Source organism: Hordeum vulgare, chromosome 4H (assembly GCF_904849725.1).
Source record: "Hordeum vulgare subsp. vulgare chromosome 4H, MorexV3_pseudomolecules_assembly, whole genome shotgun sequence".
Lineage (NCBI taxonomy): Eukaryota > Viridiplantae > Streptophyta > Magnoliopsida > Poales > Poaceae > Hordeum > Hordeum vulgare.
The window spans coordinates 40,837,871-40,909,959 of record NC_058521.1 but is presented as its reverse complement, the minus strand read 5'-3'; positions in this window follow the sequence as shown (position 1 = coordinate 40,909,959).

The window sequence follows — 72,089 nt, the reverse complement described above, 5'->3', positions numbered from 1 at the left end:
CTTAATGCTTTGCCTGATCACAGATACATCTCAAATGTATCTATAATTTTGATGGTTCCACGCTGTTATCTTGCCTTCTTTGTATGTTTTATGTACCTTTTTATATCTTTTTGGGACTAACTTATTAATTCAGTGCCAAGTGCGAGTTCCTGTTTTTTCATGTTTTTGACTCTTTTCAGATCTGATTTTGGAACGGAGTCCAAATGGAAGAAAAACCCCGAAATGATTTTTCCCGAACGGAAGAAGTCTAGGGGGCTTTTGGGCCAAGCTAGGTGGGCTCCAGGGAGCCCACAAGCCCCCACTCCGCCACCAGGGGGGACGCGGCGGTGGGCAGGCTTGTGGCCTCCCTGGCCGCCCCCTGACCTAGGTCTTTGGCCTATAAATTCCCAAATATTCCGCAAAAAATCAGGGGAGCCTTGAAAATACTTTTCCGCCGCCGCAAGCTTCCGTTTCCGCGAGATCTCATCTGAAGACCCTTCCCGGCGCCCTGCCGGAGGGGACTTTGGAGTTGGAGGGCTTCTTCATCATCATCATCGCCCCTCCAATGACTCGTGAGTAGTTCACTTCAGACCTACGGGTCCGTAGTTAGTAGCTAGATGGCTTCTTCTCTCTCTTGGATCTTCAATACAAAGTTCTCCATGATCTTCATGGAGATCTATCCGATGTAATCTTCTTTGGCGGTGTGTTTGTCGAGATACGATGAATTGTGGACTTGTGATCAGATTATCTATGATATATATATTTGAGTCTTTTCTGATTTCTTATATGCATGATTTGATATCCTTGTAAGTCTCTCCGAGTCTTGGGTTTTGTTTGGCCAACTAGCTCTATGATTCTTGCAATGGGAGAAGTGCTTGGTTTTGGGTTCTGCCATGTGGTGACCTTTCCCAGTGACAGTAGGGGCAGCAAGGCACACATCAAGAAGTTTCCATCAAGGGTAAAAAGATGGGGTTTTTATCATTGGTTTGAGATTATCCCTCTACATCATGTCATCTTGCTTAAGGCGTTACTCTGTTCTTACGGACTTAATACACTAGATGCATATAAGTGCTTGTGTGGATAGAAATGTCAACGATCTTAAGCTTTTGAGTAAACATGCCTCTATGGTCACTACTCAAGTAGAACAAGTACTTAAGGCTCAAAATGACTTGCTCAATGAGTTGAATGACAATTCTGTTAGAGTTGTCACTAGAGGTGGTAGAATGACTCAGGAACCTTTGTATCCTGAGGGTCATCCTAAGAGAATTGAACAAGATTCTCAAGGAGTTAACACTGATGCACCTAGTCATCCTGGTATTAAGAAGAAAAAGAAAGATGATAGGAACTTGCATGCTAGCAAACATGTTGTTGTTACACCCGAGAATCCAAATGATGTCTCTGTTTCTGATGCCGAAACACAATCTGGTAATGAACATGAGCCTAGTGATAATATTGATAGTGGTGTTCACGTTGATGCTCAACCTAGTAATGATAAGGATGTGGAGATTGAACCTGCTGTTGATCTTGATAACCCACAACCTAAGAACAGGAGGTATGATCAGAACGACTTTATTGCTAGGAAGCATGGTAAAGAAAGAGAACCATGGGTTCAGAAACCCATGCCCTTTCCTCCCAAACATCAAAGAAAAGGGATGATGAGGATTTTGAGCGCTTTGTTGAAATGATTAGACCTGTATTTTTGCAAATGCGTTTGACAGATATGCTCAAAATGTCTCCTTATGCTAAGTACATGAAAGATATTGTGACTAATAAAAGGAAGATACCTGAGGTTGAGATTTCCACCATGCTCGCTAATTACACCTTCAAGGGTGGAACTCCTAAGAAACTAGGTGATCCCGGAGTGCCCACTATACCTTGCTCCACTAAAGGAAATTATGTTAGAACTGTTTTATGCGATCTTTGAGCCGGTGTTAGTGTTATGCCTCTCTCTTTATATCATAGACTTGAATTGGATAAGTTGATGCCTACTGCAATGTCTTTGCAAATGGCTGACAAATCAACTGCTTTTCCTATCGGCATTTGCGAGGATGTGCATGTTGTGGTTGCTAACGTTACTATCTTAACGAACTTTGTTATTCTCGATATTCCCGAGGATGATGCCATGGCAGTCATCCTTGGATGACCCTTTTTAAACACTGCAGGGGCTGTTATTGATTGCAACAAAGGCAATGTGACTTTCCATGTTAATGTAATGAGCATACGGTGCACTTTCCGAAGAAACAATATCGAGTTCATTACATCAATGCTATTGAAAAATCTTCATCAATTCTTATTGAAAGCTTTAATGCCCTATACCTACTGTCAAGATGAAGTATGATTTACTTGTTGGGGATATGCACATCCTCGTTGAGGTAACCTAGTGATTATTCAAAAATTCTCCTGTTTTATGTGATTCAAAAAAAGTTTGTCAAGGAGACTTGATCAACCTCATTGACAGATTTCTGTTGATGACCATGAGATGGATGAATCTAGGAGTCACAACCTTCTGCTCCCAACTTTTACTTTCTGTTGTTTAGAAGAAAAATGATAAATTTAGCTTTATTTTTCCTGTTTTCTCCTTTTTCCGTCCCTTAGAAAAGTGACCCGAAAATAAAATTTCTCCAAATGCCCTGAAATTCAAGTGTGATATTTTTTTGGAATATTAGAAAATTTCTGAGATAGAAAGCTAGTCAAGGGGATGCACCAGTGGGCCACAAGCCCAGGAGGCGCGTGCACCCCCCATGGCCGCGCCTGACAGGCTTATGGGTCCCATGTGCCCCCTCCACTTATTCCAGCTCCCATCTCCTTCTCCTACCTCGAGAAAAAATCATTCCACAGCTCAAACCCGTGTTCGTGCTCTTCTTGTTGTACTTTTCGATCTCCTTGTGCAAAGCCCCATTCACCAAACTGTTTTGGGGAATTGTTCCTTGGTATGTGACTCCTCCATTGGCCCAATTAGTTTTTGTTCTAGTGCTTTATTCGTTGCGTATTTTTGCTGTCTTGGTGACCATGTTCTTGAGCTTTGCATGTTAATTTTAGTTGGTCCCAAGTAGTTTTGATGCATGATATGACCTCTAGGCACTTGTAGGAGTAGTTGCTATGAGTTTTGTTGAGCCTTGTTCACTTTTCTTTTGAGTCACTAAAAATTTCAGAAAAAGAAGATGTTCAGGAAAAACTATCATGGTGGTTCTTCAAGCAAAAGGGGTCCCCGTCTCGCGATTCGAGAGCCCGATCCTTATTAGCCGAGGAACGCACAGGTACAACCATGTGAATGTCCTTCCGATGAATTCATGATTGATGTAGGTTTCAAGGACGAGTTTGATACATTTGTTCACAACGCCGGGCTCGAAGAATTCATCTCCAATAAATGTGAACATTATACTACTCTCACTGCCTCTTTTGTTCGTAGATTCAAATTTTCAGTTAGCCGTGACACATCCATACTGTTTGATCTTTATGACAAATCGTATACCATGGATTTAGAGGATTTCAATAGAATTTGCAAGATACTGATTGGGTAGTCCCAATGATCCTCCTAAGTCTTCGGTTAGAGATTTTATCTCTAGTATAACTGTTGGAGAAACTAGAGATATTATGCAGGCTACCTTGGGGAGCATTCATTTTCCTGCCTTACATTATTTTGCCCTCTTCATAGCTAGATGCATAAACGGCAAGATTGAGCATTGTCACCTCTGAGCACCTGACCTTAGTATTCTTAAGAGCGCAGTAACGGGTGATCGAAGTTTCAACATGGGAGCTATAATTGCGAGAAGGCTAATGATGTGGATTTCTTCGGTGGGATCTATGCCACTTGCATAACAAATTTTATTGGAATACCCATCCGTGCAGGAGATCCCCCGCTCCATACAGCTTTCCTTAATGGCGCCGCTGTGACACGTTATTAGTTCCTTGAGAGGGATAATGAATCCCTCCTATAGCGGTTAATATTTAAACGACAACGTGTTTTCCATATTACCGTTCCTGCTCCTGCCTTCTTTGACTTTCAGGTAAAACGGAGATATTACATAACCAGAGGAGAGGCAGAGGAGTATGAGAGGGAGGCGAAGGCTGCTCGCCTCCGTGAAGCAACTATTCAGGCGGTAGCTGCCGCGTTCCCGTACAACCCCCATTATGATTTTGGATATCGCCCGGACCAGCCGTGGGAGTAGACCAACTTAGGCCAAAAGCCTAAGCTTGGGGGAGTACGTGTTTCTCATCGACTTTATATTCGTGCTCACACTTTCACTTTGATAGTCGGTGTTCATACCTTGCCATTGTATCATCCATGCTAGTTTATTTCTTTTTCTCGCTTTCTTCTTGTGTGTTTGTTTAAATTTGAGAAAAACAAAAAAAAATTAGTTGTAAGTTTACTTTCCATCTTATTTAGTGGTTTGTAAAAACAAAACCCAAAAAGATGTCCCGTTCCTCTTTCGCTCATTGGGAGCTTTCCCGTGTAAATAGTTTTCTTTGTCTTTGGGTCAAGGTAGAAGACCATGGTTAAAATGTTTAGTGGCTCTCACATGCATAATTGTTTAACCGTCAAAGAGCCATATTACTTTGTCTTCTCCTCTGAGTTTGCTTGCAGATTCCAGCTTAGTCCAATGCACGAACACTCTCATTATTATTCACATCATTCGGTCGTGCAAGTGAAAGGCAATAATGACGATATATGATGAAGTGACTGAGCCTGTAAAAGCTGGTATGAACTCGACCTATTTTGTTTTTGTAAATATGACTAGCTCATCGTTCCTAATTCAACATTGTTATGAGAGAAACATGTTTGCAATGACAACTTAGAGATCATAGTTTCTGATGCCATGCTTAATTAGCTAGGAGCTTATAATGGTTTGTCTTGGAGGCCAACATGAATTTCAAGATGATTATGATGTAGTATGATAGGATGGTATCTCCCTTTGAATGATTCAAGTGGTTTGACTTGGCACATGTTCACGCATGTAGTTGAAACAAAATCAACATAGCCTCTATGATATTCATATTTATGGTGATTTATATCCTACTCATGCTTGCACTCAATGTTGGTTAATTTCAATGCATATTGATGACTGTTGTCGCTCTCTAGTTGGTCGCCTCCCAGTCTTTTGCTAGCCTTCACTTGTACTAAGCGGGAATACTGCTTGTGCATCCACTTCCATAAACCCAAAGTTGTTCCATATGCGTCCACCATACCTACCTATATGTGGTATCTACCTGCCGTTCCAAGTAAATTTCATGTGCCACTCTCTAAATGTTCAAGAAATAATCTGTTTTGTATGCCCGAACCGCTCATGTGATGACAAGGGGCGGTCAGTATCTTCCATGCTAGGTGTGTTATCCTCGATATGTGTTTATTCACTATCACTCACGAGAAAGGGGCCGGTAATCGGAATGCCCAGTTCCATGCTCAAATCGAAAATATAATTGCAAACAAAACTCCCCCTGGATTGTTGTTGGTATGGACGGCACCCGAGGATTCGGCTAGTCATGGAATGTGGTTGATCGGTGGTGGGGGAGTCAAAACTTTACTTTTCTGTTTGGGAACCGCCTATAATTTGTGTAGCATGGAAAATGGTGAAAACTCTTTGTCATCGCGTTGATAATGAAAGCATACCACCCAAAATTATTTATCTCTATTTTCAAAGCTTGAGCTCTGGCACCTCTACAAATCAATACTTCCCTCTGCGAAGGGCCTATCTATTTACGTTTCTGTTGAGTCATGCTCTTCTTATAAAACGTACCAGTTAGAGAGCACCTCCATCAGTTTTATGCTTTGCTACTAATTGATATTGAGTATGACTGTGACTGGATCTTCTTTGCCATGAATTACAATGTTCAGTCAGCACTTGGTCTTTGAAGGTGCACTGTGTTTATGTTTTGCGGTCTCACAAAGGGCAAGCGAGATACCATCTGTTCATATTATTTTCATGTTTGTTTTGATTGAAGTGTTGACGTTTGAAACTTATTATTATTGCTCGCTAGTTGATTATGCCATTGATATGAGTACACCATGAGACCTAAATGTTATTGCTTATGTGGTTAGCTTATGATCTTGCTGAAAATCTGAATATGAGTTAGACATAATTACAACAACAAGATCAAACAGAGTTCGTAAAAGTTTTTCTTTTGTATCTTTCAGTTTGTCAACTGAATTGCTTGAGGACAAGCAAGGCTTTAAGCTTGGGGGAGTTGATACGTCTCCATCGTATCTACTTTTCCAAACTCTTTTGCCCTTGTTTTTGACTCTAATTTGCATGATTTGAATGGAACTAACCCGGACTAACGCTGTTTTCAGCAGAATTGCCATGGTGTTGTTTTTGCGCAGAAATAAAATTTCTCGGAATGACTTGGAAATTTATGAGGATTTTTTGTGGAATATATAGAAAATACTGGCGCAAGAATTACCTGGAGACGTGGAGCGAGGAGCCCACAAGCCCAGGAGGCGCGGCCCCCCTGGCCGCGCCTGGCAGGCTTGTGAGGCCCTCATGGCTTCGCAGCCTCCAAATCCAGCTCTATATATTCTCTCTCGCCCAGAAAAAATTAAGAGAGAAGAGTTCATCGCGTTTCATGATACGGAGCCGCCGCCACCACCTGTTCTTCCTCTGGAGGGTAGATCTGGAGTCCGTTCTGGCCTCCGGAGAGGGGAAATCGACACCGTCGTCATCACCAACCATCCTTCATCGCCAATTCCATGATGCTCTTCATCATTCGTGAGTAATCTCATCGTAGGCTTGCTGGACGGTGATGGGTTGGATGAGATCTATCATGTAATCGAGTTAGTTTTGATGGGGCTTGATCCCTAGTATCCACTATGTTCTAAGATTGATGTTGCTACTACTTTGCTATGCTTAATGCTTGTCACGAGGGCCCGAGTGCCATGATTTCAGATCTAAACCTATTATGTTTTCATCAATATATGTGTGTTCTTGATCCTATCTTGCAAGTTGTAGTCACCTACTATGTGTTATGACCCGGGAACCCCGTAGTGACAATAGCCGGAACCACTCCCGGAGATGACCATAGTATGAGGAGTTCATGTATTCACTATGTGCTAATGCTTTGTTCTGGTTCTCTATTAAAAGGAGACCTTAATATCCCTTAGTTTCCATTAGGACCCCGCTGCCACATGAGGGATGGACAATAGATGTCATGCAAGTTCTTTTCCATCAGCACGTATGACTAAATACGGAGTACATGCCTACATTACATTGACGAACTAGAGCTAGCTACATATCACCCTATGTTATAACTATTACATGATGAATGTTATCCGACATAATTATCCATCACTGATCCAATGCCTACGAGTCTTTTCCTACTGGTCCTTGCTAAGTTACTTACCGCTACTGCTGTCACTACTGCTACTGTTACTATCACACTACTTTGCTACAGATACTAAGTCTTTCAGGTGTGGTTGAATTGACAACTCAACTCCTAATACTCGAGAATATTCTTTGGCTTCCCCTTGTGTCGAATCAACAAATTTGGGTTGAATACTCTACCCTCAAAAATTGTTGTGATCCCCTATACTTGTGGGTTATCACGCAACAATGAGCACAATCCTCAGTTTGCGGACCGAGTCCGCATAATTGCTACTATCATCTTTCAACTAATTTTTCTCTAGGAACATATCAAAAACAGTAGAGGTACAACGCAAGATATAACAAAACTTGCAAAGACCTTTTGACTATGTTCATGATAATTGAGTTTAGCTAATCATATTACTAATAACTCCCACTCAAAATTGACATCCCTCTAGTCATTCGAGTGTCGCATGATCCTAATCTACTAACTCAAGTCCGATCATCACATGAGTTGAGTATAGTTTAAGTGGTGAACATCTCCATGTTGATCATATCAACTATATGATTCATGCTCGACCTTTAGGTCTCTTGTGCTCCGAGGCCATGTCTGTACATGCTAGGCTCGTAGCTAATCATATTACTAATAACTCCCACTCAAAATTGACATCCCTCTAGTCATTCGAGTGTCGCATGATCCTAATCTACTAACTCAAGTCCGATCATCACATGAGTTGAGTATAGTTTAAGTGGTGAACATCTCCATGTTGATCATATCAACTATATGATTCATGCTCGACCTTTCGGTCTCTTGTGTTCCGAGGCCATGTCTGTACATGCTAGGCTCGTCAAGTTTAACCCGAGTGTTCCGCGTGTGTAACTGTTTTGCACCCGTTGTATGTGAACATTGAGTCTATCACACCTGATCATCACATGGTGTCTCGAAATGACGAACTGTCGCAACGGTGCACAGTCGGGGAGAACACAATTTTATCTTGAAATTTTAGTGAGGGATCACCTTATAATGCTACCATTGTTCTAAGAAAAATAAGGTGCATATAAGGATTAACATCACATGCAAATCATAAGTGACATGATATGGCCATGATCTTGTGCTTCTTGATCTCCATCACCAAAGCACCGACATGATCTTCATCGTCACCGGTGCCACACCATGATCTCCATCATCATGATCTCCATCATTGTGCTGCCATCGAGGTTGTCGTTCTATCTATGCTATTACTACTAAAGCTACTACCTAGCAATATAGTAAACGCATATGCAAGCACAAACGTTAGTTTAAAGACAACCCTATGGCTCCTGCCGGTTGCCGTAGCATCGAAGTGCAAGTCGGTATTTTACTATTACAACATGATCATCCCATACATCCAATATATATTATCATGTCTTTGGCCATATCACATCACATGCATACCCTGCAAAAACAAGTTAGATGTCCTCTAATTTGTTGGTGCATGTTTTACGTGGCTGCTATGGGTATCTAGTATGATCGCATCTTACTTATGCAAAGCCACAACGGTGATATGAAAATTGCTATTTAACCTTCTCCAAAGACCGCCTCGGTCAAATCCGATTCAACTAAAGTTGAAGAAACATACACCCGCCAGTCATCTTTATGCAACAAGTTGCAGTGAGTCCATGAAACCAGTCTCTCATAAGCGTACGAATAAAGTTGGTTCGGGCCGCTTCCACTACAAGAATTCTGTTAATACGTGACGCAACTAATCCGTCACCGACGAGTGCAAAACTGTCATGGGTGTCCATGCATGACGGACTAGAAGTCAGTCATGTATATCGCGTCATAATTTGACATCGTACTTTCCATGACGGATCTTGGCCATCATCGATCTTCCCCAAGCCTGCCCAGGCCCAAACAATTGTGACGGAACAATCCGTCATAGCCTTATGCCACGTAGGATTTTTTGATTACCAGTTGGGATGATGTGGCTGCCGACGTGGATATTACTTTTCATCACGAAATTCATCATGGATTTAGACACAATTCAAATTTGGTCCAATCCATTTTTTTCAGCCCAATGTTGACATAATACATTCTTTAGCCAATTTTGGCCCAAAGAGAAAGTATTTCTAACCACTTCACACAATATGCCACAATATGTACCTATATATTTTGATCAAAAAAATTTGTATGTATATACAACATATCAGTTTACACATCATGTAGTGATAATTTACAACATAGACTCATTAAATATATCACACAACAAGGTTAAGAAGCAGTACAATCCAGCTTACATAACAAAACAAATAAACTTTCAAGGGTGTTATTCAGGATCTTGCCGTCGACTCTCCTAATGGCAACTATCATGTTGTGGCGGGTTATGATGGGTAGCACCGAGTAGCCCGCTACCCAATCATACCTAGCATATTTAAGAGAACATTAGATTTTTCAGATTCATAAATAGTGGAGACAAGAGAATTACAACAAAGGTAAAAAATGAATTACATGTCCAAAATTCTTAAAATCATATTGTTCCTACAAATGAGAATAACATTACATCTACTATATAACAAGAGTAAATAGGAGGTCCTTAATATTAATCCATGAAAAGTGTGTGACACGAAGGTCAAACCAAGTCAACTTATAAGTAACAAAGTAACGAAACACAAATGAACATTCGACGAGCAGCGGCATGAAACCCAATATTTATGTTACTGGTACATCTCAAAGCGCTGACAAATACTAGGTAGTAACTGCAAATGGCATGGAAAATATCAATAAAGACTATGATACAGTTTCCTTAAGATATCTCCCAACTTCCTCACAAAACATTAAGCTACGTACTTATTATTAGATGAAAAAAATAGTAATCTAGTGGACTATGAAACTTGGAAATACTTAAGTAGCAATGACATATTCCATTTATATTCAAGGACGGGTAGAAAAGCTTTTATATTACAGACGTCAATCATATTAATGAATGTCAAATCTCTCAAGGACCTTTATTAACAGAACACATACCGCAATTGCTGGGCCATTTTGATAACTATGATGCAGTATGCATGCTTTGAATTATCTAAGCAACAAAGAAGTCAACATTGCAGTATGCATGCTTTGAAGTATCGACGCAACAAAAGAACGAGTGCATAATGTTAACTAGATAAGTACATACAGAAGACACTCTTTTGCTGGCCATTACAATAACTATGATGCAGTCTTTTTGAAACGATCCATAGAGGCTTTTCTTTATAAAGTTCGCTTCCTTTTCAGCAACTTGAAGATATTCAACTGTCTGCAAAAATATGCAGAAATATGGACGATCAAGAAACAAATTTATATGACACAAATAAACATCATGGTCTTTATTTGTCTTACTTTCTAAAGTAAAAAGACTGTAGGAAATTCTTCTACAGCCATTCAATGTTAAAAGAAGACAAGAATCTAGCACACGGCTTAGTCCACGACACATGAACAGGAGATAGCCTTTTAGACCCGATACAACGTAACAAATATGGCTACTGCCACAGAAGACGTCCATACACAAAATCATGGTGTTCGCGTAGCATAATGGGATGTTCATTTTAACAGTTTAAATAAAATGCAGGTGCTGAAATTATACAGAACAAATCAGCAATTCAAAGAAAATTAACCCAGGATCAAGCAATAGTGGCTTTTGTACGAGATTTTGATGTTACCAATAACCAACAAATCAGAATACATAGTCGTCAGCTATTTTGGCTTTCCCTTTTTCTTCAAGTAGTGCTTTTATTCCAAAGGGACTTGTCTTTCATCACAAAAGATACAAAATTAAAACACGTATACATGCAAATAAAAAATGTGATCAAACCAATCATTACATCGCAACAGGAACGACCATCATCTCGGTACCATACAAAAAGATCAAAGAAGATATTTAGGAATCATCGCTGCTACGCACACGATGCATGCATGGCCAATGCTTGCATGATTCTGCCGTGGCCGCACAAACATTGAGCATACTCGCAATAACGCTGTGTGAAGCAATTTCCTTAGGATAGGAACATCAGGACAAAGAAGGGTGCATTGTTTGTGGTGCTTGCTAATTATGTTGTACATCAGACATAGTTTGGACTGACCTTTCTGTATTTTCTGCTTTGTTCTTCAGAAAACTATATTTAATGAACACTTTTCTTGTCATCAACAACACCCTCGACTTCAGCTATGTCCTCCACCTATAGAATAATAATTGGAACTTTAGTGGAACTATTGCTTGGAGAAAACAAATAAATCTTGTGATTTTATAGAAGCATCCACTAGAGTTACTCCTGCATAGGATTCCATTGATAATTTATTTCAGCTATAAGCATACCATCTTTTCAGTTACATATACACTCTACATCATACTTGATCCATCTCAATGATGTATATCTATGAAATAAATTGACACACAAACACATCACGACCTCACAAACTATTTAAGCACCCCACATATATTTGTTACGCGTACATGCTGATGAAGAAAATATGTAAATATAAATCTCTACATTAAAAAAAATAGCAGTCACGTCAACGTTTATATAAAATATGAAACATAATACATCATCTTGGTATCTTTCCAAAACAGTTGTTCACATCCAAAAAAGTTACTTCACTGCAAAGCACTATCCTCACATCCTAAATAGATGATTCTTTAGTTAATCTAGAGTGAAAAAGATTCTTACCTTCACAACAAGTGGTCCGGCAAGGTCACCTGTGGCGATGCAGAAAAGCCCAAGGAGCGCCGAATACCACAGTAGCCACCCCCTCCTCTCCCAGCGCGAGATTGTTAAGAAGAAGGGGCGTCGGGGCAGTCCTTCTTTGTCCTGGCCAGCTGGTAGGCGAGAACGTCCATCACGGCGACTTCAACCACCTTCCTCATGAGCACCGCACCCATGACGACGAGCAGGGGGCTGCCCTTGAAGCGGATCCGAGAACGCCACCTCGATTGCCTGTGCCCTCATCGCGGATCTGAGTACTCCATAGGGGGAGAGTGTGGGAGTGGTGGCGGAGTGAGAGAGGATGGGAGACGGAGGTGGAGCGGGAGCTGGTTGGGGCAGCGGCAAGGGAGATCGACGGGGAGGCAGCGGCGAGGGAGATCGACACGGAGGAAGCCGCACATGCAGGGAGGTTGGGCATGGATCTGAATCGGGAGGAGAGGGAGAGAGGAATCGGCACCTGTGGATGGTGGTGGATTAGGTTTTCAGGGTCATGGCTAGAGTTGCGAGGTTGTGGCTGTGGGCTGTGGAAATAAATGGGCTCGCTCCGAAATATTTTTAACTCCCCGCATTGACGACTTGAATGTTTTCTCCACACGCTTCCTGTTTCGGACTTTGCCGCGTAGACTGTTGTTTTTTTCCTTCACGCGCTTCCTGTTTCAAACTTTTCCGCGTGGACGATCTGAATGTTTTTTTCTCCGCATTGCTTCAGGCTGTTTCATACCATAGTGGGGAAAGCCAGGCCCGGTTGGTCAACCCGTGACGGTTTTCGTGACAGTACCTCAACATCCGTCATTAATGAGCTATCGTTTTAGGGCCGAACACATCTTGCTAGGCGGTGACGGTTTGCATGACAGATTTTCAAAACGTCATCAGGAATCCGTCATGGATTAACAGATTTCTTGTAGTGTTCCATCTAACAATACCACTGAATCAAGAAAAGACTAAGGATGTCAGCAAATTGAACATCAACACCCACAAACTCTTTTGTGTTCTACTCGAGATATCATCTACGCATGCACATGATGCCACTGTTGGGGAACGTTGCATGGGAAACAAAATTTCTCCTACGCACACGCAATACCTATCCATGGTGATGATCATCTACAAGAGGGGAGAGTGAATCTAAATACCCTTGTAGATCGCTAAGCGGAAGCGTATATAACGCGGTTGATGCAGTGGAACATCTTCTCGATTCAAATCGCAGCCCATCCCGCGATCTCATCACGATCCGCCCCGTGATCCCATCACGATCCTTCCCGATCTAGTGCCGAACGGACGACACCTCCGCGTTCAGCACACGTACAGCTCGATGACGATCTCCGCCTTCTTGATCCAGCAAAAGAGGACGGAGAGGTAGATGAGTTCTCCAGCACAACGGCATGGTGGTGGTGGTGGTGGTGCTATTCCAGCAGGGCTTCGCCTAAGCACCGCTGAAACTAGAGGAGAAACAGATCTAGAGAGAGAGGGCAACACGTGGCTGTTTTCTGTGTCTCAAAAAGCCCTAAATCTCTAGTATATAAAGGAGGAGGGAGGGGGCAGGCCTTGCGCCACAAGGGAGGAGCCCTTGTGTCGGCCGAAGTGGAGGAGTGAGAAGTCCTCCTCCAATCTCACTTGGATTAGGATTCCTTGCTAAATTGCCCACCTCTTTCGGATATTCCACCTGTTTCCTCATGGGCTTCCTTGGATGACTTGCCAGCCCATTTAACCTTATTGCACATCCTATAAACCCATGTGGACCCCTTGTGGCGTGGTGGGGTCACCTAGTGGGCCCCCGGAACCCATTCGTCACTCCCGACACATTGCCGGCAATGCCCGAAATCTTTCCGGAATCCAAACACCAACTTACTATATATCAATCTTCGTCTCCGGACAATTCCAGAACTCCTCGTGACGTCCAGGATCTCATCCAGGACTCCGAACAAAACTTCGGTCACCAACACATATAACTCAACTATACCGAAACGTCACCGAACCTTAAGTGTGCAGACCCTGCGGGTTTGAGAACTATGCAGACATGACCTGAGACACTCTCCAGTCAATAACCAATAGCGGAACCAGGATGTCCATATTGACTCCCACATATTCTACGAAGATCTCTATCGGTTGAACCTCTATGTCAAGGATTCAGTTAATCCCGTGTGTTGTTCCCTTTGTCATTCGGTATGTTACTTACCCGAGATTCGATCGTCGGTATCTCCATACCTAGTTCAATCTCGTTACCGGCAAGTCTCTTTACTCGTTCCGTAATACAAGATCCCGTAACTAACTCCTTAGTCACATTGCTAGCAAGCTTGTTGTGATGTTGTATTACCGAGTGGGCCCCGAGATACCTCTCCGTCACACGGAGTGACAAATCCCAGTCTTGATCCATGCCAACCCAACACACACCTTTGGAGATACCTACAGAGCACCTTTATAGTCACCCAGTTATGCTGCGACGTTTGATAACCCACAAGGTATTCCTCAAGTGTCCGGGAGTTGCATGATCTCATGGTCATAGGAACAGATACAATGACATGCAGAGAACAGTAGCAATAAACTGACACGATCATATGCTACGTTCATAGTTTTTTGGGTCTTCTCCATCACATCATTCTCCCAATGATGTGATCCCGTTATCAAGTGACAACACTTGTCTATTGTCAGGAAACCTTTACCATGTTTGATCAACGAGTTAGTCAACTAGAGTCTCACTAGGGACAGTGTGTTGTCTATGTATCCACACATGTATTTGAGTTTCCAATCAATACAACTCCAGCATGGATAATAAACGATTATCATGAATAAAGAAATATAATAATAACCAATTTATTATTGCCTCTAGGGCATATTTCCAACACAACGGGAGCTTCCAAGAAATTCCCTCCTATTGTTCTGTCTAGAACAAACCTATGCCAAGAAGTAATACCAACATAAAAATTTCTAAGCAAAATAGTGGTGGATTGCTTCTTGGTGGCTCTATCTTGAGAATTTTTAATTCTATACCAAGCATCTTTCTAACTATCTTCAACCCTTTGTTTGAAGGGGAGAATCTCTCCTTCGGGTGCAACAAAGATTTAGATATACTGACTAAACAAAGCAAAGTAACTAAATTTTTTTGAGGTTTTTGGTATAGGACTCTAAAGAAAATACAAGAAAGCAAACTAACAAGACTAAAAATCAAAGGTAAAGGATAGTGTGCAATTCCCGTATCTTGAAGATTGGAGTCCCCGACAACGGCGCGAGAAAACTTTTCTTGATGACAAGATGATGTATATACTTCTCGCACCCCATTGGTTACCCCAAGTGGAAGGTTGAGATGTAGTTAGCATCAAGATTTCCCTCACACGGAAATTATAAGGTTTATCGAACCAGTAGGACTCGCAGGATCAAAAAGTAGGTGTCTCCTATCCTGGTCAGCAATGTGTACCTACACACACAACAAATAACTTTGCTCCCAACGAGTGTAGAGAGGTTGTCAATCTCTCTCTCCTTGTAGTTTGCAAAGGATCAAAACACAAGCGGGAAAGTACTAGTGATGGCAAAGGAAAAGTAAATGAAAGCGGTAAATGATGGAGGTGTAAACAATGATGGTGATATGGACCGGAGTCACATGATGTTCACTAGTGATGTCTCTCTCCCAAAAGACGATAAACAACTATGCTTGGGTAAACAAAGCACAATTGGGCAATTGACAGAATTATGAACGCACCGTAATGCTAATTATGCTACTTGATAGTTACAGGTTCAATAGTAATGGGCAGTACGCCAAGACAAGTAGATCGTTTATTCATCATCATATACTTATTAATCATCCACCTTGAGATATCTATCTAGAACATCTCTCCGGTATTAAGTTGCAAGCCCCACCCAAAGTGTAAACTCAAAGTAACGGACAACTTCATTAACGAACTATGCGTAAGGTAAACAATCCTTGCAACCGTGGTCACAAGCACCGTTGTTTTCTCCCTGGTCGCAACAACACATCCCCTAGTCTCATGTTTGTGTCACTCAATCTAGACATCGAGGGGCATGAACCCACAATCATGCATAACGCCCACTCTTGGAGTTACAATCTACTACTCGGCCAAAGCAATAAATAGCAATGGAGAACATGGATGAATCAGTAAGGAGCATAATACAAAAGGATAATCAAATATATAACTCATAACAATCTGAACATAATCTCATAATCTATCGTATACCAACAAACCGAGCATAGCAATAGCAAGAGAATTACATAGATGCCTTGATCATGTAGGGCAGATCACAAGGACTAACCATTGAAACATAAGATTGGAGAGAAGACATCACATAGCTACTGGTCATGGACCCATGGTCCAAGTAGGAGTACTGACGGCATGTTCGGGAAGCGTCCATGGCAGTGGAGAAGCTCCCGGAGGTCAATCCTCACTCCGACAGGGTGCCGGGAAGAGGTCTCCTAACGCTCCCGATCACGGAAGCGCTGCAGCGGCGGAACGATGGAGAAATTCGCAATTCTAGAAGTGGTGGAAGGGTTTCCTCTTGGGACTCTAAATATAGGCCAAAGGAGGCACCAGAGGAGGTGGGGCCCACCCAGGCGGCCTCCTGGGGCGACCTAGGGCCTGGCCACGCCAACAGGTCGCCTGGGCACCCCCTTCCCTCGTGTGGCCTATCATCGGTGATCCGGAAGCTGCTGTTTCGCTCATTTTTTAACTAATTTTGCTGGAATTTTTCGGGCTTCGGAAAATTGGGTAAAATCCCGTGCAAAATAGACATCAGCTCACATAAACTGGCACTGGGTGCACTTACTTAGTAGGTTAGTCCTAATATGTGTAAAATGATATAAAAGTGTAACAAAACATATAACAATGTCACCCAAAAGATCATGGAACACGCAAAAATTATAGATACGTTTGGGACTTATTAGGATCCGATGGATTATGAGATTATGTTCAGATTGTTATGAGTTATATATTTGATTATCCTTTTTATATTATGTTCTTTAGTGATTCATGCATGTTCTTCGTTGCTTTGTTTTCCTTTGGCCGAGTAGTAGATTGTAACTCCAAGAGGGAGCTTTATGCATGATTGTGGGTTCATGCCCCCTGATGTCTAGCTCGAGTGACACAAACATGATACTAGGGGATCTGTTGTTTCCACCAGGGAGAAAACAATGATGCTTGTGACCATGGTTGCAAGGATTGTTTATCTTATGCATAGTTCATTAATGCAGTTGTCCGGTGCTTTGAGTTTACACTTTGGGCGGGGCTCGCAACTTAATACCAGCGAGATGTTCTGGATAGATATCTCAATGTGGATGATTAGTAAGTAGATGATGATGAATAAACGGTCTACTTGTCTTGGCGCACTGCCCATTACTATTGAGCCTCTAACTTTCAAGCAACATAATTAGCATTGCGGTGCGTTTATAATTCTGCCAATTGTCGAGCTGTAATTTGTTTACCCAAGCATAGTTATTTATCGTCTTTTGGGAGAGAGACATCACTAGTGAACATCATTCGACTCCGGTACATTTCACCACCATTGCTTACATCTCCATCATTTACTGCTTTCATTTACTTTTCCATTGCAATCACTATCACTATTCCCGCTTGTGTTTTGATCCTTTGCAAACTATAAGGCCAGAGAGATTGACAACCTCTCTGTACTCGTTGGGAGCAAAGTTATTTGTGTGTGTGCATGTCCACGTCTCCAGCTTGCGCCACGGCAGGGGACACCTACTTGCTGATCCTAGTTGTCTTCCTGGTTCGATAAACCATACAGTCTTCATGAATGGGAAAACTTGCTGCTAACTACTAATACGTCCCAAACGTATGTATAATTTTTGCTTGTTCCATGATCTTTTGGGTGACATTGTTATATGTTTTGCTACACTTTTATATCTTTTCACACATATTTGGACTAACCTACTAACTCAGTGCACCCAGTGCCAGTTTCTGTCTGCTGATGTCTTTTTTGCAGGGGCTTTTACCCAATTTTCCGAAGACCCAAAAATCCCGAGAAAAATATATAAAAATCAGCACACCAGAAGCTTCACGAAGCACGAAAGGGGGCGAGAGGGGTCCAGGGGCCGCCCAGGCGACCTGTGGGCGCGACCCACCCCTAGGCCGCGCCAAGACGCCGCCTGGGTGGGGCCCACGCTCTCTGGTGCCCTCCTTTTGCCTATATTTATGCCTTGCCAAGGAAAATCCTATATGGGGTCCAGAATCGCGAATTACTCCATCTTTCCGCCGCCGCTCAGCTTCCGAGATCGGGAGCGTCATGAGACCTCTTCCCGGCACCCTGTCAAAGGAGGGATTGACCTCCGGGAGCTTCTCCACCGCCATGGACGCTTCCCGGACGTGCTGTGAGTAGTCCTCCTTGGACCATGAGTCCATGACCAGTAGCAATGTGATGTCTTCTCTCCAATCTTGTGTTTCAATGGTTAGTCCTTGTGAGCTGCCCTACATGATCAAGGCATCTATGTAATTCTCTTGCCATTGCTATGCCCGGTTTGTTGGGATCAGATGGATTATGAGATTATGTTCCGATTGTTATGAGTTATATATTTATTATCCTTTTATATTATGTTCCTTAGTGATTCATGCATGTTCTCCGTTGTTATTTATTGCTTTGGCCGAGTAGTAGACTGTAACTCCAAGAGGGAGCGTTATGCATGATTGTGGGTTCATGCCCCCTGATGTCTAGCTTGAGTGATAGAAACATGAGACTAGGGGATGTCCTGTTGCCACCAGGGATAAAACAACGGTGCTTGTGACCATGGTTGCAAGGATTGTTTACCTTACGCATAGTTCGTTAATGCAGTTGTCCGTTGCTTTGAGTTTACACTTTGGGTGGGACTCGCAACTTAATACTAGTGAGATGTTCTGGATAGATATCTCAAGGTGGATGATTAGTAAGTAGATGCTGATGAATAAACGGTCTACTTGTCTTGGCATACTGCCCATTACTATTAAGCCTCTAACTTTCAAGTAGCATAATTAGCATTGCGGTGCGTTCATAATTCTGTCAATTGCCCAGTTGTAATTTGTTTACCCAAGCATAGTTGTTTATCATCTTTTGGGAGAGAGACATCACTAGTGAACATCATGTGACTCCGGTCCATATCACCATCATTGTTTACACCTCCACCAGTTATCGTTTTCATTTACTTTTCCGTTGCAATCACTATTATTATTCCCACTTGTGTTTTCATCCTTTGCAAACTACAAGGCCGAAGAGATTGAAAATGTTTATGTACTCACTGGGAGCAAATTTATTTGTTGTGTGTGCATGTCCACATCTTCTGCTAGCGCCAGCGTGGGAGACACCTACTTGTTGAGCCTAGGAGTCCTCCTGGTTTGATAAACTTTACAGTCTTTGTGTAAGGGAAAACTTGCTGCTGACTACATCTCAGCCTTCCACTTGGGGTAACCAACGAGGAGCGAGAAGTATATACATCATCTCGTTATCAACTACATCTCCACCTTCCACTCGGGGTAACCAACGAGGAGCGAGAAGTATATACATCATATCGTTATCAACTACATCTCCACCTTCCACTTGGGGTAACCAACGAGGAGCGAGAAGTATATTCATCAACTCATCATCAAGCAAGTTTTTTGGCGCCGTTGTCGGGGACTCGAGTCTTCAATATAGGGGAGTTGCACGCTATCTTTTACCTTTGCTTTTTAGTCTTCTTAGTTTTCTTTCTAGTTTTTGCTTTAGAGTCTTATACCAAAAACCACAAAAACATTAGTTGCTTTATTCTTGCTTGTTGCTGCTGCTATGGGTTCCACTGAAAACACCAAGTTGTGTGACTTCACTAGTCACAACAACAATGACTTTATCTACACTCCTATTGCTGCTCCTGCCACTGGGGCTACTTCCTATATGATTAAACCTGCTTTACTGAGCCTTGTTATGAAAGATCAATTCTCCGGTGCTAGAGATGCTGCTGCTTTGCACTTGAATAATTTTGTTGAGCTTTGTGATATGCAAAAATATAAAGAAGTAGATGGTGATATTGTTAAACTTAAGCTTTTTTGCTTTCTCCTTGAGAGGAGGAGCTAAAGTGTGGCTGCAATCTTTGCCAAGGAATAACATAGATTCTTGGGATAAGTGCAAAGATGCTTTTATTGGGAAGTATTACCCACCTGCTAAGATTATCCAGTTAAGAAGTAACATTATGAATTTTAGGCAACTGGATAATGAACATGTTGCTCAAGCTTGGGAACTGACACGTCTCCATCGTATCTACTTTTCCAAACTCTTTTGCCCTTGTTTTGGCCTCAAATTTGCATTATTTGAATGGAACTAACCCGGACTGACGCTGTTTTCAGCAGAATTGCCATGGTGTTGTTTTTGTGCAGAAATAAAAGTTCTCGGAATGACCTGGAAACTTACGAGGATTTTTTATGGAATATATAAAAAATACTGGCGCAAGAATTACCCAAAGACACGGAGCCAGGGGCCCATGAGCCCAGGAGGCACGCCCCCCTCTAGCGCACCTCGCAGGCTCGTGGGGCCCAGGTGGCTCCGCAGCCTCCAACTCCAACTCTATATAGTCTCTCCCGCCCAGAAAAAACCAGCAGAGAAGAGTTCATCGCGTTTCATGATACGGAGCCGCTTCCACCGCCTGTTCTTCCTCGGGAGGGCAGATCTAGAGTCTGTTCTGGGCTCCGGAGAGGGGAAATCGACGCCGTCGTCATCATCAACCATCCTCCATCGCAAATTCCATGATGCTCTCGATCGTTCATGAGTAATCTCATCATAGGCTTGCTGTACGGTGATGGGTTGGATGAGATCTATCATGTAATCGAGTTAGTTTTGATGGGGTTTGATCCCTAGTATCCACTATGTTCTAAGATTGATGTTGCTACTACTTTGCTATGCTTAATGCTTGTCACTAGGGCCCGAGTGCCATGATTTCAGATCTGAACCTATTATGTTTTCATCAATATATGTGTGTTCTTGATCCTATCTTGCAAGTTGTGGTCACCTAAGATGTGTTATGACCCGGCACCCCCGGAGTGACAATAGTCGGAACCACTCCCGGAGATGACCATAGTATGAGGAGTTCATGTATTCACTATGTGCTAATGCTTTGTTCCGGCTCTCTATTAAAAGTAGACCTTAATATCCCTTAGTTTCCATTAGGACCCCGCTGCCACGGGAGGGATGGACAAAAGATGTCATGCAAGTTCTTTTCCATAAGCACGTATGACTAAATACGGAATACATGCCTACATTACATTGACGAACTGGAGCTAGTTGCATAGCACCCTATGTTATAACTGTTACATGATGAATGCCATGCGACATAATTATCCATCACCGATCCAATGCCTACGAGCTTTTCCTATACTGGTCCTTGCTAAGTTATTTTACCGCTACTGCTGTCACACTTTCTATACAAATTACTACTGCTACTGTTACCGCCGCTACCGTTACTATCATACTACTTTGCTACTAAAACTTTGCTGCAGATACAAAGTCTTTCAGGTGTGGTTGAATTGAGAACTCAACTGCTAATACTCGAGAGTATTCTTTGGCTCCCCTTGTGTCGAACCAATAAATTTGGGTTGAATACTCTACCCTCGAAAACTGTTGCGGTCCCCTATACTTGTGGGTTATCAAGACCTTTTTCTGGCGCCGTTGCCGGGGAGCATAACTCTATTCTGTGAGTCACTTGGGATTTGTATCTGTTGATCACTATGAGAAATCCGAGAGATCCAAAAAGTAAAGTCTTGCCCTCAACTACGAGGACAGGTAAGGAACTGCCATCTAGCTGTGCACTTGATTCACCTTCTGTTATGAGTAAATTTGCGACACCACCACCTAGTAGTAATTATGATATGTTGCCTGTGCTTGATGATGCTACTTCTGCTATCCATGATGCTTATGATGATGCTTTGTTTGATAATGATATGCCACTGGGTGAATTTCTTGATGCACAAATTGCTAAAGTTACTGCTGAGTCTAATGATACTTCTGAGACTGATGAAATTATTGAAGTCGAACCTGCTGTGACACCTGTTAGACCTAGCTCTCCTAGATATGAATTGCCTAATATACCCAAGGGTTATGTTATGGAGGGAGAGGTAGCTGAAGACCTTCTTGCTTGTAAGGATAGCTATGATCTTGAGAATTTATTACGCAAGTGGAAAGAAAAATCTCTGAATGCTTGAATGAAATATGATCCTAAGTTTGCTACTTCACCCATCTTTGCCTGATCACCCTCTTAAGGAAAATGAAATACTTGATATCTTTTATAATGGACTAACCGATGCTTCTAGGGACCACCTAGATAGTTTTGCTGGTTGTGTTTTCACGGAGCGAACTGTGGAACAAGCTGAAATTCTATTGAATAATATCTTGAGCAATGAAATGCTTGGACTATTCGCGAACTACCTCCGAAGCCAACTCCGAAGAAAATAGGTATTCTATTCCTCAGTCCTGAAGATATGCAAGAAGCCAAGAAGTCTATGCAAGAGAAAGGTATTAAAGTGAAGATGTTAAGAATCTACCACCTATTGAAGAAATACATGGTCTTGATAACCCAACACAGGTAGTAGAGGTAAATTCTCTTCGTAGATTCAATGAGAGTGATATTCGTTATGGTAAACCTGCTAGCTTATGCTTAGATGAATTTGATAACTTTGTTGCCAAACAACAAATTTTTAATGAATATGTTAGCAGACAACTGAAACAAAATACTCGTATGATTAATCATATAAGTGCTTGTGTGGATAGAAATGTTAATGATCTTAAGCTTATTGGTAAACATGCTTCTATGGTCACTACTCAAGTAGAACAAGTACTTAAGTCTCAAAATGACTTGCTTAATGAATTGAATGATAATTCTGTTAGAGTTGTTACTAGAGGTGGTAGAATGACTCAGGAACCTTTGTATCCCGAGGGCCATCCTAAGAGAATTGAACAAGATTCTCAAGGAGTTAATACTGATGCACCTAGTCATCCTGGTAATAGGAAGAAAAAGAAAGATGATAGGGACTTGCATGCCAGTAAACCTGTTGCTGTTGCACCTAAGAATCCAAATGATGTTTCTATTTGTGATGCCGAAACACAATCTGTTCATCACCTAGTGATAATATTGATAATGGTGTTCATGTTAATGCTCAACCTAGTAATGATAATGATGTGGAGATTGAACCTGCTGTTGATCTTGATAACCCACAACCTAAGAACAAGAGAGATGATAACAATGATTTTATTGCTAGGAAGCATGGTAAAGAAACAGAAGCATGGGTTCAGAAACCCATGCCCTTTCCTCCCAAACCATCCAAGTAAAAGGATGATGAGGATTTTGAGAGCTTTGTTGAAATGATTAGACCTATCTTTTTGCAAATGCCTTTGACTGATATGCTTAAAATGTCTCCTTATGCTAAGTACATGAAAGATATTGTGACTAATAAAAGAAAGATACCTGATGTTGAGATTTCCACCATGCTTGCTAATTACACTTTTAAGGGTGGGACTCCTAAGAAACTAGGTGATCCCGGAGTGCCCACTATACCTTGCTCCACTAAAGGAAATTATGTTAGAACTGCTTTATGTGATCTTGGAGCCGGTGTTAGTGTTATGCCTCTCGCTTTATATCGAAGACTTGAATTGGATAAGTTGACACCTACTGAAATTTCTTTGCAAATGGCCGACAAATCAACTGCTTTACCTATCGGCATTTGCGAGGATGTGGCTGTTGTGGTTGCGAACGTTACTATCTTAACGGACTTTGTTATTCTTGATATTCCCGAGGATGATGCCATGGCAGTCATCCTTGGAAGACCCTTTTTAAACACTGCAGGGACTGTTATTGATTGCAAGAAAGGCAATGTCACTTTCCATGTTAATGGTAATGAGCACATGGTGCACTTTCCGAAGAAACAATATCGAGTTCATTGCATTAATGCTATTGAAAAATCTCCATCAATTATTATTGGAAGCTTTGAATTCCCTATACCTACTGTCAACGTGAAATATGATATACTTGTTATTGGGGATATGCACATCCCCGTTGAGGTAACCTAGTGATTATTCGAAAATTCTCCGGTTTTATGTGATTCGAAAATAAGTTTGTCAAGGAGACTTGATCAACCTCATTGACGGATTTCTTTTGATGACCATGAGATGGATGAATCTAGAAGTCACAACCTTCTCTTCCCAACTTTCACTTACTGTTATTTAGTAGAAAAATAATAAAAATAGCATTATTTCCCTGTTTTCTGCATTATCCGTTCCATAAAAAATGACCTGAAAATAAAAGTTCTCCAAATGCCCTGAAATTCAAGTATGATTTTTTCTGGAATATTTAAGAATTTCCAAGATAGATAACTAGTTAGGGGGATGTACCAGGGGGCCACGAGCCAAGGAGGCGCGCCCACCCCCTCGGCGCGTGTGGCAGGCTCATGGGTCCCACGTGCCCCCCTCCACTTATTCCAGCACCCATCTCCTTCGTCTACCTCCAGAAAAAATCATTCCACAACTCAAACCCGTGTTCTTGCTCATTTTGCTGCATTTTTCGATCTCCTTGTGCAAAGCCCCATTCACCAAACTATTTTGGGGAATTGTTCCTTGGTATGTCACTCCTCCATTGATCCAATTAGTTTTTGTTCTAGTGCTTTACTCATTGCATATTATTGCTGCCTTGGTGACCCTGTTCTTGAGCTTTGCATGTCAATTTTAGTTGGTCCCAAGTAGTTTTGATGCATGATATGGCCTCTAGGCACTTGTAGGAGTAGGTGCTATGAGTTTTGTTAAGCCTTGTTCACTTTTATTTTGAGTCACTAAAAATTTCAGAATTATTTCAGAAAAAGGAAGATGTCCAGGAAGAATTATCATGGTGATTCCTCAAGCAAAAGGTGTCCCCGTCTCGCTATTCGGGAGCGCGATCCTTATCAGCCGAGGAACGCACCGGTGCAACCATGTGAATGGCGTTCCGATGAATTCATGATTGATGCAGTTTTCAAGGACGAGTTTGATACATTTGTTCGCAACGCCGAGCTCGAAGAATTCATCTCCAATAAATGTGAACAGTATACTACACTCACTACCTCTATTGTTCGTAGATTCAAATTTTCAGTTGGACGTGACACATCCATACTGTTTGATCTTTATGACAAATCGTATACTATGGATTTAGAGGATTTCAACAGAATATGCAAGATACCTGATTGGGGTAGTCCCAATGGCCCTCCTAAGTCTTCGGTTAGAGATTTTATTTCTAGTATAACTATTGGAGAAACTAGAGATATTACGCATGCTACCAAGGGGAGCATTCATTTTCCCGCCTTACATTATTTTGCCCTCTTCATAGGAAGATGCATTAACGGCAAGCATGACAATAGTCACCTCTGCGCACCTGACCTTAGTATTCTTAAGAGCACAGTAACGGGTGATAGAAGTTTCAACATGGGAGCTATAATTGCTAGGAGGCTAAATAATAATGCTAAGGTAGGGGATTTCTTTGGTGGGATCTAAGCCACTTGTATAGCAAATTCTCTTGGAATACCCATCCGCACATGAAGGGGATTTCTTTGGTCGGATCTAAGCCACTTGATCGCGCCGCTATGATTCGTTATCAGTTCCTTGAGAGGGATAATGAATCCCTCCTATACGGTTAATATTTAACCGACAGCGTGGTTTCCATATTACCCTTCCTGCTCCTGCCTTCTTTGAATTTAAGGGAAAACGGAGACATTACATAACCAGAGGAGAGGCGAGGAGTATGAGAGGGAGGTGAAGGGTGCTCGCCTCCGTGAGGCAGCTATTCAGGCGGTAGCTGCCGCGTCTCAGTACACCCCCAATTATGATTTTGTATATCCCCCGGACCAGCCCTGGAACTAGACCAACTTAGACCAAAAGCCTAAGCTTGGGGGAGTATGTGTTTCTCACCGACTTTATATTCATGCTCACATATTCACTTTGATAGTCGGTGTTCACACGTTTCCATTGTATCATCCATGCTAGTTTATTTCTTTTTCTTGCATTCTTCCCGTGTGTTTGTTTAAAAATGAGAAAAAAATAGTTGTAAGTTTACTTTCCAGCATACTTAGTGGTAATTAAAAAGAAAACCCAAAAAGATTTCCCGTTCTTCTTTTGCTTGTTGGGAGCTTTCCCGTGTAAATAGTTTTCTTTTTCTTTGGGTCAAGGTAGAAGACCATGATTAAAATCATTAGTGGCTCTCATATGCATTATTGTTTATCTATCAGAGAGCCCGTATTACTTTGCCAGCTTCTCTGAGTTTGCTTGCAGATTCTAGCTTAATCCAATGCACGAACACTCTTATTATTATTCACATCATTCGGTCGTGCAACTGAAAGGCAATAATGACGATATATGATGAAGTGACTGAGCTTGGAAAATCTGGTATGAACTCGACCTATTTTGTTTTTGTAAATATGACTAGCTCATTGTTCCTAATGTAGCATTGTTATGAGAGAAACATGTTTGCAATGACAACTTAGAGATCATAGTTTCTGATGCCATGCTTAATTAGCTAGGAGCTTATAATGGTTTGTCTTGGATGCCAACATGAATTTCAAAATGATTATGATGTAGTATGATAGGATGGTATCCTCCTTTGAATGATTCAAGTGGCTTGACTTGGCACATGTTCACACATGTAGTTGAAACAAAATCAACATAGCCTCTACGATATTCATGTTTATGGTGATTTATATCCTACTCATGCTTGCACTCAACGTTGGTAATTTCAATGCATATTGATGGCTGCTGTCGCTCTCTAGTTGGTCGCTTCCCAGTCTTTTGCTAGCCTTCACTTGTACTAAGCGGGAATACTGCTTGTGCATCCACTTCCATAAACCCAAAGTTGTTCCAAATGAGTCCACCATACCTACCTATATGCGGTATCTACCTGCCGTTCCAAGTAAATTTGCATGTGCCACTCTCTAAATCTTCAACTAATAATCTGTTTTGTATGCCCGAACCGCTCATGTGGTGACAAGGGGCCTTCGGCATCTTCCATGCTAGGCGTGTTATCCTCGATACGTGTTTATTCACTATCACTCACGAGAAAGGGGCCGGTAATCGGAATGCTCTGTTCCATGCTCAAATCAAATCAAAAATATAATTGCGAACAAAACTCCCCCTGGATTGTTGTTGGTATGGATGGTACCCGAGGATTCGTCTAGTCGTGGAGTGTGATTGATCGGTGGTGGGGGAGTCAAAACTTTACTACTCTGTTTGGGAACCGCCTATAATATGTGTAGCATGGAAAATGGTGAAAACTCTTGGTCATCGCGTTGACAATGAAAGCATGCCACCCAAAATTATTTATCTCTGTCTTAAAAGCTTGAGCTCCGGCACCTCTACAAATCAATGCTTCCCTCTATGAAGGGCCTATTGCTACTTCTCAAACAGCAGCGCCAAAAATTGACACATTGACGGAGACTTGCTTGCGTTGGTTTTCCCTTGAAGAGGAAAGGGTGATGCAGCACATGAGCAGTAAGTATTTCCCTCAGTTTGAGAACCAAGATATCAATCCAGTAGGAGAATCTCGTCAAGTCGAGAGTACCTGCGCAAACAGAAAAGAGCTTGCACCCAACACTATAAAGGGGTTGTCAATCCCTTCAAGATTGATTGCAAAGTGAGTTCTGAGTGCGGAAAGTGCAACGAACAAAAGTGTAAGGCTGAAAATATGGTGTGAAGTAGACCCGGGGGCCATAGTGTTCACTGGAGGCTTCTCTCAAAATATGTAACATCCCAAATTTTGGAATGTTAATTTTTATTTATTAGAATGATTGTTTGTTTGATTGAGTGATTGAAACTTGAGTGAAATTTGAAACTTTTCCAAACTTTTGAATGAGAGGGAATAAAATGACTTTCCCCTTCTCCGGTGAATTCAAATTCAATCATTTAAAAGCAATGAGAGAAGATGACATGACTTCTTCAACTATAAATAATTTGAATGGAGCTGGCATTTGAATTTCCTTCGATTTTAATTTGCAAATTCTATTTTCCGTCCACTCAAGAAATGCTGGGGAATAATATTCTGTCAAACAGAAAAGAGAGGAGGAACATGACCCTCCAAAGCCAGGGGCATTTGCTGAAGTATTTTGAGCCAAGGAAACAAAATTTAATTTGAGAAAAATAATTGCAAAAAGAAATAATGCATTTAGGGATTTTTTGGAAAAAACTTTTTTTTTAGTTTTTATTTTGGCCGTGGAAAAATGCCCATCATTTAGATTTTATTTTTCTGATAATTTTAGTATATAGAAACTCTATATTCCGGATTTATTTAGTTTCCCTTTTAATTGTTTACTTTCCGGTTTTAAAAAATAGGAAAGGAATCACTTTTATTTGGAAACTCTTGCTGGCCCATTAAGAGTTTTCCTATTTTGGCCCAACAGAGGATCTTCTTCCTCCTCTATCTCTTCCTCACGTACACAGGACCTTCTATGGCAGGAGCCAAGAAATCCCCACCTCCGGGATTCGTGAAGTTCCTTCCCTCCTAGCCTCTCCCGTCGCCCCTATAAGAAGGCCCCGGTCCTCCTCATTCCATTCCCGTTGGAACCGCCGCCTCTCCCCACCTCCTCCTCCGCCTGTGGACCTCGCCGGAGTCGGCCACAGGAACTCGCCGGCGATCTTGCCCATCGCCCCTGCACCCCTCCCCTCCCTGTCGAGCCCTCCCTACCCCTACCGCGCCTCCCCACCCCTTCGGCCTCTCCTCCGCCGCCCCACCCCACCCACCCCGTCGCCCTGCAGGCCACCGCCGGCTCCCTGGAAGCAGGAGCAGCGCCAGGAGCCAGGGACTCCCTCGCCCCCTCCCAGGAGCGCCCTCCCCTCCTCCACCGGCCCCTTTCCCGCGGGAGATCTTCCATCGCCGGAGTGCCCTCTCCCCCTCGCCGGCGCAGCTCCCCATTGCTGGAGCAGCCTCTGCTGCGTTCATCCACGGGAGGTAACTCCTCCTTCTTTCCTTTTGTCTTTTACTTGTTTTTTTGTATTGTGTAGTTTTACGGTTAGATCTAGATCCAACCATGTATATTAAAAGCAGTTACCCCTTCGGTCTTTTAGATAAAACAGATCGGTTTTTCTTTCACTTAAGTTTAGCCGAAGCGAATTAGTTAAATAGCGGCCATTTGTTAGTTATGCCCGCAGCACTCACCCCCCTTAGACAATCAGAAGATGCCACGTGGACCCCTGTCCACAACTCAGTTTTTTTCCTTTTTCTGTTTTAATTCCAAAACAGAGAGAGTTTCAATTTTCGTTTGATCATAACTTTTGATCCACAACTCCAATGAGGTTGATTCTTTTTCCAGTAGATCACAAATTTTCTATAGTTGTGAAAAACATATAATGTGTCTATGTTTGAAATTTTCAAATTTGAATTAGATCAGATTTAGTGTAAACCTTGTTTTGCTTATTCCAGGAGTTTAAAAATAGATTTTAATTTGATTATTTTTGCTACTGATCACTAGTGATCTTATTTATCGGTGGTAGAAATTTCAGATTTGTTTGAGTATTTTAGCTCATGGTTTCTTGTGAAACAATTTCTGTTTCACGTCTTTTAGGATTGTGACTAATTTACTTTCTTTAGTTACTTCTAAATTATTTTCTTTTATATTTCAGAAATATTATGTTTTGTTTCTGTTAGTTAAATAGTAGGTTTGCAACAATTTTTGATTTTATTTTTATTTGTTATCATGAAATCAATTCTAGTTCTCTAATAACTTGCAATTGGTTTCTCCACAGTTTCAAATCCCGTTTGGAAATACTTTGAAAATGTTTTGTGAAAAATACTCTATTTTATCTTAGTTAAATTTATATCTTAGTTCCTTGTTATTACTTTCAGTTAGACAAAAACTATTTAGTGTTTGACGTAGTAGAAGACTCCCTAGTCTTATTTGAAGTTTCCTTCGGATTCCTATTCGCTCTCTCTTTTGTTTTGATTGCTAGAATGATTGCTAGTATGAGTGCTTATGTGAATGATATGTTTGTTATATAGATTTCATCGGAGAGTGATGAGTAGTCTATCAAGTTATTTTCTCGAGAAATTCTTCTTGGTCAACATCACCAGGAAAGTCACTTTGATCATACTATCACCTATGTTTTAAGCATCGTAGTTCTACCATCCTATGCCCAATTGCATGCTGAGTAGGTACTTGAAAATTTTAGTATAGATTGTAGTATCATGTGGTAGGCACACAGCAACCCCGATACTTGGCCCCGGGACGACAAATTTCATATTGCTATGCTTGAGTAGACGGGATTTCGGTTGAGTGCATAATACGAGTGATGCGAGGTTGATTAAATAATCAAGACCGGTTAAGAAAAGATTTTCAAGACCTTGGACACAATGCAACTCTGGGTGAAGGACGGTTGATCGGCTCCCTAGAGAACCCAGTGGATGACCCGGATGCTGGAGAGGCCATGACATCCTACGGAAAGCTTCACCCAGGCTCAAAGAGACGGACGGATATTTTCAAGACCCAAGGCTTACCTGCACAGCCACAAGTCCTTATGGGCTCAGGCTTGGTTGGACAACGCGGCGACCCTGGACATGCGGTGCTAGAAGATGTAGAAGAACGGTAGGAATGGATGGGCACCGACAGGGATTCAGAGGGACCCGTTGAAAGACCATGTTTTGATCATCCGGTCTTCAAACACCCTGAAGTGCGAGGACATACTCGGAGGCGATCAAATCTTGTGGGGAACGTGTGCAAAACTCTGCAGAGTACTCAAACCTAATCGATTAGCCGTGTCCACGGTCATGGACAACTTGAGCCAAAGGAACTGAAGTTATCTGAAATTCTCAACACAAATAACAATATTGATGTGGGTAATATTGACAACATGGGTACGAGAATTGGTTGGTGGAACCATCTCGTTAACAACCAACAATGTAGTAACATTTTGCTTTTAGCCCTCTCTTTATGTAGGAGAAAACTTGCTTTTCGCTAAAAACTTATAGCCCCACCTGACATATATGCATATAGTATAGATGATTACCTTTCACCCCTCTCTTATGTGACTTGCCGGCATATTCAATATGCTGACCTACACGGCTGCAACGTCTTATGTTGCAGATATTTTTCTTCGACGAGTAAGAGTACGATCCAGGTTACGGTCTACACTCAACTTGTCGTTGGTGTTTATTGGGACTCCACTCCCTTGATAGCTTCCGCTGAGATATTTAAGGTATATATCAGTTTTACGCTATTTACATGTGATTGCACTTTGATATATACACTGATATACTGTGTGTGCCAGCATACTGATCCAGGGATGGCACAGAAACACAGAGGCTTGACTCGTCTTGAGTCGGGTCGCTACAAAATAGCAAATATTACGATGGGTGAATAAATTACTGTCAAGCAATTGATAAAACCGCGCAAAGTCATGACGATATCTAAGGCAATGATCATACATATAGGCATCACGTCCGAGACAAGTAGACCGATACTTTCTGCATCTACTACTATTACTCCACACATCGACCGCTATCCAGCACGCATCTAGTGTATTGAGTTCATGACGAACAGAGTAACGCCTTAAGCAAGATGACATGATGTAGAGGCATAAACTCAAACCAATGATGAAAACCCCATCTTTTTACCCTTGATGGCAACAACATGATGCGTTCCTTGCTACCCCTTCTGACAATGGGTGAGGTCACCGCACGGTATGAACCCAAAACCAAGCACTTCTCCCATTGCAATAATCATAGATCAAGCTGGCCAAACAAAACCCACAATTCGAAGAGAATTACAAGGATATGAAATCATGCATAAGAGAGATCAGAAGAAACTCAAATAAGGTTCATAGATAGTCTGATCATATATCCACAATTCATCAAATCTCGACAAACACACCCCAAAAGAAGATTACATCAGATAGATCTCCATGAAGATCACGGAGAACTTTGTATTGAAGATCCAAGAGAGAGAAGAAGCCATCTAGCTACTAGCTATGGACCCGTAGGTCTATGGTGAAGTACTCACGCATCATCAGAGAGGTCATGGTGTTGATGAACAAGCCTTCCGTATCCGAATCCCCCCTCCCGCAGGGCACCAGAACGTGCCCCAGATGGGATCTTGCGTAGACAAAAGTACTTTCGATGGTCTCCTGATTTTTTCTGGAATTATTGGGAATATATAGGCCAAATACCTAGGGCAGAGGTGGCCGAGGGAGCCCACAAGCCTGGGAGGCGCGGGCCCCCCTGGCCGCGCCTAGGGGGCTTGTGGGCTCCCTGGTGGCCCCCTGCCTTGGTTCTCAAGCTTCCCGATCTTCTTCTGTTTCGGAAAAAAATCTTTTTGGAAGTTTCGTTCCATTTGGACTCCATTTAAAATCCCCCTCTGAAAGGGGTCAAAAACACAGAAAAAACAGGAACTGGCACTTGGCACTGAGTTAATAAGTTAGTCCCAAAAAGATATAAAAGGCATACAGAACATCCAAAGTTTGACAGGATAATAGCATGAAACCATCAAAAATTATAGATACGTTGGAGACGTATCAAGCATCCCCGAGCTTAACTCCTGCTCGTCCTCGAGTAGGGAAGTGAATAAGACTGAATTTTTGATGTGGAATGCTACCTAGCATAGTTGTCCTTTGCAACTTCTTTCGTGTGGCATGAATGTTCAGATCCGTAAGATTCAAAACAATAGTTTGCTATTGACATGAAATCAATAATACTTCAAGCAAACTAGGAAGGTAATCATGAACTTTCGAAATAACAAGGCCAAAGAAAGTTATCCCTACAAAATCGTATAGTCTGGCTATGCTCCATCATCCCCACACAACTAATTTAAATCATGCACAACCCCGGTATTGGCCAAGTAATTGTTTTCGCACTCTTACTTTCTCAAACCTTTTATAACTATCACGCAATACATGAGCGTGAGCCATGGATATAGCACTATAGGTGGAATAGAGTGTGGTGTTGGTTGTGAGACAAAAAAGGAGGAGATGGTCACATTTACTCGGTGTATCAAAGGGCTATGGAGATGCACATTAATAGATTTCAATGTGAATGAGTAGGGATTGCCATACAAAGGATGCACTAGAGCTATAAGTATGTGAAAGCTCAAAAGGAGAACTAGTGGGTGTGCATCCAACTTGCTTGCTCATGAAGACCTATGGCAATTTTGAGGAAGCCCATCATTGGAATATACAAGCCAAGTTATATAATGAAGATTCCCACTAGCATATGGTGGTGATGAAACGAGAGGCTCTCAATCATGAAGAACATGGTGATATAATGAAGCACAAGTGTGGAAAAAGATAGTAGCATTGTCCCTTCTCTCTTTTTCTCCTTTTTTTATTTGGGCTCTTGGGCCTCTTTTTTTCTTTTTTTATTTGGGATCTTTGGACTCTTTTTTTATTTCCTCACATGGGACAATGCTCTAATAATGATGATCATCACACTTTTATTTACTCATAGCTCAAAGCTCTGAACGATGATGACTCTATAGGAAATGCCTCCGACAGTGTACCAGGATGTGCAACGATCTAGCTTGGCGTATGACGTTGAAACATCTCGCTAGCTATCTTACGATCATGCAATGGCAATATGAGAGTGATGGCACAAGTCATGAGATGGAACGATGGGAGTTGCACTGCAATATATCTCAGAATGGCTATGAAAAAGCCATAGTAGGTAGGTATGGTGGCTGTTTTGAGGAAGGCATATGGTGGGCTTGTGCACCGGCGAGAATTGCGCGGCACTAGAGATGCTAGCAATGGTGGAAGGTGAAAGTGCATCTATACCATGGACTCACATTAGTCATCAAGAACTCACATACTTGTTGCGGAAGTTTTTATTAGTAATCGAAACAAAGTGCTAAACGCATACTCCTAGGGGAAGGGTTGGTAGGTGTTAACCATCGAGCGACCCCGACCGCAACACAAAGGATGACTATCAATAGATCAATTATGCTCCAACTTCCTAACATAGTGGTTCACCAAATGTTCATGCTACGGGAATCACAAACTTCAACACAAGTATTTCTACATTCACAACACCCTACTAACATAACTCTTAATATTACCAAATCCACGTCTCAAAACTAATTAAGAGGAATCAAAACTTCTCTTTCCACTAAATGCACATGAAGATGGAAATTTCTGTATCCTCTTTGGGTACCTATCACCTTAGGGGACTACTTTCATAGCACAAGCCAACTACCAAGTCACGCACCGCCGTGCTCTAAAATATCTAAGTGAAGCACATAGAGCAAAATTATCTAGCTCAAAAGATATAAGTGAAGCACTATGAGCATTCTAACAAAATCATGATGAGTGCATGTATCTATCAAAGGGTTTTCAGCAAGGATGATTGTGACACAACAAAAAGAAAAGACTCCTACGATACAAGACGCTCCAAGCAAAACACATATCATGTGGTGAATAAAAATATAGCTCCAAGTAATGTTACCGATGGATTGAAGACGAAAGAGGGGATGCCTTCCCGGGGCATCCCCAAGCTTAGCCTTTTTGGTGTCCTTGAATTAGGCTTGGGATGCCTTGGGAATCCCCAAGCTTGAGCTCTTTCCACTCCTTATCTCTTTGTCCATGAGAGCATCACCCAAAACTTGAAAACTTCACAACACAAAACTTAAACAGAAACTCGTGATAACATTAGCACAAGAAAACAAACTACCACCTCTTTAGGTACTGTAGCAATCTTTATTTCTATTTATATTGGTGTTATATTATTGTAATATCACTTTTACATGGCTAGTACCCCCCGATACTATCCATAGTTTCATCAAAACAAGCAACCAACTCAACAAAAACAGAATCTGTCAAAAACAGACCAGTCTGTAGTAATCTGTATACTTCGTATACTTCTGGTACCTCAAAAATCTGAAAACTTACGACTGACTCAGAAAAAGGCATATAAACCAACAGAAAAAAGAATCAACTCAAAATATCTTTCTGAATAAAAAAGAAAAGTAATCTCCTGAGCGAAAAGTTTCTGTCTTTTTCCAGCAGAATCAAACAACCATCACCAAGACTAGTCATAAAGGTTTTGCTTGGCTCAAACACAAAAAGAAACACAAAAGACACAATCATAACAGAATTATGATAGCATGGACGCAACAAAACAGAAGGAAAAACATAAATTCATTGGGTTGCCTCCCAACAAGCGCTATTGCTTAACGCCCTTAGCTAGGCATAAGGTGACGGAATCACGTATCGTCGTCTTTGGTGCTCAAACTATAAGTAGCCCTCATCATTGATTTATAAGGCAATCTTATTTTCTTTCTAGGAAAATGTTCCATGCCCTTCTTTAAAGGAAATTGAAATCTAATATTCCCTTCCTTCATATCGATGATAGCACCGATAGTCCTTAGGGAAGGTCTACCAAGAATAATAGGGCATGTAGGATTGCAATCAATGTCAACCACAATGAAATCCACGGGTACATAGTTCCGATTTGCAATAATAAGAACATCATTAATCCTTCCCATGGGTTTTTTGACACTAGAATCCGCAATTTGAAAATTAAGAGAACAGTCCTCAATCTCATTAAAACCCAGAACATCACATCAGGACTTTGGAATCGCGGAAACACTAGCACCCAAATCACACAAAGCATTGCATTCATAGTTTTTGATTTTGATTTTGATAGTAGGTTCCCACTCATCATGAAGCTTTCTAGGGATAGAGACTTCCAATTCAAGTTTCTCTTCAAGAGATTTTATCATAGCTTCGACGATATGATCGGTAAAGGCCTTGTTTTGGCTATAAGTGCGTGGAGAGTTTAGCATGGATTGCATCAAGGAAATGCATTCAATCAAGGACCAACTATTATAATTGAATTCCTTGAAATCCAAAGTAGTAATTTCATTACTACTCAAAGTTTTAATATCTTCTATTCCACTTTCAATGCTTTTAGCATAAAGATGGATGGACTCCTAATCATTGGGGCGTTTTTCAACCAAGGTGGATTCATATCCAGCCCCATCATCATTAGGTTTGACAAAAGCAAACAAAGATTCAATGGGAGTCACACCAAGCACTTTAAGATCTTCGTGATTCTCATCACGAGTTTCAGGTTTAGCAGCCATTTTGTTGACTAAGGTAGCCTGCTTATCAGAAATCTGGCCTACCAACTTTTCAAGACGAGCAAACTGAGAATTTAGCGCAAGGAATTCTTTGGCCATATCATCAACTTCTTTATTCATAAAGGCCAAAAAGGAATTTTGCTCCTTCAGTTCCCTACGGAAGTAACTGTTATAATCAAACTGTGTAGACATGAAGCCTTTAACACTAGTTTCAATCTCTTCCAACCTCGCATAGTGAGCACCAAAATCCCTTGGTTGGGCCATACAGGTCCTAGCAGGCAGACAAGCGAACAGAAAGCAAGCAAGAGAAAAGGGCAAACGAAAAAGGCAAATATTTTTTTAAAATTTTTGTTTTTCAGAAGTGGGGGAGAGGAAAACGAGAGGCAAAAAAGGTAAATGTAAGAGATGAGTTTGTGACACTTACTTGGATGAGTTCTTGACTTGATCCTCCCCGGCAACGGCGCCAGAAATCCTTCTGCTACTTCTCAAACAACAACGCCAGAAATTGATACGTTGATGGAGACTTGCTTGCATTGGTTTTTCCCTTGAAGAGGAAAGGGTGATGCAGCACAGGAGCAGTAAGTATTTCCCTCAGTTTGAGAACCAAGGTATCAATCCAGTAGAAGAATCTCGTCAAGTCCAGAGTACCTGCGCAAACACAAAAGAGCTTGCACCCAACGCTATAAAGGGGTTGTCAATCCCTTCAAGATTGATTGCAAAGTGAGATCTGAAGGCGGAAAGTGCAACAAAGAAAAAGTGTAAGGCTGAAAATATGGTGTGAAGTAGACCCGGGGGCCATAGTGTTCACTAGAGGCTTCTCTCAAAATAGCAAATATTACGGTGGGTGAACAAATTACTGTCGAGCAATTGATAGAACCGCGCAAAGTCATGACGATATCTAAGGCAATGATCATACATATAGGCATCAGGTCCGAGACAACTAGACCGATACTTTCTGCAGCTACTACTATTGCTCCACACATCGACCGCTATCCAGCATGCATCTAGTGTATTGAGTTCATGACGAACAGAGTAACGCCTTAAGCAAGATGACATGATGTAGAGGGATAAACTCAAACCAATGATGAAAACCCCATCTTTTACCCTTGATGGCAACAACATGATGTGTGCCTCGCTACCCCTTCTGTCACTGGGTGAGGTAACCGCACGGTATGCACCCAAAACCAAGCAGTTTTCCCATTGCAAGAATCATAGATCAAGCTGGCCAAACAAAACCCACAACCTGAAGAGAATTACAAGGATATGAAATCATGCATAAGAGAGATCAGAAGAAACTCAAATAAGATTCGTAGATAATCTGATCATAAATCCACAATTCATCGGATCTCGACAAACACACCGCAAAACAAGATTACATCGGATAGATCTCCATGAAGATCATGGAGAACTTTGTATTGAAGATCCAAGAGAGAGAAGAAGCCATCTAGCTACTAGCTATGGACCCGTAGGTCTATGGTGAACTACTCACGCATCATCGAAGAGGTCATGGTGTTGATGAAGAAGCCCTCCGTATCCGAATCCCCCCTCCGACAGGGCACCAGAACGTGCCCCAGATGGGATCTTGCAGAGACAGAAGCTTGCGGCGACGGAAAAGTACTTTCGATGGTCTCCTGATTTTTTTTGGAATTATTGGGAATGTATAGGCAAAAGAACTATGGAAGAGGTGGCCCAGGGAGCCCACAAGCCTGGGAGGCGCGGGCCCCCTGGCCGCGGCTAGGGGGATTGTGGGGTCCCTGGTGGCCCCCTGCATTGGTTCTCAAGCTTCCCGATCTTCTTCTGTTTCGGAAAAAATCTTTTTGGAAGTTTCGTTCCGTTTGGACTGCGTTTAAGATCCTCCTCTGAAAGGGGTCAAAAACACGGAAAAAACATGAACTGGCACTTGGCACTGAGTTAATAAGTTAGTCCCAAAAAGATATAAAAGGCATACAAAACATCCAAAGTTTGACAGGATAATAGCATGAAACCATCAAAAATTATAGATACGTTGGAGACGTATCACCTATCTATTTACATTACTGTTGAGTCATCCTCTTCTTATAAAAGTCACCAATTAGAGAGCACCTCCATCATTTTTATGCTTTGCTATTAATTGATATTGAGTATGGCTGTGACTGGATCTTCTTTGCCATGACTTACAATGTTCAGTCAGCCCTTGGTCTTTGAAGGTGCTCTGCATTTATGTTTTGCGGTCTTAGAAAGGGCTAGCGAGATACCATATGTTCATATTGTATCATGATTGTTTTGATTGAAGTGTTGACATTTGAAACTTATTATTATTGCTCGCTAGTTGATTATGCCATTGATATGAGTACACCATGAGACCTAAATGTTATTGCTTATGTGGTTATCTTATGATCTTGCTGAAAATCCGAATATGAGTTAGGCATAATTACAACAACAAGATGAAACAGAGTTCGTAAAAGTTTTTCTTTTGTCTCTTTCAGTTTGTCAACTGAATTGCTTGAGGACAAGCAAGGCTTTAAGCTTGGGGGAGTTGATACGTCTCCATCGTATCTACTTTTCCAAACTCTTTTGCCCTTGTTTTGGACTCTAATTTGCATGACTTGAATGGAACTAACCCGGACTGACGCTATTTTCAGCAGAATTGCCATGGTGTTGTTTTTGCGCAGAAATAAAAGTTCTCAGAATGACCTGGAAACTTACGAGGATTTTTTGTGGAATATATAAAAAATACTGGCGCAAGAATTACCCGAAGACACGGAGCCAGGGGCCCATGAGCCCAGGAGGCGCACCCCCTAGGGCGCGCGTGGCAGGCTCGTGGGGCCCACATGGCTCCGCAGCCTCCAACTCCAACTCTATATAGTCTCTCTCGCCTAAAAAAACCGCCAGAGAAGAGTTCATCGCGTTTCATGATACGGAGCCGCCGCCACCGTCTGTTCTTCCTAGAGAGGGCACATCTGGAGTCCGTTCTGGGCTCCGGAGAGGGGAAATCGACGTCGTCGTCATCATCAACCTTCCTCCATCGCCAATTCCATGACGCTCTCCATCTTTCGTGAGTAATCTCATCGTAGGCTTGTTGGACGGTGATGGTTTGGATGAGATCTATCATGTAATCGAGTTAGTTTTGATGGGGTTTGATCCCTAGTATCCACTATGTTCTAAGATTGATGTTGCTACTACTTTGCTACGCTTAATGCTTGTCACTAGGGCCCGAGTGCCATTATTTCAGATCTGAACCTATTATGTTTTCATCAATATATGTGTGTTATTGATCCTATCTTGCAAGTTGTAGTCACCTACTAAGTGTTATGCCCCGGCAACCCCGGAGTGACAATAGCCGGAACCACTCCCGGAGATGACCATAGTATGAGGAGTTCATGTATTCACTATGTGCTAATGCTTTGTTCCGGTTCTCTATTAAAAGGAGACCTTAATATCCCTTAGTTTCCATTAGGACCCCCCTGCCACAAGAGGGATGGAAAGATGTCATGCAAGTTCTTTTCCATAAGCACGTATGACTAAATAGGGAATGCATGCCTACATTACATTGACGAACTGGAGCTAGTTGCATTTCCCCTATGTTATAATGTTACATGATGAATGCCATCCGACATAATTATCCATCACCGATCCAATGCCTAAAGCTTTTCCTATACTGGTCCTTGCTAAGTTACTTTACCGCTACTGCTGTCACACTTGCTATACAAATTACTACTACTACTATTACCGCCGCTACCGTTACTATCATACTACTTTGCTACTAAAACTTTGCTGCAGATACTAAGTCTTTCGGGTGTGGTTGAGTTGACAACTCAACTGCTAATACTCGAGAGTATTCTTTGGCTCCCCTTGTGTCGAATCAATAAATTTGGGTTGAATACTCTACCCTCGAAAACTGTTGCGATCCCCTATACTTGTGGGTTACCAGGAACGTATGAAATCTCTTGTTAAGAATTGCCCTACACATGGTTTGACTACTTGGATGGTTATACAAACTTTCTATGCATGATTGAACTTTACCTCGCGGAATTTGTTAGACTCGGCCGCGGGAGGAACTTTTATGTCAACTACACTTGGTGTTGCCACAAAGCTATTGGATGAGATGATGACAAATTATTCTCAATGGCACACCGAGAGGGCTCCAACAGGTAGGAAGGTAAACTTTGTTGAGGAGATCTCCTCCCTTAATCATAAGGTTGACATGATCATGACTTTACTTACTAAGCAAGCTCCTATTGATCCCCATGATGTTCCTTTAAATTCTTTGGCTGCTCAAGAAAGGGAGCAAGTTGATGTTAATTTTATCTCTAGGAACAACTTTAATAATAATGCTTATAGGAGTAATTTTGGTAGCAATCCTATACTTTTTCCATCCAACAACTATGGGAACAACATAAATTATCCTAGCACCAAAAACTCCACTTCTGAATTCAAGAGCATGCTTAAAGACTTTATCACTTCTCAAAAGGCCTTCAACAAGAGTGTAGAAGAGAAATTAGAAAAATTAGATAGTCTCTCTTTGAAGGTGGACAACATAGCTCATGACGTAGAGATGCTTAAAATTATAACTTCCCCCCTTAAGGAAAGGAAAACCACACCCATGAATGCTATCCAAGTCCAAATTAATGAGAACATAATAATGCTAGCCAAACTTAAAGAGAGATGGGCTAGAGAAAAAGAAGAGGAAGAGAGGATTACGAGCCTTCCTACACAAACTACCCTTGCTACTACACAAGTTGTTGAGGATCTCAAAACTTTTAGCACCCATCACACCCCTAGTCCCAATGGACCTATTAGTGGTGATGCTAATACTTCAACTATAGGACAAGAAGGTCCTTTAAATTTAGAGACTACCAAAAGAATGAGCTTAGATGACATTACCGCCACTTTAATTAATGGTAGTAACCTTGATTTTGACAATTGTAGTCTTTCCGAAGTTATCACTTTTTTTTGCAAAGAATGGCTAAAGACCCCCCCAAACTAGTACACTCAATATTGCCTTCACCGAGCATATTACCAATGCTCTTATCAAATCTAGGGAGGATAAGCTCAAGATAGAGACTTCTATTCCTAGAAAACTAGAAGATGGTTGGGATCCTGTAGCGACCCGACTCAAGATGAGTCAAGCCTCTGTGTTTCTGTGCCATCCCTGGATCAGTATGCTGGCACACACAGTACATCAATGTATATATCAAAGTGCAATCACATGTAAATAGCGTAAAACTGATATATACCTTAATTATTTCAGCGGAAGCAGTCAAGGGAGTGGAGTCCCAATAAACACCAATGGCAAGTTGAGTGTAGACCGTAACCCTGAATCGTACTCTTACTCGTCGAAGAAAAATATCTGCAACATAAGACGTTGCAGCCGTGTAGGTCAGCATATTGAATATGCCGGCAAGTCACATAAGAGAGGGGTGAAAGGTAATCATCTATACTATATGCATATATGGCAGGTGGGGCTATAAGTTTTTAGCGAAAAGCAAGTTTTCTCCTACATCAAGAGTGGCTAAAAGCAAAATGTTAATACAAAGGTTGGTTATTAACGAGATGGTTCCGCCAACCAGTTCTCGTACCCGAGTTGTCAATAATTACCCTCATCAAATATATATAATGGTGATGAGAAATCCAGATAACTTCAGTTCCTTTGGCTCAAGTTGTCCATGACCGTGGACACGGCTAATCGATTAGGTTTGAGTACTCTGCAGAGTTTTGCACACGTTCCCCACAAGATTTGATCGCCTCCGAGTATGTCCTCGCACTTCAGGGTGTTTGAAGACCGGATGATCAAAACATGGTCTTTCAACGGGTCCCTCTGAATCCCTGTCGGTGCCCATCCATTCCTACCGTTCTTTTACATCTGCTAGCACCGCCTGTCCAGAGTCGCCGTGTTGTCCAACCAAGCCAGAGCCCATAATGACTTGTGGCTGTGGAGGTAAGCCTTGGGTCTTGAAAATATCCGTCCGTCTCTTTGAGCCTGGGTGAAGCTTTCCGCAGGATGTCATGGCCTCTCCAGCATCCCGGGTCATGCACTGGGTTCTCCAGGGAGCCGATCAACCGTCCTTCACCCAGAGTTGCATTTCGTCCGAGGTCTTGAAAATCTTGTCTTAACCGGTCTTGATTATTTAATCAACCTCGCATCACTCGTGTTATGCACTCAACCGAAATCCCGTCTACTCAAGCATAGCAATATGAAATTTGTCATCCCGGGGCGAAGTATCGGGGTTGTTGTGTGCCTACCACATGATACTACAATCTATACTAATTTTTCCAAGTACCTACTCAGCATGCAATTGGGCATAGGATGGTAGAACTACGATGCATAAAACATAGGTGATAGTATGATCAAAGTGACTTGCCTGGTGTCGTGGGTATAAGCCTGACAGTAGATGTGTAGGGTACGAATGAGATGGGCAGAGTCTTAGCTACGGCGAGGTTGTATGAGTTCAGGCCCCTCTGTGGTGGAGGTAACATCCCTACATCTCAGTGCTCTCGGAGCTTGTTACCGAGTGTGATATGGAGTACAAAGATTTTCTAACCCCTTTACCAGTGGGGGAGGGCGGCTTATATAGAGTGCGCTGCCCTCCACAACGGTTCTGATTCAAGGGTGGAGTAGTGGCGATTGAATGGATACGTTACAGGTAACGTATGCTCTAAATGCTATTAAATGCACCCGGAAACGTACAGCAGTTTCCCTCCAGAGAGGTTATGACGTACCGAGTGTATCCAAGTCAGTAGGCCCGGTGCTCTCCGAATGTTAGTCTCCGACTAGATGATTCTGGGCCTGTTACCTACTGGATGATGGGGGCACCTTAATTCAGTCGGGGCATACTTAAGGTCCTGTCCCTTGTGTGGGGTAGTCCTTGGGTAGGACATGTAGGGCAGGCCTATGACCCTACCCTGGGACTATGACCCCATCATTAGTCCCCGAATGGATTGGGGTTGAAACGTAGAAGCGGTCTTTGAGGTTCGGATCCGATTGAACTAGGTTCGGCTTGGGCGTTGCTTGCCTCTATCCATTTTATCTCTCTCGACCAATGCTCCGAGTGGAAGTGCTTGCAAAACAGACTGTCGGGAACCGAGTGCTTCCATGACATCTTTTGACGCGACCGGTCAACTGACAGCGGCGGATTTTCCGGGATCTCAAATTTCGGGTTCCGCGCGCTCAGCGGGGCCGACGTCAGCACGCTCGAGTAGTGCCTGACTCCTCGATCCTCGCGCCTTCAACTCCTCCACTGATATCGCCGTGGCTGGTTGGGCAGATAAGATTCCAGGCCCGCTCGCCAGCGACCCAGTCGGTGCCCTATTTAACTCTGGGCGGCTAGACCCTTCGGTTACGCTCGCCGAATCTTTCGCTCCGCCTGCTCCGTCTTCCTTGCCACCTCCTGCGCTGATACGCTCCTTCCTTCTCCTCCTTCTCGAGAGCTCACCGTCGCCGCCATGACCAAAGGTCAGACCAGCAAGATGGAGGCGAGGAAGAAGAAGAACAAGGCGGCGGCTGCTCAGCGGCGGCAGCGACCGTTGCCGGCGGGGTGGATCCACGGAGAGTTTCTCCCCTCCACGGTGACGGAGGGGGACCTGCTGGAGCTGGTGGAGCACGGCATGCTCGTGCATAAGTCTTGGAGGCTGCCGACAGACGACGAGGTCGAGCCGGCGCCACGGGAGGGGGAGCGCGTCTTGCTCCTCAGCCATGTTGACAGAGGTTTTTCTCTGCCCCCGCATCCCTTCTTCAAAGGCATCATGAATCATTTTGGTGCTCAACTCCATCACTTCCCTCCGAATGCCATCGCCCACCTTTCTGCCTTCATTGTTTTGTGCGAGTGCTTTATCGGTTGTCCCCCTCATTGGGGTTTATTCAAACATATCTTCTCCGCCTGCTCTCAAACCATCAAACGTCTTAGTCAGTCGGATGACAAGACGCATCTCCTCCAGCATAGCGGGGGTTTAGGGTTTCAGAAGAAGAGTCGGAGCAGCTACCCTGCTCTCCAGTTGAGCGAGTCGGTTAGGAACTGGCAGTCGACGTGGTTCTACTGCCAGGACATAGCCTGTCCGAATGCGTCGACTGGGCTGCCTCCGTTTAGTCTAGACCGTCCTGCTCCACCCAAGCAACTCGCCCTCTCGAAAGCCGAGAAGAACGACATCCAGCCTTTGGTCGAGGCGCTCGTGGATGTTGTCAGGAGGGGGGTCACCGGTATTGACCTGCTGGAAGTCTTCATCGGTCGACGAATCCAGCCTCTGCAGGCCCGCCACCACGCTATGTGGCACTACGCAGGGCCCGAGGATTCCACTCGGACCAACGTGGAGGGCATACTCGAGGAGAAGGTGACCTCGTGGGTGATCCAAATCATGGGTCCCTGTGAGAACCCCAAAGGAGCCCGCCGAGTGACGCCTTACAGCGCGGACAACCCTCCACCGAATCAGGTGAGTAGCATTAGCCGAGTGCATTGAACTGTCTTGATTCCAGTCGTTTATTTATATCTCCATGTGATGCTTAACGTTTCCGACTAAACCTCATGCAGGAGTGGACCAACTGGTCCTCCCCCGTCTCGAACGGGAATCCAGAGGAGGAGGAGGAAGACGGCAGCCAGGAGGGGAGTGTGGAGAGCGCCGAATATGTCTCCGACAGCGGGGAGTCGGAGGAGGAAGACAGCGAGGAAGAAGAAGAGGACAAAGAGCCAGACTCGCCACCTCCGCGGCCAGAGCATCGGAGCAAGCGCCGGCATGAGCCTGCCGTCCCTTCAGCTCCTCCTGCGTCGTCGAGTGCTCCGCCTGCTGCCCCGATGGTACCGAGTTTTCGAGGCACCAAGAGGGCCAGGGACGCAGCCGCTGAACTTGCAGGCCAGTCCTCCAGGGCGCCCTAGCCGAGTGGGCCCAAACCTCAGAAGGCTCTGCCACGGATGAGGATGGCCATCCCCGTCACCTCCACGTAAGTGAATCTAACTTTCTGCTCTTTCTGTTGTCCGAGTGAACTCCTGCTTTACAAGTCGAATGGACTTCACTCGACAGGGTTGCCACTTCTGCGACCTCGCCAGCCTGCCAAGGGGACGACCCCATGGACACGGACAACGTGGTTTTGTCCCAGCCAGGTATGTTGTGGGAGAGTCGGGTATTTTGTTCCTGTAGACTGTGCCATCCTTTTCTTTTTCTGAGGCACCGTGTTATTCGGCTTGTCAGGGGCGACTTTTCTGGACGGGGACGACCAGGGGAGAGCCAACCCGGCCGTGGAGCCTGTCGTGGAGCCCATCGTGGAGCCTGTCCCTGAGGCTGCTCCTCCAGCTGCCGCCCCTGCCGCCAACGCTCCACCGACCGAAGTGCCTCCACCGACTGAACCGGTGCCGGTGGGTTTGGAACCTACTGGGGCAAACCTTGGGATGCCCCAGGAACTTCCCATGATTCCCGGTTCGTCGAATGCTGAATTCAGCATTCGGTGTGTCCCAAAGGAGCAGGTGGGTGCGGCCAAGGGGGCCATGATCCAGGCGGAGCTGATGGCCGGAGAGGCCAAGAGGGCTTATGACTCCGTTGCGGCTTTGTACCAGCGGAGCTTGGAGCTGCGCGATGACATCCGAGTAAGTAGTCTAGTAAGTACTTATTTTTCTTCTGTAACCGAGTGGGTGTTGTCTGCTGTTTGCAATGGGTTCACTCCGAATGAACCCAGTGGGTGTAGTCCCCGAGACTTCTGTCGAGTGCTTGCACCGACAGTTGTCTTTATACATTTGGTCTTTAGTTTGGTTGTGTCTGTAGACAAGTTTTCCGAGTGCGAGTACTTATTACAGTCGGAGCGCTCTTGCGGTAAGAGTCTCCGAGAGTAAGTTGCACGCAGGTGGAGTAGTATTAGCCCCTGAGGCGTAGGTGAAAACATGCATCTCAATAGGGCGGGCCTGCTTGAGGTGCATGCCAGTGGGGTCACTCTTAGTGAACCCACTGGGTGTAGTCCCCGAGACCGCTGTCGGCTTCTTGCGTCCGCAGGGGTCTGAAGAACTTATCCTGTGAACTGATAAACTTGCTGATTACCCTTTGTTTCTTGGTGCAGAAAACTTGTGAAATGGGAACTGCTTATGAAGCCGTGAGAGCGGAGAGGAACCAGTATGCTGGTGAACTGGAAGCTGCAATGCTCGCCATGGCCGGCATGAAGGACGCGCTGGAAGTTCGAGAGAAGTCCTTGGAGGAGGCGCTGGAGGCAAACAGGGTGTTGGTGGCGGAGGTGGAGAGACTGAAGAAACAGAGGACTGAACTGCACAATCAAATGGCTGTTCGGAACAAACGATGGACAGCTCAGGAGAAGTATGTGAACGACTGGGCTGTCCAGATGATGACTCGTCTGGCTGGTAAGTCTTATGCTTTGTCGAGTGGTTGTACCGTGTGACGAACACTCGGTTTTTACTGTCTGTTTGCTCTTTTGGTCAGACTTTTGCGGTGACGCCGAAGCCGAAGCGGCGGCTGTGGAGCGGTCCATGAAGGACAATGTGCCACTCGGCGAGGACGCCAACCGGGATCTACTCCGGGCGCATATCCGCGTAGGCAAAGTGGGTCCTTTCATCAGCCGACTGAAAGAGGTCATCGGCCGCATTGACAAGGAGCTTTGGCCGGAAGACGAGTCGCGACAGGAGATGGAGACTCTGTTGGGGCGACTGGGGAAGATTCCGGACCGAGTGCAATCCTGCAAGAAATCGGCAGCGTGTTGCGGTGCTGATGTTGCACTATCCTTGGTCCGAGTCCATTGCAAGGAGGTGCGGGAAGATAAGCTGAAAGCACTGAAGGTCGCCAACACGAAGAAGCTTCGATTCGAAGACTTCATGGAGACGTTCCTTGAGACTGCTACCCGCATCGCTGATGGAATCGACTTGGACACTTTTGTGGAGCCCTCCAGTCCTGAGGCCGGCCCAGCTGACGCGTGATCAAACTTTATCCTCGGTATGCCGAGTGTTTACGTGTAAGATACTCTGGCCACTTCCGTTGGCCGTCATACTTTTAAATCAGTGCGGGTAATCTTGATCCGCACTGAGTCAACTATCGTTTATGAACTTATGTTGTCAGAATGAAAACATTTAGTCTTTTGTTGAAATGTTGTTCCGAGTGCAACACTTAGTGCGTACTCGGAGAAGATTAAGACTTAGGTGATTCTTGGTCACGTCTAAGTTCCCGAGTGCGACTTGTAGTGCACACTCGGAGGAGATTATGACTTAGGCGATTCAGGATGGCAGCTAAGTCCCCGAGTGTGACGTATAGTTCACACTCGGAGGAAGTTATTACTTAGGTGATTCTTGATCACAGCTAAGTCTCCGAGTGCGATGTATAGTGCACACTCGGAGTAGGTTAATACTTAGGCGATTCAGGATTGCAGCTAAGTCCCCGAGTGTGACGTATAGTGCACACTGGGAGGAGGTGCGTACTTAGGTGATTCTTGATCACAGCTAAGTCCCCGAGTGCGATGTATAGTGCACACTCGGAGGAAGTTAGTACTTAGGCGATTCAGGATCGCAGCTAAGTCACCGAGTGTGACGTATAGTGCACACTCGGAGGAAGTTAGTACTTAGGCGATTCAGGATCGCAGCTAAGTCACCGAGTGTGACGTATAGTGCACACTCGGAGGAGGTTAGTACTTAGGCGATTCAGGATCGCAGCTAAGTCCCCGAGTGTGACGTATAGTGCACACTCGGGGGAAGTGCGTACTTAGGTGATTCTTGATCACAGCTAAGTTACCGAGTGCGACGTATAGTGCACACTCGGAGGAAGTTAGTACTTAGGCGATTCATTATCGCAGCTAAGTCCCCGAGTGTGACGTATAGTGCACACTTGGAGGAGGTTAGTACTTAGGCGATTCAGGATCGCAGCTAAGTCCCCGAGTGTGACGTCTAGTGCACACTCGGAGGAGGTTAGTACTTAGGCGATTCAGGATCGCAGCTAAGTCCCCGAGTGTGACGTATAGTGCACACTCGGAGGAGGTTAGTACTTAGGCGATTCAGGATCGCACCTAAGTCCCCGAGTGTGACGTATAGTGCACACTCGGAGGAGGTTAGTACTTAGGCGATTCAGGATCGCAGCTAAGTACCCGAGTGTGACGTATAGTGTACACTCGGAGGAGGTTAGTACTTAGGCGATTCAGGATCGCACCTAAGTCCCCGAGTGTGACGTATAGTGCACACTCGGAGGAGGTTAGTAATTAGGCGATTTAGGATCGCAGCCAAGTCCCCGAGTGTGACGTATAGTGCACACTCGGAGGAGGTTAGTACTTAGGCGATTCAGGATCGCAGCTAAGTCCCCGAGTGTGACCTATAGTGGACACTCGGAGGAGGTTAGTACTTAGGCGATTCAGGATCACAGTTAAGTCCCCGAGTGTGACGTATAGTGCACACTCGGAGGAGGTTAGTACTTAGGCGATTCAGGATCGCAGCTAAGTCCCCGAGTGTGACGTATAGTGCACACTCGGAGGAGGTTAGTACTTAGGCGATTCAGGATCGTAGCTAAGTCCCCGAGTGGGACGTATAGTGTACACTCCGAGGAGGTTAGTACTTAGGCGATTCAGGATCGCAGCTAAGTCCCCGAGTGCGACGTATAGTGCACACTCGGAGGAAGTTTGTACTTAGGCGATTCAGGATCGCAGCTAAGTTTTTTTTTTGTGTGTGAGAACTCTGAATCTGCACAAAACTGAATCTGCTGAATATATTATTTCTTCAAACTTGTTCGTTACACTGCTTCAGTCGACGATCACGTATAAAAACGCTTGAGGAGATCTCCGTTCCATGCGTGCGGCTCGTCTGTCTCCCTCTGAATATTGTAGAGTCTCTATGCTCCGTTGTTCAGCACCTTGGAAATGATGAAAGGACCCTCCGAGGCCGGAGCCAACTTGTGGGGTCTTTGCTGATCCACTCGGAGCACTAAATCGCCTGCTTGGAACGTGCGGCTCCTGACATGACGTGCATGAAAGCGTCACAAATCTTGTTGGTAAATTGTTGAACGAGTGAGTGCCATCTCGCGTTCCTCCTCTAGAAGATCGACTCCATCTTGCCTTGCTTGTCCCGCTTCGGCTTCAAAGAAGAGTTCGACTCGCGGGGCATTGTGAAGCAGGTCACTCGGAAGGACCGCTTCTGCTCCATAGACGAGGAATAACGGCGATCGCCCCGTTGATCGGATTGGAGTGGTGCGGAGGCCCCAAAGTACTGAAGGTAACTCGGTGACCCATGCACCCGCAGCATGTCCTACCTCTCGCAAGAGTCGAGGCTTCAAACCTTGAAGGATAAGTCCATTCGCACGCTCAGCTTGTCCATTGGATTGCGGATGTGCTACGGAAGCAAAATCCACTCGGATACCCTGACTCGCACAGAAACCTTTGAATATGTCCGAGTCGAAGTTTGTCCCATTGTCCGTGATTATGCTGTGAGGCACTCAGAATCTGGAGATGATGTCCCTGACAAAATTAACGGCTGTGGAGGCCTCGAGTTTCTTGATGGCTTGGCTTCTATCCATTTTGTAAATTTGTCGACTGCCACCAACAGATGTGTGTAGCCTCCTTGGCCTGTCTTGAATGGTCCGACTGTGTCTAATCCCCAAACTGCAAATGGCCACACAAGTGGGATTGTCTTTAGCGCAGATGTTGGCTTGTGGGACTTGTTGGAGTAGAACTGACAGCCTTCACATCGGTCGACCATAGCTTTGGCCATCTCGTTAGCCTGCAGCCAGAAGAATCCAGCTCTGAACGCCTTGGCGACGATTGCTCTCGAAGAAGCGTGATGGCCGCAGGTACCCGAGTGGATATCCTCTAGGATCAATTGTCCTTCCTCTGGGGAAATGCAACGTTGGAGGACGCCTGAAACACTCTCGTTGTACAATTGACCGTCAATGACAGTGAATGCCTTTGACCTGCGAACTATTTGCCGGGCTTGGACTTCATCTTCTGGACGTTCCTGTCTCAGGATATATGCCATGATCGGCACAGTCCAATCGGGAATGACTACCAGAATCTCTGTGACTAGATCAACCACAGCAGGCACATCGACTTTAGTCGGATCTGTTGCGCTCTTGGGTTGTACTGGTTCTTCCGTGAATGGATCTTCTTTGACTGAAGGAAGATGGAGGTGCTTGAGACAGACATCACTCGGGACTGGTCTCCGAGTGGATCCGAGTTTTGCCAACTCGTCAGCTGCTTGGTTCTTCAGTCTTGGAACATGATGAAGTTCTAGACCCTCAAACTTCTTCTCCAGCTTCCTGACTGCATTGCAGTATGTCGTCATGGTGGGATTCCTTACGTCCCACTCTTTCATCACTTGATTGACCACCAAATCCGAATTGTCGTAGACCATCAGGCGACGGACGCCGAGTGAAATGGCCATGCGCAATCCGTAGAGGAGAGCTTCATACTCCGCCTCGTTGTTGGAGGAATCAAAGTGTATCTAGAGCACGTATTTGAGCTTGTCGCCTTCGGGTGATATGATCACAACACCAGCGCCGGATCCATTCAACATCTTAGACCCATCGAAGAACATTGTCCAATGAGCCGAGTAGATGTGAGTCGGTTGTTGTTGTTCTACCCATTCTGCTATAAAGTCAGCCAGGGCTTGAGACTTAATAGCTTTCTTGGCCTCGAACTTGATGTCACAGTACAGCATCTCTATTGCCCACTTCGCCACTCGGCCTGACGCGTCTCGATTGTGGATAATTTCCGACAAAGGAGCATCAGAAACGACAGATACCGAGTGGTCTTGGAAATAATGGGCCACCTTCTTCGCAGTCATATAGATCCCATAGATAAGCTTCTGATAATGGGGATACCTCTACTTGGAAGGGGTCAGGACTTCGGAGACGTAGTACACTGGCCGCTGAACTTTGTATGCTTTGCCTTCTTCTTCTCGCTCGACTGTAAGAACAGTACTGATGACTTGATTTGTGGCCGCGATATATAGAAGAAGGGGCTCTTTACTGAGCGGAGCAGTAAGAACCGGCTGGGTGGAAAGTAGGACTTTGAGGTCGTCGAATGCGACTTGGGCTTCGTCTGTCCACTCGAAAGTATCTGACTTCTTCATGAGTCGGTACAGAGGAAGTGCTTTTTCGCCGAGTCGACTGATAAACCTGCTCAAAGCTGCTAGGCAACCTGTGAGCCGTTGAACATCGTGTATTCTGACCGGCCTATCCATTCGGACGATGGTCCCGATCTTTTCGGGGTTAACATCGATCCCTCGTTCGGAAACGAAGAAACCGAGTAACTTTCTGCTGGGGACACCGAATGAACATTTGGCTGGGTTTAGCTTGATATCGTACCTACGAAGGTTGGCGAATGTTTCTGCCAAGTCAGTCAGCAGGTCGGAACCTTTGCGTGACTTGACTACGATATCATCCATATATGCCTCCACATTGCGACCGATCTGGTCGAGGAGACATTTTTGGATCATGCGCATTCTTCAGACCGAAAGGCATAGTGATGTAGCAGAAGCACCCAAACGGGGTGATGAAGGCTGTTTTCAACTCATCGGGACCATACAGACGGATCTGATGATAACCCGAGTAGGCATCAAGGAACGACAAACGCTCGCATCCCGCAGTCGAATCGACAATTTGATCTATGCGGGGGAGCGGAAAATGGTCTTTCGGGCAGACCTTATTGAGGTGCTTGAAGTCAATGCACATTCTGAGTGACTTGTCCTTCTTGGGCACCATGACGACATTGGCGAGCCACTCGGAGTGGTGAACCTCGCGAATGAAGTTGGCAGCCAACAGCTTGGCCACCTCTTCTCCGATTGCCTTCCTCTTGTGCGCGGCGGACCGACGCAGGCGCTCTCGGACGGGCCGAGCGACGGGATCCACATGCAGTCGGTGCTCAGCCAACTCCCTGGGTACACCCGGCATGTCAGAAGGTTTCCATGCGAAGATGTCCCAGTTCTCACGGAGGAATTGGGTGAGCTCGGCTTCCTATTTAGGATCGAGGGTGGTGGAGATGTTCGTCGGGGCGGCAGACTCATCCGTCGGGTGGATGCTGACTTTCTTCGTCTCTCCCGCCGACTGGAACGCGGACTCAGAAGCTGGTTTCTTCGTGCGCATCAGGTCGGCAGGGTCGACTGTCTTCTTGTATTCGTCGAGCTCGAGCACCGCCATCTGATGGTCGGCGATTCTTGATCCCTCTTGCAGACACTCCTCGGCTCGCTGGCGGTTGCCGGTGATGATGATAACGCCTTTTGGGCCCGGCATCTTCAGCTTCAAGTACACATAGCACGGGCGTGCCATGAAACTCACGTACGCCGGGCAGCCTAGAATTGCATGGTAAGCACTCTGGAAATCCACCACCTCGAATGTGAGCTTCTCCTTGCGAAAGTTTTTGTCGGAACCGAAAGTGACGTCCAACGCGATCTGGCCGAGTGACTTGGCCTTCCGCCCGGGGACGACTCCGTGGAACTGCATATTGCTCTCGCTGATTCTGGACATCAGGATGCCCATTCCCTTGAGGGTGTCGGCGTACATGATGTTCAGTCCGCTACCGCCGTCCATGAGGACTTTGTGCAGTCGGACTCCTTCCACCACCGGGTCGACGACCAGAGCCTGTCTTCCTGGAGTGGGGACATGCGTTGGATGGTCCGACTGATCAAAGGTGATCGCAGTCTGAGATCATCTAAGGAACTTGGGAGCAGTCGGAACGGCCATGTTGACCTCTCTGTTCACTAACTTCAGTCGACTCTTGCTTTCGACATCAGCAAAAATCATGAGGGTTGCATGGACTTGGGGGAACGGATCCTCCTTATCCTCCTCATCTTGTTCAGGATTCTTCTCACTCGGTTGCCCTTTGTTGAACCCCTGGATCAGGAGACGACACTGCCGAGTGGTATGCTTCGCGTATATGGGATTGCCTTCTTCGTCCATCTTCGTGTGAATTGGACAAGGCTGATCCAGGATGGGATTGTTGAACGGCTTCTTCTTGGGGGCAGACTGTGCTTTCCCCTTGCCCTTGAACTTGGCGCTGGTCATAGCTGCAGCTTCTGCCTGCGGTGTGGGTGGAACTTTCTGTTTCTGCTTCCGAGTGTTACCTCCGTCGGCATCGCCGACTGTCTTGTGTTTGCCGCTCCGGATGCGGTCTTCTTCCTCGCCATTTGCATAATGAGCAGCTATCTCTATCATCTTGCTCATGGAGATGTCGCCTGTCCGGCCAAACTTTAGGTACAACTCTCTGTACCGTATGCCTTCCTTGAATGCGCAGACCTCTGGATGCTCGGTGACGCTCTCCACCGTGCGGTAAAGAGTCGTCCATCGCTGGATGAAGTCGCGCAAGGGCTCATTCGGCTTCTGGACATAGTGTTGAAGCTCCACAAGGCCTGCAGGGCGTTTGCACGTCCCTTCGAAGGTCCTGATGAACACTCGGGCAAGATCTGCCCAACTGTAAATGCTTGAGGGGGCTAACTGGTTCTGCCAAGCTCGCGCCGAGCCGTCGAGCATCAGAGGGAGGTGCTTCATAGCGACATAGTCGTCCCCTCCTCCGATCTGGACTGCCACTCGGTAGTCGTCTAGCTATGTTTCAGGCTTGGATTCCCCCGTAAATTTACCGATTCCCGCTGCCAATCGGAAGTTGGGCGGGATGTCAGCCGAGCGGATGGCTCGACTAAAACACTCGGGGCCGGACACGATGGCCTTGCCGCCACTCGGATGATCCAGATCGTGGCCATCGCGGTGGGCTCGACCCCTGTCGACTCTTCGCTGGGCGATTCGCCCTCTTGCGTCGGGTCTCGGGTCGTAAGTGCCGCCGACTGAACGCCGATCATCATGATGTCGGGACCCATAGGGCCCACCCCGCGGAGGGGTGCATGAACGGCGGCGATCTTCACGGATCGTGGAACGACTGCCTCCCGTGTGGTGCTGATAGGAGCCGGGGCTGTGAACCGACCGATGCGTGTTTGCATGGGCGGAACTGTTGTGGATCCGATTGTGCGACTGGGAGACTGCCGGATTCTACTGCTGCGCCGTGTGCAACAGAGCACGGATCTGCTCGATTCCTCTTCCTGCCTCTGAATCAGTCGGCTGGAGAGAATCGGCGATCTTGGCTGCCGCAGCCAAGTTGAGGAGAGGTGTGCGGAACAACTCTACGTTGCTCTGCCGGGTGTGCCGACTGGCAGAACGGCGAGGCGGACGGCGTGCACCGGATGCTTCATCGACTTCGCGCTCGTTCCGATGGGGATCTTCATGGGTGTTGCCATGTGAACTTCTGCTGCAGGCCCGCGGCCCACGTACTCGGAAGGGAGCTCAGTCGGAACCGAGCCCGAGCACTGGGGACGCGGGGCAACCACAACAGACTCCAGAACCGCCACTTGAGAGGACGCGAACTGGCGCGCTCGGGCATGCTGCACCCAACGTTGTAGACGCGGACTGCGAGATCGCTTGCTGCGGCGTGTGACGAAGGTACAAGCCAGCAATGGAGCCGATTGTTGGAGAAGAAGAACGCCGCGAGCGCCGGCACGGAAGTGCGTGGCCCCGCGACGGGCAAGCGCCTCGACGTCGAGAGGTGCCTCCCGAAGCCACGCCGAATCGTCGACAACGAAGGAGAGAGCGCCGAAGAGGATCTGGTGACCCATGCTCGAACCTCCACCGGACGACATGACGAAAGTAAGTAGTCGCAAACTCGCCGGAAGTCGCTTAGACGCCGGCGCCAAGGTGGGCGCCAACTGTCGTGGGTATAAGCCTGACAGTAGATGTGTAGGGTACGAATGAGATGGTCAGAGTCTTAGCTACAGCGAGGTTGTATGAGTTCAGGCCCCTCTGCAGTGGAGGTAACAGCCCTACGTCTCAGTGCTCTCGGAGCTTGTTACCGAGTGTGATATGGAGTACAAAGATTTTCTAACCCCTTTACCACTAGGGGAGGGCGGCTTATATAGAGTGCGCTGCCCTCCACAACGGTTCTGATTCAAGGGTGGAGTAGTGGTGATTGAATGCATACGTTACAGGTAACGTATGCTCTAAATGCTAGTAAATGCACCCGGAAACGTACAGCAGTTTCCCTCCAGAGAGGTTACGACGTACCGAGTGTATCCAGACGGTAGGCCCGGTGCTCTCCGAATGTTAGTCTCCGACTGGATGATTCTGGGCCTGTTACCGACTGGATGATGGGGGCACCTTAATTCAGTCGGGGCATACTTAAGGTCCTGTCCCTTGTGTGGGGTAGTCCTTGGGTAGGACATGTAGGGCAGGCCTATGACCCTACCCTGGGACTATGACCCCATCACCTGGCGATGTTGACGAAGAAGAATTTCTCGAGAAATAACTTGATAGACTACTCGTCACTCTCCGATGAAATCTATATAACAACCATATCATTCACGTAAGCACTCATACTAGCAATCATTCTAGCAATCAAAACAAAAGAGAGAGCGAATGAGAAACCGAAAGAAACTTCAAATAAGACTAGGGAGTCTTCTACTACGTCAAACACTAAATAGTTTTTGTCTAACAGAAAATAATAACAAGGAACTAAGATATAAATCTAACTAAGATAAAATAAAGTATTTTTCACAAATTTTTTTGAAAGTATTACCAAACGGGATTTGAAACAGTGCGGAAACCAATTGCAAGTTATTAAGGAACTAGAATTGATTTTATGAAAACAAATAAAATAAAAATAAAAACTCGTTTAGAACCTACTGTTATCTAACAGAAAACCAAATATAAATTTTCTCAAATATAAAAGAAACTAATTTAAAAACTAATATAGAAAAAGAAATAGCTATAATCCTAAAAGAACTAAAACAGAATCTGTTTTGGTAAAAACCCCAATTAAAAATATTTAAAAAAATTGAAACTTAAAGTACTTAAAGATATGATCAATAGGAAGCAGCACCAACAAGAATCAAATTAAAAGCTATTTTTAAACTCCTGGAATAAGCAAAACAAGCTTTAATTCAAAGCTGATCTAACTCAATTTTTATAAATCCAAACATAGAGAAATTATATATCTACAGAAACTTCATAAATTTGTGATCCAAGGCAAAAAGAATCACCTAAATCAGAGTTATAGACTAATAGATATGAATTTTCTAAGATTGCAATTTTCTGAATAAACTGCAATACGGAATTTCGTGGATCTCACCGGAGTTAGTCGCCGGAGTTGGAGAAGACGGCGGGAAGGTTGCTCCGGTGGCCGGCCGAGGCGGTGGAGGGGTCCAGGTGATGGAGGAGGGCTCGGGTGGAAGGTTGGTGGCGTCGGCGGGGCGTGGCGGCGACGGGAGGGAGCAGCAGGAGCTCCGGCGAGTTCCTGTTGGAGGCGAACTCCGGCGAGGTGGGGGCTGCGTTCCGACGAGGGGAGGGGCTGGGCTATGGGGAAAATGGGGAGAGGAGGTTGAGGGGAGTATTTATAGGGGCTCGGGGTGCTCGGAGAAGGAAGGAGCAAGGAGATCGGGAAGGTGGAGATTCCTCTCACCATGGCTATGGAAGTTTCCTCTGCACATGAGGAAGGAGATAGAGGAAGAAGATGATCTCCTCTTGGGCTAGAATAGTAAAGTGCTTAATGGGCCAGCAGGTTTTTCCTAATAAAAGGGATTCCTTTCCTATTTTTAAAACTAGGAAACTAAAACGATAAAAGGGAAATCAAATCAATTCGGAATATAGAGTTTCTATATACTAAAATTATCAGAAAAATAAAATCTAAATGATGGGCATTTTTCCACGGCAAAAATAAAAACTTCAGAAAAAATTATTTTCACAAAATTGCCTAAAAGATTTATTTTCTTTTGCAAATAATTTGCAAATGACCCTCTAAGTTTTAGGGTTCAAATAACTTTCAAAATGCCCGTGTGTTTGAGGGTCATGTTCGTTCTCTCTTTTCTGTTTCATAGAATGTATTTCCCGGCATTTCTTGCACGAAGAAAACAAATAGAAATGCAAAAGAATTCAAATGCAAATATCTCCGTTCAAATTCTTTATGGTTGAAGAAGTCATGTCATCTTCTCTCTTTGCTTTTAAATGATTGAATTTGAATTCACCGGAGAAGGGGAAAGTCATTTTATTCCCTCTCATTCAAAAGTTTTTGAGAAGTTTCAAATTTCACACAAGTTTCAATCACTCAAGCGAACAAACAAACAATCTAATAATTATTTTAACATTCCAAAATTTGGGATGTTACAGATCCTATGGTCAAGATTAAATTGAATAATATCTCTTGCTTTGCCTTATGTGATGTTGGAGTTAGTGCCTCCATTATGCCCAAAAGAATGTATGATATGCTTGATTTGAAACCTTTTGATCAATGTTCTTTTCGTGTTCGTCTTGTTGATTCTTCCATAAAGAAACCTTTAGGGAGAATTGATAATGTTCTTATTGTTGTCATAATTATGTGCCCATTGATTTTCTTATTATGGACATTGTGTGTGATCCTTCATGTCCAATTATTTTGGGACGTCCTTTTCTCCGCACCGTTGGTGCTATCATTGACATGAAAGAAGGGACCATTAAATTCCAATTCCCCTTAAAAAGGGAATATAACACTTCCCTTGAAAGGAGATTAAGTTACCTTATGAGTCCATTATTCGGGGAAGTTATTCTTATGGAGTTGATAATACTTGATCTTTTTGCATCATGCCTAGCTCAAAGGCATAAAAGAAAGCGCTTGTTGGGAGGCAACCCAATTTGTTTTTACTGTAGCAACATCATTGTATCTTTATTTTCAAGCTTTGTGCCAAGTTTTAGCCTCTGATTGCAAGAAAGTTCAAAAGTTGTGACATGCTGTCCAGAAACAGGTTCTATGTGCTTGACGGAACAATTCGCCAAAAATCACCAGATAATATTTTGGATCTGAATTTTCTAAACAGCATGCTCTATATAATTGTCTTTCTGGCATCTGTTTTGAGTTTGTTCATTTGAATTGCAGAAGTACCCCGAAAAAATTATTTACTACCTGCTGTTCTGTTTTTCACAGATTCTGCCACGTTTTGCGTTTTCATCACATTGCAAATCTTAATCTTTCTTTTGCTTTGCAAAAACCTTTTGGAAATCATGAGAAACAATATATTTTCATGAAAATCTTTATTTCTAGTAGGTAATGAATTATTTTATCATGGGTACTAACCACTCTAATCAGCTTATGATGAGTTTCGTATGAAGGGAGTTTTCAAGTTTGCGATGGAAGATGATGAAAGAAGATCTAGGAGTGTCAAGCGCTCAAGCTTGGGGATGCCCCCATGCACCCACAAGAAATATTCAAGGATACTCAAGCATATAAGCTTGGGGATGCCCCCGTGCATCCCCTTCTCTATCAACAATCATCAGTTCGTCCATCTCCATGCTATATTTGTATCACATCATATGTTATGTGCTATGCTTGGAGCGTCCCGCTCTATATATTTTAGTTTGTTTTAGTTTTTCTTGCTATTAATAACAAGTAGGAACCTAGCCTACCTTGTTTGGGAGAGAAACACGCTCCATTCCACTCTAGAGCACAACTTAGGCTTTCATGCTTATCTTTTTTGTGTGTTCTATATCTTTACATAGCTGCAGTCATGCTTAGCTCTTAGTTTTCATGCTATATCTTTTTAAGAGCTTTTATTTAGGTTTCTTTTGGAACACTCTTGAGTTATCATGCTTATCTTGTTTAGATAGTTGGCTCGTTGCACTGAGTTGTGTGTCTTGCATGAGTAGGTAAATGAGGTTGCTATTTAAGTATAGTAGTAACTTGCAATAGTTTTGAGGTATTGATTTGAGTAATGCTTGGATTATTGGTGCCGAGAGATTGAGCCTATTAGTGACAGGTGTCGTATTTTGGGAAATCAGTGTGTTTTCAAAAACTAAAAACTAGTTGAGAACTCTAGCTACTAAATTGATCGCTAACCTCTCGAGGGGTTGGAATATATAGAGTACCCTCATGTTACCATGGGTCGAGGATGCGCAAGGATAACCAAACCCCCAAACACTCCTCCTCGGGGTACTTGTCTGTTTGTGAATTTCCTAACTATATAGAGAGTTACCGATAATAAGTGTATGTGTTCTTCGGGCTAATGCGAGTATTCGATTGTTGGCACTTCCACCGTCCATATTTTGCTAGCCTCTTCAGTACCGTGCATTACCCTTTCTCATTTTGAGAGTGGGTGCAAACTTCGCCGGTGCATACAAACCGTTGGCATGATACGCTCTGTATTCATCAGCCTCATTATACCTTTCCTCAAAACAGCCACCATACCTACCTATTATGGCATTTCCATAGCCTTTCTGAGATACATTGCCATGCAACATCTCTTGGGGAACATTGCATGGGAAACAAAAAATTTCCTATGCACACGAAGACATATCTTGGTGATGTCCATCACCAAGAGGAGATTAGATCTATGTACCCTTGTAGATCGCACAGCAGTAAGCGTTAAGAATCGTGGTTGATGTAGTGGTACAGCTTCGTGATTCAAATCACGGTCGACCCACGATCCGTCCCACGAACGGTTCCAATCTAGCGCCGAACGGACGGCACCTCCGCGTTCAGCACACGTACAGCTCGACGACGATCTCGGCCTTCTTGATCCAGCAAGCAAGATAGAGAAGTAGATGAGTTCTCTGGCAGCGTGACGGCGCTCCGGTGGTGGTGACGATCTACTCCTGCAGGGCTCCGTCCGAGCACCTCAGAAATCCGATCTAGAGGTAAAACTATGTGGAATAGCCTTGAGTTGCACGTGGCAAAGTTGTGTCTCAAAAAGTTCTAAACCACTACTATATATAAGAGGAGGGGAGGGGCTAGGCTTGAGGCACAAGGGCCTCAAGGTGCGCCGGCCGCCAGGAGAAGGAGGACTCCTCCTCCAATTCGGTTTGGGAAGGTGGAGTCCTCCTCTTCCTTCCCACCTCCCTCTTTCCTTTTTTTTCTTTTATTTTGGTATTTTCTTATGTGGCGCCATAGCCCTCTTGGGCTGACTCCACCAGCCCAATAAGGACTTGGTGCGCCACCCTAGAGCCTTGGGCTCACTCCCGGGTGGGTGGGCCACTCCCGGTAAACACCCGGAACCCATTCGTCACTCCAGATACACTGCCGGAATTGCCCGAAACTTTTCGGTGACCAAATGGTACCATCCTATATACCAATCTTCGTTTACGGACCATTCCGGAGACCCTCGTGACGTCCGTGATCTCATCCGGAACTCTGAACAACATTCAGTAACCACACAGATAACTCAACTATACTAAAACATCATCGAACCTTAAGTGTGCAGACCCTGCGGGTTCGAGTAATATGTAGACATGACCCAAGAGATTCCTCGGTCAATATCCAATAGCGGGACCTAGATGTCCATATTGGATCCTACATATTCTCCGAAGATCTTACCGGTTGAAGCTCAGTGTCAAGGATTCATATAATCCCGTATGTCATTCCCTTTGTCCTTCGGTGTATTACTTGCCCGAGCTTCGATCGTCGGTATCCGCATACCTATTTCAATCTCGTTACCGGCAAGTCTGTTTACTCGTTCCGTAATACAAGATCCCGTGAATTACACTTAGTCACATTGCTTGCAAGGCTTGTGTGTGATGTTGTATTACCGAGTGGGCCCTGAGATACCTCTCCGTCACACGGAGTGACAAATCCCAGTCTTGATCCATACTAACTCAACGAACACCTTCGGAGATACCTTTAGAGCACCTTTATAGTCACCCAGTTACGTTGTGACATTTGATGCACACAAGGTATTCCTCTGGTGTTAGTGAGTTATATGATCTCATGGTCATAGGAACAAATACTTGAAACGCAGAAAACAATAGCAAGAAAACGACACGATCAATATGCTACGTTCATAGTTTGGGTCTAGTCCATCACATGATTCTCCCAATGATGTGATCCAATTATCAAGTGACAACACTTGCATATAGTCAGAAAACCTTGACTATCATTGATCAACTGGCTAGCCAACTAGAGGCTTGCTAGGGACATTTTTTTTTGATGTATCCACACATGTATCTATGTTTTCATTCAATACCATTCTAGCATGGAAAATAAACGATTATCTTTAAACACGAAATATAATAATAACTATTTATCATTGCCTCTAGGGCATATTTCCAACAGTCTCCCACTTGCACTAGAGTCAATAATCTAGTCCTCACATCGCCATGCGATTTACATTGTAAAAAATCTAACACCCATACAGTTATGGTGTTATTCATGTTTTGCCCATGGAAGTGGTTTAGTCAGCGGGTCTGCTACATTCAGATCCATGTGCACTTTGCAAATATTTACGTCCTCTCCTTCGACGTAGTCGCGGATGAGGTTGAAGCATCATTTTATGTGCCTCGTCTTCTTGTGAAACCTTGGTTCCTTTGCTAGAGCAATGGCACCAGTGTTGTCACACAACAGAGTTATTGGATTTAGTGCGCTCGGCACAACTCCAAGATCCGTCACATGTAGAATCTGCTACAACGCTTTGCTTGGAATTGGACCAGCTTACCGCACCCCCATTAAGAATAAATACGTATCCGGGTTGAGACTTAGAGTCATCCGGATCAGTGTCAAAGGTTGCGTCGACGTAACGCTTTACGATGAGCTCTTCGTCACCTCCATAAACGATAAACATTTCCTTAGTCCTTTTCAGGTACTTCAGAATATTCTTGACCGCCGTCCGGTGATCCACTCCTGGATTACTCTAAAACCTGCTTGCCATACTTATGGCTAAGCTGACGTCTAGTCTTGAGCACAATATTGCATACATGACAGAACCTATGGCTGAAGCATAGGGGACGAAACTCATTTGTTCTCTATCTTCCGCATTTGCTGGGCACTGAGTCTTACTCTATTTTATACCTTGTAACACTGGCAAGAACCCTTTCTTGGACCGTTGCATTTTGAACTTCTTCAAAAGTTTATCAAGGTATGTGCTTTGTGAAACTCCTATCAGGCGTCTCGATCTATCCCTATAGATCTTAATGCCTAGAATGTAAGCAGCTTCTCCTAGGTCCTTCATAGAGAAACTTTTATTCAAGTAATCATTTACGCTCCCCAAAAACTCCACGTTGTTTTCAATCAGCAATATGTCATCCACATATAATATTAGAAACGCCACAGAGCTTCCACTCACTTTCTTGTAAATACAAGATTCTCCAACCACTTGTATAAAGCCAAATGCTTTGATCAGCTCATCAAAGCGCTTATTCCAACTCCGAGATGCTTGCACCAGTCCATAAATGGATCGCTGGAGCTTGCATACTTTGTTCGCATTCTTTGGATCGACAAAACCTTCTTGTTGCACCATATACAACTCTTCCTTAAGAAAACCGTTAAGGAACACCGTTTAGACATCCATCTGCCAGATTTCATAATCGAAAGATGCAGCTATTGCTAACATGATTTAGACGGACTTAAGCATCGCTACCGGTGAGAACATGTCATCGTAGTCAACTCCTTGAACTTGTGAAAAATCCTTTGCCACAAGTCGAGCTCTATAAACGGTCACATTACCGTCTGCGTCTGTCTTCTTCTTAAAGATCCATTTGTTCTGAATAGCCTTGTGGCCTTTAGGTAGTACTTCCAAATTCCACACTTTCTTTTCGTACAAAGATGTTGGGGAACGTTGCATGGTAAACAAAAAATTTCCTACGCACACGAAGACCTATCATGGTGATGTCCATCTATGGGAGGAGATTTGGATCTACGTACCCTTGTAGATCGCACAGGAGGAAGCGTTAAGAAACGCGGTTGATGTAGTGGAACGTCTTGACGTCCCTCGATCAGCCCCACGAACCGTCCCACGATCCGTCCCATGATCCGTTCCGATCTAGTGCCGAACGGACGACACCTCCGTGTTCAGCACACGTACAGCTCGACGATGATCTCGACCTTCTTGATCCAGCAAGCAAGACGGAGAAGTAGATGAGTTCTCCGGCAGCGTCACGGTGCTCCGGTGGTGGTGATGATCTACTCCTGCACGGCTCCGCCCGAGCTCCACAGAAATCCGGTCTAGAGGTAAAACTATGGTGTCCAGATCTGAGTTGCACGTGGCAAAAAGTTGTCTCAAATCAGCCGTAAATCACCACTATATATAGGACGGAGGGGGAGGAGGCTTTCCTTGAGGGCCAAGCCCTCAAGGGTGCGCCGGCGAGGAGGAGAGGAGGAATCCTACTCCAATTAGGATTGGAAAGTGGAGTCCTTCTCTTCCTTCCCACCTCCCTTTTTTTCTCTTTCTCTTTGGTTTTTCTTCTTTTGGCGCCAAGGCCCTCTTGGGCTGTCCCACCAGCCCACTAAGCGTTGGTGCACCACCCTAAAGCCGTTGGGCTCCCTCTGGGTGGGTTGCCCCCTCCCGGTGAACTTCCGGAAGCCATTCGTCACTCCTGGTACAATGCCGGTAATGCTTGAAAACCTTCTGGTAACCAAATGAAACCATCATATATATCAATCTTCGTTTCCAGACCAGTTCAGAAACCCTCGCGACGTCCGTGATCTCATCCGGGACTCCGAACAACATTCGGTAACCACACATATAACTCAACTATGCTAAAACATCATCGAACCTTAAGTGTGCAGACCCTGCGGGTTCGAGAACTATGTAGACATGCCCCGAGGTACTCCTCGGTCAATATCCAATAGCGGGACCTGGATGCCCATATTGGATCCTACATATTCTCCGAAGATCTTATCGGTTGAATCTTAGTGCAAAGGATTCATATAATCCCGTATGTCATTCTCTTTGTCCCTCGGTGTGTTACTTGCCCGAGATTTGATGGTCGGTATCCGCATACCTATTTAAATCTAGTTACCGGCAAGTCTCTTTACTCGTTCTGTAATACAAGATCCCGTGACTTACACTTTGATCATCTCATCAAAGCGTATATTCCAACTCCGAGATGGTTGCACGAGTCCATCAAAGGATTGCTGGAGCTTGCATACTTGTTAGCATATTTAGGATCGACTAAACCTTCTGGTTGTATCACACACAACCTTTCCTCAAGGAAACCGTCGAGGAAACTATGTTTTGACATCCTTTGTGCAATATTTCATAAATCATGCAACAACTGCTAACATAATTCCAACAGATTTTTAGCATCGCTACGAGTGAGAAAGTCTCATCATAGTCAACTCTTTGATCTTGTCGGAAACATCTTTGTGACAAGGCGAGCTTTTCTTAATGGTGACTTTTCATCATCATCGTCTGTCTTCCTTTCAAAGATCCATGTTTACTTAATAGTCTTACTACCATCAAGTAGTTCTTTCAAAGTCTACACTTTGTCTTCATACATGGATCCTCTCTCGGATTTTATGGCCTCTAGCCATTTGTCGGAATCCGGGCCCACCATCGCTTCTCCATAGCTCGTAGGTTCATTGTTGTTCAACAACATGACCTCCAAGATAGGGTTACCGTACCACTCTGTAGTAGTACGCGACCTTGCCAATCTACGAGGTTTGTAGTAACTTGATCCGAAGCTCAATGATCACCATCATCAGTTTCCACTTCAATTGGTGTAGGCGCCACAGGAACATCTTCCTGCGCCCTGCTACACATTGGTTGAAGTGACGGTTCACTAACCTCATCAAGTTCCACCACCCTCCCACTCAATGCTTTGAGAGAAACCTTTCCTCGAGAAAGGACCCGTTTCTAGAAACAAACACTTTGCTCCCGGATCTGAGATAGGAGATGTATTCAACTGTTTTGGATATCCTATGAAGATGCATTTATCCGCTTTGGGTTCGAGCTTATCACACTGAAACTTTTTCACATAAGCATCGCAACCCCAAACTTTTAAGGAACGACAACTTATGTTTCTCCAAACCGTAATCTATACTGTGTCATCTCAACGGAAATACGCGGTGCCCTATTTAAAGTGAATGCGGCTGTCTCTAATGCATAACCCATAAACGATAGTGGTAATTCGATAAGAGTCATCATAGTATGCACCATATCAAAATAAGGCATAACTATGACGTTCGGACATACCATCACACTATGGTGCTCTAGGTGGCATGAATTGCGAAACAATTTCCACATTGTCTTAATTGTGTACCAAAACTCGCAACTCAGATATTCATCTCTATGATCATATCGTAGACAGTTTATCCTCTTGTCGTGACGATCTTCACTCATAAGAATCTTTTCAATATTTCAGACTTGTGATTCATCAAGTAAATACTTCCGTATATACTCAAATCGTCAGTGAAGTAAGAACATAACGATATCCACTGCGTGCCTCAGCACTCATTGGACTGCACACATAAAAATGTATTACTCCCAGCAAGTTACTCTCTTGTTTCATGTGGCATGATTTGCATGTCCCAAGTGATTCAAAATCAAGTGAGTCCAAATGATCCATCTCTATGGAGCTTCTTCATGCATTTATACCAATAGGTATGGTTTTCATGTCTCAAACGTTTCAAAAATGAGTGAGTACAAAGATCCATCACCATGGAGCTTCTTCATGCATTTTATACCAACATGACTCAAGTGGTAGTGCCACAACTAAGTGGTACTATCATTATTACTTTGTATCTTTTGGCAACAATATTATTTACATGTGTAACACTACGATCAAGATTCAATAAACCATTGAGGGTAATTATTCAAGAAAATAGAATAACTATTATCCTCTTTAAATGAATAATCATATTGCAATAAACACGATCCAATCATGTTCATGCTCAACGCAAACACCAAATAACAATTATTTAGGTTTTACCACCAATCCCAATGATAGAGGGAGCGTGCGATGTTTGATCACATCAACCTTGGAAACGCTTCCAACACGTATCGTCACCTCGCCTTTAGCTAGTTTTCGTTTATTCTGTAGCTTTGATTTCAAGTTACTATTCACTTAGCAACCGAACCGGTATCTAATACCCTCGTGCTACTAGGAGTACTAGTAAAGTACACATCAATATCATGTATATCAAATATACTTCTGTCGACTATGCCAACCTTCTTATCTACCAAGTATCTAGGGTAGCTCCGCCAAAGTGACCGTTCCCCTCATAACAGAAGCACTTAGTCTCGGGTTTGGGTTCAATCTTGGGTTTCTTCATTAGAGCAGCAACTTGGTTTGCCGTTTCATGAAGTATCCCTTCTAGCCCCTGCCCTTCTTGAAACCAGTGGTTTTACCAACCATCAACAATTGATGCTCCTTCTTGATTTCTACTTTCATAGTGTCAAACATTGTCAATCGCTCAAGGATCATCATATCTATCCTTGATATGTTATAGTTCATCATGAAGTTCTAGAAGCTTGGTGCCAGTGACTTTGGAGAAACATCACTATCTTATCTCGAAGATTAACTCCCACTTGATTCAAGCGATTGTTGTACTCAGACAATCTGAGCACATGCTCAACGATTGAGCTATTCTCCTTTACTTTGTATACAAAGAATCTTGTCGGAGTCTCATACCTCTCAACTAGGGAACGAGCATGAAATCTCAATTTCATCTCTTAGAACATCTCATATGTTCCGCGACGTTTCAAAAACATCTTCGGCGCCTTGCTTCTAAGCTATTTAAGTATTATGCACTGAACTATCACGTAGTCATAAAAAATGTGCATGTCAGATGTTCGCAACATCCACGGACGATGCTCGAGGTGCAGCACACGGAGTGGTGCATTAAGGACATAAGCCTTCTATGCAGCAATGAGGACAATCCTCGGTTTTACGGACTCAGTCCGCAAAGTTGGTACTATCAACTTTTAACTAAATTTTCTCTAGGAACATATAAAAACAGTAGAGCTATAGAGCAAGCTACATCTTAATTCGCAAAGACCATTAGACTATGTTCATGATAATTAGTTCAATTAATCATATTACTTAAGAACTCCCACTCAAAAAGTACATCTCTCTAGTCATTTGAGTGGTACATGATCCAAATTCACTAACTCAAGTCCGATCATCACGTGAGTTGAGAATAGTTTCAGTCGTAAGCATCCCTATGCTAATCATATCAACTATACGATTCATGCTCGACCTTTCGGTCTCATGTGTTCCAAGGCCATGTCTGCACATGCTAGGCTCGTCAAGTTTAACCCGAGTGTTCCGCGTGTGCAACTGTTTTGCACCCGTTGTATGTGAATGTTGAGTCTATCACACCCGATCATCACGTGGTGTCTCGAAACGACGAACTATAGCAATGGTGCACTGTCGGGGAGAACACAATTTTGTCTTGAAATTTTAGTGAGAGATCACCTCATAATGCTACCGTTGTTCTAAGCAAAATAAGGTGCATAAAAGGATTAACATCACATGCAATTCATAAGTGACATGCTATGGCCATCATCTTGTGCTTCTTGATCTCCATCACCAAAGCACCGACACGATATTCGCCGGCGCCACACCATGATATCCATCATCGTGATCTCCATTAATGTGTCACCATCGAGGTTGTCATGCTACTTATATCATTGCTACTGAAGCTACGTCCTAGCAATATAGTAAACGCATCGACAAACACAAACGTTAGTTTAAAGACAACCCTGTGGCTCCTGCCGGTTGCCGTAGCATCGACGTGCAAGTCGATATTAAATATTACAACATGATCATCTCATACATCCAATATATCACATCACGTCATTGGCCATATCATATCACAAGCATAACCTGCAAAAACAAGTTAGACGTCCTCTAATTTGTTGTTGCATGTTTTACCTGGCTGCTATGGGTATCTAGTATGATCGCATCTTACTTACGCAAAAACCACAACGGAGATGTGCAAATTACTATTTAAACTCTCCAAGGACCGCCTCGGTCAAAACCAATTCAACTAAAGTTGAAGAAACCAACACCCGCCAGTCATCTTTATGCAACGAGGTTGCATGTCAATTGATGAAACCAGTCATTCGTAAACGTATGATAATGTCGTTCTGGGCCGCTTCAATCCAACAATACCGCTGACTCGAGAAAAGACTAAGGAGGGCAGCAAATCGAACATCACTTTCCACAAAACCGTTTGTGTTCTCCTCGAGATACCATCTACGCATGAACCTAGCTCTGATGCCACACTTGGGGAACATTGCATGGGAAACAAAAAAATCCTACGCACACGAAGACCTATCATGGTGATGTCCATCTACGAGAGGAGATTTGGATCTACGTACCCTTGTAGATCGCACAACAGGAAGCGTTAAGAAACGCGGTTGATGTAGTGGAACGTCTTCATGTCCCTCGATCAGCCTCACGAACTGTCCCACGAACCGTCTCGCGATCCGTCCCATGATCCGTTCCGATCTAGTACCGAACGGACGACACCTCCGCGTTCAACACATGTACAACTCGACGATGATATCGACCTTCTTGATCCAGGAAGCAAGAAGGAGAAGTAGATGAGTTCTCCGGCAGCGTGATGGAGCTTTAGTGGTGGTGACGATCTACTCCTGCAGGGCTCCGCCCAAGCTCCGCACAAGTCCGATCTAGTGGTAAAACTATGGTGCCTAGATCTGAGTTGCACGTGGCAAAAAGATGTCTCAAATAAGCCCTAAATCACCACTATATATAGGAGGGAGGGCAGGAGGCTTGCCTTGAGGGCCAAGCCCTCAAGGGTGCGTCGGCCAGGAGGAGAGGAGGAATCCTACTCCAATTAGGATTGGAAAGTGGAGTCCTTCTCTTCCTTCCCACCTCCCCTTTTTTTCCTTTCTCTTTGTTTTTTCTTCTCTTGGCGCCAAGGCCCTCTTGGGCTGTCCCACAAGCCCACTAAGGGCTTGTGCGCCACCCTAAAGCCATTGGGCTCCCTTCGGGTGGGTTGCCCACCTCCCGGTGAACTTCCAGAACCCATTCGTCACTCTCGGTACAATGCCGGTAATGCCCGAAAACCTTCCGTTAACCAAATGAAACCATCCTATATATCAATCTTCGTTTCCAGACCATTCCGGAAACCCTCGTGACGTCTGTGATCTCATCCGGGACTCCGAACAACATTCGGTAACCACACATATAACTCAACTATACTAAAACATCATCGAACCTTAAGTGTGCAGACCCTGCGGGTTCGAGAACTATGTAGACATGCCTGGAGGTACTCCTCGGTCAATATCCAATAGCGGGACCTAGATGCCCATATTGGATCCTACATATTCTCCGAAGATCTTATCGGTTGAACCTTAGTGCCAAGGATTCATATAATCCCATATGTCATTCCCTTTGTCCTTCGGTATGTTACTTGCCCGAGATTTGATCGTCGGTATCCGCATACCTATTTCAATCTCGTTACCTAGTTTTCAAATGCTATTTGCGTGGCCTATTGCATTAAAACTAGGTTCCTTTATTATTTATTTTTTATTACCTAGTTTTTAAAATTTGCATTAGGTGGAACTAGGTTCCTTTATTATTTATTACATGAATTTATTTTATATTTATATATGTATGTATATATTAGCATTTTAATATATATATATATATATCTATATGTATATATATATATATTATTATATGCGTATATAATATATATATATATATTCTTTTCTGATTTTTGTTTTAAAAAAATATTTTTCTTTTTTGTTATTATTTTATTTTTGATTTTATTAAAAAAGACCTAACTGGGCCGAGTCAGCTGGCTAAGCCAGCCAGCCCGGCCGACCGGGCCAGGAGCCACCAACCGCACCAGGGGACCAGGCACACTAGCGCTAGCTTTTCCAGGAGACAACGCTCCAAGTGGCCAGCGGGCCCAGGACCTAGCCCAGACCGAGGCACACGAGCGCTCGTGCTCCAGCTCCTAGGGCACCAAGCCCCGGGCCAGCAGCCTTCGCACCAGGGGCCGACGGTGGATCCCCACCGACCCCACCTGCAAGCGGGCCCCGCCTCGTTTCTCTCCTACTCCGAGCCAGGCTCGTTACCTAACACGCCCAGGACTCTAGCGAGGGACATATTCCCTGGAACACCGAGGCTCTGCTACGGTTTCCCTTCCTGCCCCGATTCGATCTACCACCGCCGCCTCGAGTTCGCCGAGACCGCAGCAGGCCGCCCCTGTCGCCAGTTCCGGAGCATCCCACTGCAGCAGCTACCGCACAGCACGCCGGAGTCGCTCATCTTCGTCGGAGTTAGCCGCCGTCGTCGGAGTTCGTTGACCGTCACCGGAGCACCACCACAGAGGAGCCATGCCCGAGACTAACCCGTTTCCCCATTGTTCGTGGTGAGCACGCACGGACGATCCGATTCAACGAATCTGATGAACGCGTATATTTGGTACATGACGAATTAAATCTGTTTTTAACCTGTTTTCATCTCAATCAGATTCTCGCTAAATTTTTCAAACGTGTTTAACTTTTTTCTCGTAACTCCGAATCAGGAAATTCTTTTTTCTGTGATCTCGTATTGATGAGTAGAACACGATGGCATCAATAGTTTTCAGGTTCACGAAATTTCAAATTTTATTTGAATCAGATTTGATTTAAACCTACCGGAGGCCATATTTTGCAAACCGTGAGTCCGATTTAGTTGATTCTTTTTGCGTTGTGATCGTTTCCGCATGTAGATGATTTTATACCTACTGCCATGCTATTTATGCTTTGGTTTTAAACAAGTTGTTTTATTGCCGTTGGTTTTATTTGGTGTTATGTGATTGTGGTGATTGATTGGTGTGATTGTTTGCAACGTGTAGATTGTCCGGAGTGCGACGCAAACTATTGTCAGGAGTGTGACTTTCTGAACCAGAATCAAGGCAAGTTACATGTTGATCATCCTTCACCTATTATTTCTATGCATGTAGTATTATATCACCCTATGAAAATTATACATGTATAGGAATATTATTATTATTGCTATGCTATTGTGCTATATCCCCTCGTCATTGAAAGATCGTGGTATTTGTAGTTCTGCTATGCTATGTAGACGGGGATTGGTTCCTGCATTCATTGAGATTATGTGAGAACTACTACAAAATAAATTGAGTAGTAATTAAGGATATAATACACTTCTGGGCGGATATGGTATTGCTGGGTGGTTTCAAGAACATCATGGTATCAACCCTCTGAATGTAAGTGGATGCCGCCCAGGTTCAAAAAGATCAAACAGACTTAGTGACTAGTAGCTTCCTTGTGCGACCACTCGCTATTATGGGCTCTGGCTTAGTTGATCAGTCATGGAAACCTTACCCGGATGTGCCAGCTGATGTAGCTATGATAGGTGGGATGGGCCTCCTGTGGGACTAGGTGACTGCTTCTGAAAGACTTCGTCTCTATCTTTGGGTTGGGTCTAGTGGGTACAGCGTACTAACCTCTGCAGAGTGTATAAACTAATCATGATTAGCCGCGTCCCCGGTTATGGACAATTTTGAGCAGCTAGGTCATTACAGTTGTTGGATAATCTTGACAGATGGCACACTTAATAAAAGTTGGTGGGAAACTTAATGATGGTAATAGGTTGGAGTTGGAGATGCCAATTCAACCATATGTGAGTTATTGTAGCAAAAAAATTAAAACTTGACTATTAGGTAGCTATGAGGATAAAATCAGCTTTCTGCAAAATAACCTTCAGCCTTATTTTGTTATACTTTATGGATATACATGTAGGTCTGTCATATTACTTTTCCTGTGTAACTTGCCAATACATTCAAAGTATTGAGCTATATGGCTGCAATGTATCATGTTGTAGGATATTCAGACGAGGAGTAAGGTACCGTTAGGGTCGCGAGTCTTCACTCAACATCGCCAGTGGGCTATGATGGGACTCATCGTTATTATTCTGCTACTTTTCCGCTGTTTGATAGAATAAAGCTAGCTAAGTGCTATGCAGATTGTTATATTTTATAAATTCTGGATCATACGTTTTAATAAATGATGCACTTACTATTCTGGTATTCATCTATACTATGTGTGCTAGCGAGTCGATCCAGGGACTAGCACAGTAAAGCATAGAGACTCAAATCCTTCGAGGTTTGGTCGTTACATAAACACATGTCGAGGATAACACTCCTAGCATGGAAGATACCAATAGCCCCCTGTCACCACATGAGCGGTTCGGGCATGCAAAATAGATTATTTCTTGAAGGTTTAGAGAATGGCACATGCAAATTTACAAAAACAAAATAGACAGAGTTCATGCCAGCTTTTCAGTCTCAGTCACTTCATCATATATCATCATTGTTGCCTTTCATTTGCACGATCAAACGATGTGAAATAATAAGCGCATTGGACTAAGCTGAATCTGCAGGCAAACACAAAGGACAAGACAAAATAATATGGCTCTTTGAAAGCTAAACAGGTAAGCACGCAAGAACCAATAAACATTG